This window comes from Apus apus, chromosome 12 (genome assembly GCF_020740795.1).
Source record: "Apus apus isolate bApuApu2 chromosome 12, bApuApu2.pri.cur, whole genome shotgun sequence".
Lineage (NCBI taxonomy): Eukaryota > Metazoa > Chordata > Aves > Apodiformes > Apodidae > Apus > Apus apus.
In genome coordinates this window covers 12,866,131-12,937,352 of record NC_067293.1, presented here as the reverse complement: position 1 = coordinate 12,937,352, position 71,222 = coordinate 12,866,131, and the positions used below count along the sequence as shown (strand labels likewise).

The window sequence follows — 71,222 nt, the reverse complement described above, 5'->3', positions numbered from 1 at the left end:
GGGAAGAAAGGCTTTTTGCCCTCTGTTTCCTTCATAAGAAGGATGATTTTGTAATTAAGATGTTTGACAGAGGCAGGTGGGTTGTGCTGGTTTCTGGCCTTCCCTCATGCTCCCCATGGATGAAGTCTCTGTCTGGGTAGGTTGGATGATCCTTATGATCATCTACATGGACACTGAGACCCCAGAATGGGCACAGCTTTCAGGCTTCTCAACAGACAGCAGGATTTTGGGTCTTATTGCTTGGCCTTAAGTTTGGAGAGACTCAGAACTCTTCAGGCATCCAGCACTTCATGGAATCATATAACTGTTTGGTCTGGAAGGGGTCTTTAAAAGTCATCACTTCCTGCAGTGAACAGGGACATCTTCAACCAGATCAGCTTTCTCACAACCCCATCCAACCTGACCTTGAACGTTTACAGGGATGCGGCTTCTACCACCTCTCTGGGCAACACGTGCCAGTGTTTCACCACCCTCTTTGTAATACATTTAATCCTAATATCTAGTCTGAATCTACCCTCTTTCAGTCTACAACCATTACCCCTTGTTCTGTCACTACAGGCCTTGCTAGTAAGTCTGTCCCCATCTTTATTACAGGCCCCCTTTAAGGATTGAAGGGCTGCAAGAGGGTCTTCCTAGAGCCTTCTGCAGGATGAACAACCCCAGCTCTCTCAGACTGCCTTTACAGCAGAGGTTCTTCAGCCCTCTGATCATTTTTATGGCCCTCAACACTAGTGGGGCCATCCACCACCAATACAATAATTTCAGGCAAATGCAGAGAGGTCCTCACTGCTTACAACAAGAGGCAGAGCTACTCTTCTCCAGGTAAAGAGGGTAAATCTGGGTTCCTTCTGGGGCACAATGGAGAAGGGCTGCAAGGCTGCACTATAACCAGGGCTGGGGTGCTGGTTTGGAGACAGTCATCAAGTCACCATGTCAAGTTGTTTTGAAAGTAGCATGCTAAGGGCAATGCTCTTATCAGATGTGCATGCAGCAAATAAAGGGTCAGATCCTGCTAGAAGCAGCAAGGTGCTGAGCAGGGCCCTGCTTGCCAGCAGCCCCAGGAGAGGAGGGTACACAGCACCTTGCCAGGGCTGCTCGGAGCGGTGCAGGATGGAGTCCAGCCTGTGCTTTGCTGCCTACCCACTCGCTCACATCCTGTCCTGTGTGGTTAGAGCACTCTGAGCTGCAAGTGCAAGAGCTGGTAACAAAGCACAAACATCTCTGCAACCAAGCCAGAGTTTGACCTTGGCAGGTCAACCTGTTCCTAAATATAGCATCCAAATCACAAGTGTGGGATAGCACCAAGGTCTTTGTGGGCAGCAGTTCAGTGACTGGGCAGAGGACAACCCATGGCTAAGGCCCTGGCTGGTGCTCTGGAGTCAGGTAACCTGCCACCCCTCAAGCTGGAAGCTTTGGGATGAGGCTTCCCATTCCAGCCCCGCAGTGTCACTTTTGCTTTCTAAAGGCTCGAGGGGTTCCTGGGATCCTTGGGTGCCTATGTCCTGAGGACTGCCCATGTGTCCCAGCCATCCAAGGTCTGCCTTGTTCACCACAGCAGCACTGCTATCACAGCCCCACAGCAGTGTCCTCCTGGCAGGACTAGGGTGACTCAAATAGTGCTGGACATGTACCCTCTGGGTGGCAAAAGCCTTGGCTTTGGACTCAGTTCCTTGGGCTTGTAGGCACACTGTCCATGGGATCAAGCCCACAGGCAGCCTGGAGGCACTGTCAAGCCCCTTTAAGCCCAACTTTAGTTAGTCCTTTTTAACTTAAAATTGGTGTTATCTTTGGAAAGTCTAGCCCTGGACCCCAAGCAGGGGTCTGGGCTGACACTGAGCTCCTGGAGACTATCCCTGCCACAGCAAGCTTGCTACAGGCAAAAAGCTGTTGCCTGGTGGGCATCCCCAAGGACACTGCAAGCAGCTGAGGGCCATGAGGCCACAGCAGGGAGCAGCACCTGCTCCCCAAAGTCCTCACCCAGTGCCTCAGCCCCACAGCAATCACCGACATTTTCCAGAGCTCTTCAAAGTTTCCTCTGAATTTAACACTCGCATTTGGGGGAAGTCTCCACATGAGAATCAAAATGACATGAGAAATCATCACTTAATCCTTTCCCCGAATCCTGAGTGTCAGGACTGAGAGGCAGCCCATAAGGTGTGAAACCACAGCAACGAGTGTTGCAGAGAGCAGCAAGAGAGGTTTTGCACAGCTATTCCTGAGCCCTGGCTGTCCCTGGCAGACAAAACCTCTTCAAACCTGTTTCTGGACAGCCACCATCACAGTTTCACTGAAACGAGAAGAACCTGTAGGTAAGGCCGGAAACCCAACCGCATGGCCAGGCCCATCACACTCACCTTGCTGGGGAGGCTGGAGCTGACAACAGCCTTGGAGGGGCTGCTGGATACGGTGAGGAGGATGGCAAAGGACTCTGGGCTTGGGTACCCAGCACCAGACGTTGCCGGAGGGCTGGCCAGCTCATGCTGCAAACCAGGAAACGGAGAGTCACTAGTCACTGGCACCTGGATGGGTAAAACTGCGTGGAAAATATGACAGTGGGGATCCTGGCAGAGTTCTGTCAGTAGGAAGGACAAGCTGGCGGCTCCTCTTCAGAAAACCATTGGTCCACATCAGCAATCCAGCCTGTAGGAGCCACTTCCTCCACCCCACACAGTCCTGTGGCTTCTCTGGCTTGAGCCAGGAGTCAATGCCAGTAGTGCCAGATGGACCAGGAGGAGCCAGCTGTGCTCTGGGGAAAGCAGAGCCCTCTCAGGCCGTCCTGTCATCAGCACTGTTCAGAGTCCAGGGGAACAGAGATGCTGCAGGGCGTGCGGTGGCATTGACCTCTGGGGACATGCTCTGTTGACACCTTACTGCTTCACATGGATGACAGGAATCGGGCGAAAGACCCAAAGGCCTCAAAACCCATGTTATTCCACGTCAGGGCCACGTAGCATCATGGTTGCACATCCTTGACCAACTGGCTGCTGTAGGAGCACATGGGAGCATAGCCTTGCAGAAAGAGGGGCATGGTCGAGAGAAACAAAGAGCCACGGAGAGAGGACCCAACACCAGAGGGAAGAGTCTGCCTGCGTGGGATAACCCCAGGGAAGGTGAAGTCACCCCTTCACCTGCTGATGAGCCCACCACTCACAAACCAACAGTTTTCTTTCGTGCCCCAAACCCTCTGAATAGAACCACAGCCGTCCACCCATGAACCCAAACGGGTACAGTTCCTCCAGCCAGATAACCCCTGGGTGAGGCAATGGGAAAATGTGATCCATCGCTTGCATTCCTATTGACCCAGCTGCGGTATTTCCGCTGATCACCACATTGTCTCCACTTGCACTCGGCACTTAAAATTTTGTTTACCGAGAAAATATCCGGCTGCCTGCCCCAGTCATCTGTCAAAGGCATTTCTGAAGGCAGCAAGGTGAAAGCTGACAAGAAGAAAATGAGATGACTTTTTTCTTTTTTGGGTGCCCACTGCGGTTTCATGACTAGCTCTTAAAAATGTGCTGCTCACACCATACACTCTTAACAATTCATAAGAGGCAGGAGCAGTGTGGTACTAAGAACAATACATTCAAAAAGAAGATTTTATTCTGAGTCACAAAAGGAGTTTGCCTGAGATGCTGTGGGAGAGAGGCAGAGAGGAACCTATAAAAGAAACTTGAATTAGTCCTTTCAGCACAGGGCCATGGCCAAAAGGAAAATTTGAGCTTTTCTACCATTTACTTTGTCTCTTTTTTTGATTTTTCCCTCTTCTGCATCATCTGAGCTCTTGTGTCTCCAGGACAACGCCAACACCTGAGAGGAAGAGAGAACAGACACAGCCAGAACACCGCAGAACATCACCAGCATCCGGAGAAGGAAAAGTTGTGTTGCAGTTTCCGTTCATTTTCTACCTTCTCTTGGGAGTCCAGAGCAGCAAGAAGCAGCCCCAGGGGTAGAAGAGGGCAACAATACTTGTGATGGTCACATGTCTCCATGGAAGAAAAGAGCAGAAGATGGTGGCTGTAGCCACTACGGGGGTAATGGCAGGCTGCAGCAGCACTGCTCATCATGGTCCTCAGCCACGGAGACACCTGTGGATGTCAGCAAAAATCCCAGGCTCAAGCAAATTAACATGAGCTGTCCCAGGCTCCTGCTGCCCAGGAGGGAGATCAGAGCAGCCTGTGGAGCACCATCTCCACTGTATTTTGCCCAGAGGTGTGAGGGGATGTCTGCACTTTCTCTGCCACCCTGTGGAATGGCAACAAACAATGGGAAATAGCTGCAGGGCACAGCACTGGAGTGCTGCTGTCCCTCTGAGCTGTCCTCCAAGGCCATAAACTCTTGTGTCCCCTTCTCTCCATCTCTCCTGGCCTCCCCACCCTGCTGAACCATCCACAGATGCATCCTGAGCCAACCTTTCCCAAGGGGAACGAGGTGAGAGCCGGGAAAGGCAGAGAAACAAGCCCAAGTGACCCTGTGGAGGATGGAGGGCCCCAAATGACACCTGGCTCATGTGCCACATCCAAGCGGTGACACCAGCCTTGCTGTGCTGAGCCACGGAGAGCAACCGCCTCTAAAGTGCTGATGCTGAGCCTTGCCTAAGCCGTGAAACCACAAATGGCACTAGAAACTTCTCGCAGTGACAGCTGCACCTACTTCTCCCAGCTTCCTAAAAATAGAGCCAGTCTGGGGAGCCCCAGCCCTGCCGAAGGAGCCCAGAGGGGCAGCGACAGGGAGCGCTGGGCTGGGCCGCGGGAGCTGCTTTGCCGGGACCGGCGACCACCAAAGCTGTAGAGAAAAGCCCCAGCGAGGCTCTGCCCTTTGGTGTTGCAAAAGGAGCGGGTGGGAGTGGGGAAAGGCAGAGCCGGCGGGCGGCTGCGGGGCCGCCAGCACCAGGGGCTGCCTCCCACGGCGTGGTGCGAGGGGCGGGTGGGTGGGGAGGGTCCCCACCTCGCCTGTGCATCGCCCCCTCCCTCCGTCCCCTACCCACCCTGTCAGGTCGGGACCAAAAGGCAGCCAGGATGGTGTCTTCTGCATCCGTGTGGGATTCAGAAACCAACCAGAAGGAGGAGAGGGGGATGCTGCCATGCCTCCCTACCCTGTGCCCAAACCCAGCCCTGCTGCAGCAGGGCCACCCACCCCTGGCTGCCCCTGCCCCACAAGGGTCCCCGGCCACCTGGGTGGGAAATGGCCTTGGATCAGTGTTTGTATTATGCCCTAAGGAGGATTTCACCATTCTTAGTCAAAGTTCAGGAGGCGATGTCACGTGCAGTTCTGGGCTGGGTAGGGTTTCAGGGATTTGGGGTGGATTTTGTCATGGGAGGTGGGTGAGGTGCAGCTCGGATCAGCTGCCATCCTGCAGCACCTTCCCCTCCATAGCCCCCATTTGCAGTGACCCCTCCTGCTGGCTGAGCCCTGGGCCTGGGCAGCACCAACATCACTTGGAGTAAATCATGGCTTGAAATTACCAGGAGATGGGCAATCTCCCAGGGTTAATTTGGAAGCCACCAATTTAATCTTCTGCCTTTCTCTCCTGCGTTAAATCACATTCCCCCTGGCAAGTCACTATTAATATACATTACTCATCTTTTTCAAAACCCTCTCACCATAGGGCTTTCTTCATCTCTGTGGCTCTTCGCTGCACTCCCTTTCAGCCTTCACTGTCATTTCTCCCCTCTCCCTCTGTTGACCTTTGAATCCCCCGGGAAGCTGTGCTCATCCCTCAGGATCACTAGGATCCACACGGGGCCACACACAGCTCCAGGATGAGCACACAAGAGTGACATTGCTGGCAGTGGCAGATCAGCTAACAAGGGTGAGCCACTAAAAGGGTGAGGGACAGACAAGGAGATACTGCTCTGACCTGAGGGCTTTAGGAAAAAAGCCTTTATCCCCATGCTCTGAGCCAGCCACACAAGTGCTGCGAGGAGCTCTGTCCCCACATGGTGCCAGCCCTGCCACTGCTGCCCCACCACAGCGTGAGTCCTTGCCCCCCACCCCCAGCTGGTTTGCAGCAGCCCCAGGCACAGCTTGGTCCTAGGCCAGGCTGCAATGGCCCGAGCTTTGGGGCATCATCTTGCAAACAAATCCATCATAACATCCCTGTGAGCCTGCCAGAGCCTCAGGAGAGCAGATGCTAAAACAATTCTGCCATCTACTGACTTCTCCAGCTGTCTTCCCTGCCCTGGTAAGAAGCAGAGCTGGCAACTTACACAGAATCATACCATCGTTTTGGCTGGAAAAGACCTTTAAGATCATCCGTTAACCCAGCACTGCCAAGGCCACCACTAAACCATGTCCCTCAGCACCACATCTACACAGTTTTTAAATCCATCCAGAGATGGTGACTCCACCACTGCCATGGGCAGCCTGTTCCAGGGCCTGACAATCGTTTCAGGGAAGAAATGGTTCCTAAAATCCAATCTAAACATCATTACATGAAACCAGCTTCACTGTGCAAATAATGTATCCGAGTGGTGGGAGCACTGCTAACAGGCAATAGGTAAGTCCCTGGTAGGTTTGTGAATGCTGAAGGTTAAAGTATCAGAAGAACTATTAAGAAATCCAATTTATTGTATGGACAGAAAATGGTTCCAACTCACTCCATCCAAGGAAGAAAGCCTTTATAAAGGTAGGATTGGGGTACACTAAACCCTTCAAGGGGAATGTTCAAATGACATGAATCCCAAGTTACAAATCCCTGGAAATTCTTGGAAGAGGAAGGTCTGAAAAAAAATCTGGGACAGCTTGGACATATATGTCTAACCTCAGGATGCCCTTTGAAGAAAGGTAAATCCTGGACAAGAGTTTCACTTCTGGATTGCAGTCACAAAACTGTAACACCATCTGTCAGCTGGATAGCTGGAGGAAGGGGAGAAAAATCTCAGAGCTGACCTAAAGCACAGCCAGGTCTAAGTCTTTAATATAAGCCTTCATGCCTGCCTCTAAATAGCTGCTTTGTTAATTTGTAAACTTCCATATGGAGTTTCTTCCTTCATTTTTACCTCCTCTCCCCCTTGTGTTAAAAATAGCTTTAACATATTTGGTAAATACTAAAGCAATTCCCTGGTATGAAGGAAGAAAAAAAAATAACTCGTTCAAAATTAGTCATGAAAAAAGAATCCTGTGTATCAGTGAAATTTGATGACATCACACTGGTAGCATATACAATAACATACATGATGAGCCACATGATGTTTCTTTAATACGATGTGGCTGAAGTTTGTTTCAGTCAGCTAAGAGGCAATGAATAATTTGATGACTCACTCATATTCCTGAAGATTCCTTGAGGTTTAAATGCCTCAAGCATAAACAGCTTCACTAGGCAGCTAGTAAAGAGGCTTAAAAAGTAATACCAATCATTTTCCTCAAATAAGGATAGTTTGTTTATGCTTTCCTTCTGTTCCTCTTGACTAGTTTTTCCTAAGTAGCATAGAACAGCTAATAACTTAGACATACACTGAGGATCAGCATCAATTTATGAACATTACACACTCTGTGAATCTAAAAACCAAATTCTCCTGTTTTTTTGTGCTGAAGGTAATGATTAAAGCAGATGGCCAGTCTGCAGTATTAAATGAGAAAATGACAGCAGCCCACTTACTCTTAAGTGACAGCAGAACATGAATATAGTTTATGCATGCCAGCCACCATAACAGGGTGGGCATATACTTATTTTGGTCAGAAACATGACAACCCCTTCTCTCAAAGTGACCTAAGAGCAGCAGCATCTTAAAAAAAAACAATAAAAAAAAACACCACAAAAAACACCTTCCGAATCAGAAAGACTCCTGGGCCATAAAATGAACCACTTTTGAGGTAAGATTATGTTTAAAGACAGAGCTGGGGCAGGAAGGTGAGAGTCAGAGAGTCTGGGGACTCTGGACACTTACCCCAGCTTTGCACCAACATGTCCTGGTGGTCAGGAGGACCTCAGGAGCACTGACACAGCAGTACAGGCAGGACCAGCCTCCCTCCTGCCCTCACCAGGCTGTTGATGAGAGGAGGCACTTGGAAATCTCTCTGGGAAAGGGGGCTTAGAGGCAGCTGAGCCCACAATGCAGGGGGGACCAGCAGGCTTGAAGCCTGGTCATGTCTCCCTCCTTCCCACTCTTCCCTGTATGGGAAGAGGTGAAAGCAGCCTTTGCTCCTCTACCCTGCTCGCCTTTTCCCAGCCCCCTTCTCCAACCAGAATCAATTACAGGTGTGAAATCCTCAGGTGAAAAGGGTTTAAAGTCAAACGCAGCTAAATCAGATCCTGCTGTACCATCACCCTGACGAGGAGCAGGAGCTGAGAGGGACACCTTGTAGTGACCTTCAAATACCTGAAATGGGGCTATAAGAAGGCTAGGGAAGAGCTGTTCACAAGGGTATGTAATGTTAGTACAAGAGGTAATTGTTTTAAGCTAGAAAAGGATGGATTTAGGTTGGACATTAGGAAGTTCTTAAATATGAGGGTGGTGGATCACTGGAACTGGTTGTTGAAAGAGGTGGTGGAGGCCCCATCCCTGGAGACATTCAAGGTCGGGCTTGATGGGGCTCTGAGCAATCTGTTCTAGTGTGAGATGTCCCTGCTTATTGTAGGGGGGGTGGACTAGATGACCTTTAGAGGTCCCTTCCAACCCAAGACATTCTATGATTCTATGACTTGGGATGAGCTGCATAAGGAGACGGAGGAAAAATGAGATGGTCACTCAAGACACACAACTGCATCTCTCAGTGCCTGTACTGAGTCACACCCCAGACCCAAACCAAGGCCAAGTGCCTCCAGCCACAGGCAGCAGCAGAAACTGGGGATATCTGGTAGATATTTATTACAAACAAGCCCTCCCATTGTTAGTGTTTTAAGATAGCTCCCAAAATGCAGACAAAGAGACTATGTTTAGGAAGGAGACACTTATTTATTGCAGGTTTGTACAAAGCTGGGTGCCTTTCCACAAAGCAAGCACAAACCAAATTAGGTTTTTCACAATATATTTATACACAAAGCTATAAAGGCAGTAACCTTCCAAGTCCACCCTCCTTACAGTAATGGATTAGCAATTTACATATGGTTATAATATGGTTACATCACTATTTCTACTATCAGGCATGCTCAGGGGAAAGGTCTTCACATGGGCAGGGGTCTTTTTGGCCTGGAGGTATGATTTTTAGTATGATAATGACATTATAATGAGCTAAGTTTACCTAAAGGACACAATACCGCAAGTTCTACAACTCCGACCACCCAAGACTGGTTCAGCAGTCGATGTTCTTGATTTTGATTCTTCTTTATCACCTTCTGGATTCCTTAGATCCAATTATCTGTATAGACCTCAAGTCTTCTCTGCCAGGTTGGTGATTTACATGGGACACCCTTAAAGCCTCTTGATTAATTACCTTCTGCAAGGCCTGGTCATTCCAGAATGTCCTTGCTCAGTGCTGGCTGTGGTACTAATTGTGTGCCTCTCGGGCTACAGTTTTAACTTGTATATATGTAGAGAGTCCATCTTGCTCAAAGTAATCACATCATTCTAACTTTCTGAGTTATTTTTCAACACCATGACACTCTTCCCCCCAAATCCCAGCAACTGGTTTCAGGAGTTGCCTGTGGTAGCCTGGGTATCCAGCTATCAGAATCAACTGGTGGTGGTCCTGTTCTCCTTAAACCTGTGATGTCCTCCTCTTGCTGTGTTCAGTATTGGAGGCTGGGTTTTCACGAGTTATAATTTGCACAGTTATTTACTGTTTGAACACAAATAATAATGCAAATTCTTTTAATGCCTTTTCTCTCAGGTTTTACTTCTGGGAACACAGAAAAAAAAGCCTTGAACGATCCCGTTCACCTCCAGCAGAGCATCAGGTGCTGCCTTGGAGAAGTGACCTCTTACCTTTTGTGTTTATCCTGAGCTGCCTTAGAGGCAATAACCGTCATGGCATGGATGTAAAGTCTGAGCAAGCGTGGGAGCTGGAGGGAAGTGTATGATTTTGCTTTATCCCTTTTAATCTGGTCGGACGCTTTGCAGTGAGGTCTGTTCCTTGCATCTGCTGTTTTTGGCCCTGAAGTGTCTGCAGTTCCCACACCTACCAGAGTGTGAGCGTTCAGCTGCTAGAAAGCTTGCCACCTAGTGACAACTGACTGGCCAGCTTTGCAGGGAAAATGCTCTTGTCAAATACATGAAGTACCTTCTTAGCCTTAAAAGTGTAGAAAAAAAATAAAATAACAAGCATTAGCATAAAAAAAAAAAAAAGGAAATTCTAAAGCTGGGGTTCTTTTCTCAGCTCCCCATAATGGAATATTAACATTATTAACTATCAAGTTTTCCATCAAATACCACTTTACCATTTGATATGGTCAGCATACACATTCATGATGCCAGATTTTTCGGTGAAAATAATTATATCATGTCTTCGCCATTTTAATTCTAAGTACCCTAAAAGAGGCCATACCAACTATCCTATCCCATCTCTATTATGACAATTATTTGCCAGATTCTTACCTTTAGCTTTCCAGTCTTTCATTTGATCCCATTACTTTCAGTAAAACTTCCCTCTACCATCGTTAAGGGCGAGAAATTGTTAACTGTTCACAGCATGGGGTAGAGTCACCCCTTAGTTATCTATAAACTGCTGGAGTTTAGCACTTTTAATCCCTTTTTCAAAATGAATTGCCTCCTCTCCACCAGCCTGCTGCTGTTTCGCTGTTCGCTCCGCGTCCCATGAATGACAGGAGGTAATTTTCAATACTCCATCATGACACCAACACGTTCCTTTTTGTAGTTAAGGAGGGGAATATGTTTCTTTCGTATGCAGTTGATACTTTCTGCAGGACTTTAAAACTTATTAGACAAATAGTGCTAGTCTGTACTAAAACACACTGACTGGATTATTAAACGCGTGTTTTCCGTCTTCACTGTTGGGTCTTTTTGGAAGCACGCAGCTGGCACAACGGGATACAGAGCCTGCTCTTCCTGCTGGATCGCGCCGGGGCGGCAACACGGGGGGCTCCGGGGAACACCTGCCGGGAGGTGGGGTAACCGGGAGGGGACACAGCCGAGGTGGGGACGCAGCACTGAGGGGACACGCAGCGCTGAGGGGACACGCAGCCCCGAGGGACACGCAGCGCTCGGGGCCACCCGGCGCGAGCGGCCGCAGAGGCGCGGGGCGGGAAAGGGGCGGGCGCGAGCCGCCCGCGCGCCCGGAGCGGCGGCCCCGGCAGCCAATGGGGTGCGGGCGGCCCCGCGCGCTGCCCCCCCTGGCCCCGCCCGGCGGCGGCGCGTGGCGGGCAGGGCGCGCGCCCCGCGCATGGAGGCGATGCCCTGTCAGAGCCCGCGGCTCGGGCCGCGCGCGCAGGACGAGCAGGCGGGGGGCGCGGGGGGCGCGGGGGGCGGCGGGGCCCGGCTGATCCGCTTCGCCGAGCCCGGCCAGGACAGCGGCTGCCCCAGCCCGGACAGCAGCAGCGGCGGCGGCAACGGGATCGAGGCGGCGCCGGCGCCGCCGATCGGCGCGGGGGAGGGCGGCGCGGCGGCCATCGGGCCGCAGCTGAAGCTGCTGCCCATGAACGACCAGCTGCGCGAGCTCCAGACCATCATCAGGGACAAGTGAGTGCCCGGCGGCGTGGGGGGCGCCGAGGGAGGCCGCGGCGGCGGGAAGCGCGGCCTGAGGAGGAGCCGGGACGGCGGCTGAGGGGGATTCGCCGCTCGCCGGGCCGCCCTTCCCTCAGGCCCGCGGGCCCGCCCAGCCCTTCCCGTTCCCGGCGCCGCTGCCCGCGGCTGCCCCTGGGCCGGGCGGGCCGGGGCGGCCTCTCGGCGGGGCGAGCCCCGGGCCGGGCGGGCAGCCGCGGCCCTGCAGCCATTTCTGGTGCCGCGTGGCCGCGGGGAGGGGAGGGGAGGGGAGGGGAGCGCGGCCGCCGTGCGGGCCCGGCTGCCCCCGCCTCAGGGCCGGCGGTGACAAAGACCTTGTGAATGCGGCGGCTTTGGAAACACGTTTTTTGCGCTCCCCCGTGGGAGGTTGTTCGGTACCTCCGCGCGGCGGAAGGCTCGGAGCTTGCTGGGCGCAGCCCCGTGCCAGGGAGCAGCGAGCCCCTCCGAAGGGAAGCCGCAGCCTGGTGTCCCACCGCCGTGCCCGGCAGGGTCTCACTGGGTGTTCTGTCCTGCCCACAGGATGGGGCAGGAACCTTTCCGAGTGTCGGGAGGTAGTTGTGAGCACGGTGTTCCCTATCATGTTATCCCATTGGCATACCCCACCACGGCTTGTGTGCAGTGGCAGGCTGGCCTGTGCCCCTTTACTGAATCCTACCTCAAATAAGCACGTGCAGCCTTCCCACAAGGCTGGATCGCTGTTGCACTGCCTCACCAGTCTGCAAGAGTATGTTAACAACCCCGTGTCCCCTTCCTCCTGCCCGTGGTCAGTGAGACACCAAAGGACAGCAGCTGGGTCTCGTGGAAGTGGATTAAGATAACGTGGGTACAGGAGCATAGACTGGATTTAAAGGTTGGTGAAGCACAGGTGCCAGGTTTGGGAATAAATGGCAGGGAAAAATCACAGGAGTTTGCTGAAGTTTAGGACTACCATGTTAAGGCAAGTGTAAGGGCAGAGTCTTTGCAGTCTGTTTTAGTGCGGGTGAGTGTTAAGAGTTTTGGGTCAAGGATGGCCAGTAGGAAACAGATCACAAAGGCAGCCTGGGAGACCTGGAAGTAAGAAGAATACGGGAGAAAAGTGGGACCAGCTGAAATTAAAGTGAACTGGAATCAGGTGCTTGAGGAGCAGGGACTGGAACAGATTAGGCAAAAATAGTATTTTTGGAAGAGTAAGTTGGGGGTAGCATATAGACTAGACCATGAAGGGCTGGCAGGAATGGGAGTGGAATAGTAAGGAGGGTGGCAGACAAGGCGAGAACAGTTTGTTTAGCTAGGGCACTTTGCTGGAAACAAGAATGGCTTTTTTGAAGGCGTCATTTTCCATTGTTGTCACTGCTTGTCACCACAAGTCCTCGCTGCCACCATACCTTGTGAGACATGAAGGTGTTACTCCAGTTTTATAAATCTTAAGCTGAAGTCCAGAAATCTGTGCCAAATTGCACCCCACTGCTGATCATCCAATGTGAGATAATTAAGACTGAATGTCTTAATTATACATTAGCTTCTCAGATATTGAAAGTGTGCCTCCCTCTGATCACATTTGTAGCTGTGATTGTTCAGCACTTGGAAGGTGATATTATAAGGTATTACATTTAGCATGCAATGTATGACAGACATAAGTAGTGGCCATCTATTAAAAGCACAGTTTGGCTACTGTGATGCAAGAACCACCAGCAGACACACAGGTGTGAAAGCAGGTTTTTTTGATAGAGTGATCAGGTTCTGAGTAAAACCTTCTCTTTCTGCAACACCTGGGCTTTCTAGTCTGCAGTAACTAACGCAGAGCAGATACCTTCTTCCCCATGTGACTTTTCTGTCTGTGTAGTCTACGCTTGGTTTTTCCTGGTTCTTGAGTGCTTAACTTTGTAGCTAAGATCACTAATACATTTTTATGCAAAACTAATAATCATCTCTCAAAGACAATACCTACATTAATTTCATTAGCTGGCAGGAGCCTTGTTACCTTAAACTACTTTTGTGTTTTGTTCGTTTTTTAACCTTCAAAGCATTGTGGAAAAACGTGCAGGCAGGAGCACACAAAGGTGGTGTAGTCTCCATGCAAGGAGGGTAAGACCACACAAAAGATCTCTGCAGGTGAGAATGTCTGCCTGGCAGCTTCCCTGCCGAGCAGAGAGGGAAGCTGTAAGTAGGCTAAGCAGAGAGAGGGGGGAAATCCAAACTGAGTGGTGGCCTATAAAAGGTTTTGAGGTTAGTGAAGAAGAAATAGCACATAGTTCTGATATCTAGGTGAATACAAGCAATTGTACCCAGCTATGGTTTTTATTACTTTGCTGTAAGGAGGTTTTGAACTCTTGAAAATACATTTAATAAGTTTCTGGCTATAGTGAGCTTATCCAGAAAACAGCAGCTGATATTTTAACTTGGAAGAGATCTTTCTTGAAGTTACTTCAGCTTTGTTGTGCAAGACTTTGGTAAGAGGAAGTATAGAATAAGTAAATAATGAATTCATAATAGCTGCAGTGATAAGAAACTGTACTTTATTCTGAGCATGACACTGCCTTGGCAGTGGTGATGTAGCTGTCACTTCCAAGCTCCCGTCCCAGCCGGTGAGGAAAACTGGACAACAGCCTGCTCAGAAAGGCAGGTGTAGCCTTTGCATGCAATGAGAGTAGAGAAACATAATTTTTATGTTCTGTCCCAGAAAGTCAGTGGCATCTCAATAAATAAAAGACCTTGGCTGGCCTATTTCAGTGCCTGTCATTCAGAAATATGTTAAAATGTGCTCAGCTGCAAGGCTGATAGGATTTTGTGTACACTGGTTAGAAACTGTTGCAGTAGCCTTTCCCTGAGCAGGTGTAATCTGCCTTAAAAAACACTCTATGACCACTGTAGCACTCAAACCGATTGCTAAAAGAAACTCCTCAGAAGTATTGCATTGGTGAAAAAGCAGCCAAGTGGCTAAGAGGAGCTACTGGTTAAAAAATCCAATTTAAACTGACAAAAGGGTATATTCACATACACTGCTTGGGGTAGAGGGAAAAGCTGTGTCATCTACAGGTCAATTAGATAGCTATCACTTAATCTTTCTTTCTGGATTAAAAAAAAAAGAACAGGTAGCACCAGAGCTGCCTTAACTCAAGGAGGTTATTTAGATTACTTAATGCTGCAGCAGGTGGATGTTCCAGGTGCAGCAATCACCTGAAAAGGGCAGAAATTAAAAGGCAGGGCATGGGGGAGAGAGAAACAGAACAAAAGTAGGTAAAAAGTAATCGATTTAGGAGTAGTAAGGAAGGGATAGGTTCTCCCAGTGCAATGCAAGTTAGAATCAGGAATGCTTGTGTGGAGTTAAGGATGGTCAGGCTAGATGCAGAAGACCTCAGGGACTCTATTTTCTCTGTCGTGTGAGCTGCTCAGAAAGGTGGAAAGCTCTTTCCTTGTTCCAGAGAAAGAAATTACAGCCTTTCAATTGAAATAACTGTCCATTTTATAAAAGAAAAACCCACCTTCATGTGGCTGGTCATTGTATCCTGTGGTGGGTTCAGAGGCAGCTGGCAGGAGCAGTAATGGCTGTTTGATAGGCTAAAATGACCAGGTATTTGTTTTGCTTCGTTCAAGTTAATGAGAACTAGGTCTGTGTACCAGAGTCGGGCAGATGGACAGGTCACCTCAGCTTGGGGGGGCCTGGGCTTGCTCAGCTCTCCTCAGGCTTGTTCACATTTCTGTCCAGCCAGTGCTTTAAGGGGTGGGCAGATGCCTTTTACACTGTGTGTTGGGTATGTTTTGGGTCCTGCACTGGGGTGTGAACTGATGGGATCAAGTACTGAATGTTTGTGAACAGGTCCTCTTTCTAAGGGGAGTATGATCCCAAAGTCATTTCTGGCCTGCACAGATTAGGACTATGGATCTGGAAGCTGAAATGAGTGTTGCAGCAGTTTGTAATGTAGAGCTCTGGTTTCCATAAGAAGCAAATTCAGTAGCTCAGATTTGTAGTGTCATTCTAACTCCTGATTTAACAATAGACATGATTTGAATGTGTAGGTATTTAAAGGTTATTGTGTCTGTTACATGAGAACATTCTGTTGTGTTCTGCAAAGGCTTCTTATTCCTCGGGGATCTGAGTGAACACTATAGAAATGAAGACAGTGAAGTGGTAGGACAGGCTATCCTGACTGCTGTACAGAGTAGGGTGATGCAGGAGTGTGTAACCCACCCATGACAAGTAAAGATGACTACTGCCAGTGAGGAGGGTGGCATCCCTTTCACATACCACCTGCCCCAGCCCAGGCACTGAAAAAAATGAAGTACTGAAGTACATTAAGTGGTGAAGTGGTGCTGCAGGTAGAACATGGTCCTGTTTCCCAGCTACATCATCTCCCCTCAATGGCAGCAATTTGTCCAGTCCCTTAAGTTTTCTTACAAAGGCCTTTTAGAAATTCCATTTAGGAAAGCAGCTTTTTTTTTTTTTTTTTTTTTTTTCCAGTATTGCCTTCACAGTACCTTGAGTGTCTTTCAAGAAATCCTCCTGTAAGGTAACTACAGAAGCAGGAATTACTGGAGTCAGACCATGACCTCCACAGCCTGAAGCCATAGCAGTAGTTGTAACCAGTCCCAAGTGCTAAAGCAGGAATAAACCCTGCAGTTAGCTTGTTACGGTACAGTCCCACAAAACATGCCTTCTTACCCCTTGACACTCACACCTGACTTGAACTGCACACCAGCCCTGCTTCCGTACTTTCAGAAACAACATGAGACTAATTTATATTGTTTAATGCAATATTCCTGTCAGGTTTTAATGCCTCACTCTTTTAAAACGTTGCCTTGTTATCTGATTAAGAAGGTGAAAAAGCTTCTAGTCTGCCATCAGTTGTTACTTTCTATACTTCTGTCTGATATTTAAGGTGAACAGTTACAGTGTTTTCACATCAGCCTTTTTTTTCTGGCCTGTAGCAATTCTCATGTGATGTGGGGCTTGAAATCTGGTCACAGCTTCCCCAGCAGCTGCTGAACAAGAGGTCTGTCATTTCCCATATTATTATTATAATTTGTCTCTCATTTTATTGCAGCTTTGTTTTCTGTTTTCCTCCTCCCCTCAAAAAACCAGACATAACTGACTAAGGGTGTTCAGTGAACTGTGCACAAAAACATACATGTCTCTCTGCAAGGACAGAATAGTTAATTTAAAACCTAATAATCTGTATTAATACCTCATAGTATTCACTCTAAACATGAATTGCTTTGCAGTCAAAAAATGCAGTCTTGACATTGCTGGGTTTGTCTTACCATCTGTTCATGAAATACAACTAAATTTTCTGAAAGAACCCAGATGTGCCATCTGCACACTTTGCTATTTCCCTTTTTAAAATAAAAATTAAGCACACCACAGATGGAAATATCAATCCCTTAAAAAAATCTTGATAAGTTTGTATGATTGTAGGTTTCTGGGGTTGGTTTTTGTGGCTTTGGGATTAGGTATTTTTGAGCATTGATTTTCTGGTTAATGTTAAAGTAGCAGAAAGTTAGGAATATCCTGTCATTACCAGAAAGAAGGAAAAAAAAAAATCAATATTTTTAATAATGTGTTGTTGGCACAAGGAAAGAATGTACATTAGGCTGACACTCTTTTTAAAACTCCCTTTTTTAGTGTGGCTAAGTTACCAGTTGCCCAGTAAATAAGCAGACAAGCCTCTTTGACTTTCCCTCATGTAAACATACTGCAGGATCTTGAGGATTAAATGTAAAACTCTATTTATGGTATTTAAGGAGACATGCAGAGTATCATGGTTTGAAAATGAGAGAGGGGGTATGCCTGCAGTGATTTCACTAAAAGGTACCTGCCTGTGATGTGAATGGTTCTTCTGAGTGTTTTTAGGGCTGTTTATAGGTCTTGGCTCCTTATTTGGAAATTTGTTCTACTCTTATGTGGTGAGAGTTGGTCTTGAGATGCTTGTTAATCCCAGCTCATTTTAGTCTCAAATTCACTGAACTAGTCACACTGCAAATGAATTCCAGATAAGATAGGATGTATATCTCCTGCTTATCATGTGTGTTAACTCAGCCTCAGGGCCTGGGATCTGTGTTATCATTGTCTCATGGTTTCCAATTTACTTAGCAACAGGAAGAGCAAAGCTCTCTAGCTCAGAGGTGTAGGTAATGTACCTGGGGGTGCACATCTGAGTTTATGAGGTGTTTTGGAACTGAGCTGGAATGGTAGGTAGTACAGTGGAAAACATACAGGGTATCACCCTTATGTCTTCATGCTTTAATTGCTTCTGGTGCAGTGCAGGAACGTTGCCAGTAGTGAGAGGCAAACCCTGACTGAGCTCCCTGCAGCTCAGTCTTTGCCACCAAACAGGAAACCCGTGAAGCCGAATCTCTGTGGGATTAATTTTGTATATGGGTAGGAGACTTCTCTGTGAACTATATTGTCTTAGGATATATTGTCCTTGAATTAATACTACTTTTAAGCAATGTTCTTAAGACTATTCCTCAATCTAAAAGATAAATTATTGCCTTTTTTAGGAAATCCAGTAGAGGAGACTTCGTATTTTCTGCTGATCGTCTGGTAGGCGATTTTTTCTTCTTGGCATTGTACTTTGTAGAACTTCCATGAAATGGGTATTTCAGGCTAGAATAATGGTGGTGTGAGAGCAACATTTCTGCACAAAGGCAATTACTGTTTGACAGCAACTGTCTGTGTAGGGACTTCTGTTTCTACTATGGAGTGCTTTCATTTCAAAGTGTTTCAGAAAGCCTGTTATTATCAAACACAGCTACTTCAGGACAGAGGATACTGTTTAAAAACAGATGCACAGAGGCTAGAGATAATTCAATTTTACTTTGAAACAGTACTTTTGATCTTGTGAACAGAGCTGTAAAATTTCTTACAGTTTAGATGTTAACAATCACTTGCATGCAGTAGTGGCTCCTGGCACTTGTGTATTAGATTAATAACTCTTGGTGCATCCACACTGAGAACTGGGTTTTAGCCATACAGCTGTTACTAGCAGAGACAAAGCAATTTGGAGTTTTCACACATTTTAGTAAGTCAAAACAAAAACAGTTGGGAATGCAACATTTATCTCATTTCAATTACATGCTTAAAGAAAACCACAATGCTCACACCCACACGTATACTTTCTTGTGTTCGTGAGGGTGTTTGCTGCTTGCAAATCTACATTTATTTACAAGGAAAGTCTTTCTTTTCCCAGTTAGCAAAAATGAGTCTGGAGATCATTCAGTAATTAGCACCATTTGCTACAGCAGGCAGGTTTCCTGGGATAAACCAAGTCTTAATCTGTGCCTGATCCAGGCTTGCTGAGGGCTTAGGTGCAACCACAGGGGTTGTAAATTTAAGGGACTATTACCAATTCCTAGTAGAGGCTGCCTGTGTACTAGGAACTAGAGCAGAATAGAAGAAGAGAAAAAGAATCTTCCAAGCTGCTCTGCCCTGTTTCTGGAATAGGAAATGTCTAAAGTGAGCAGTGCACAGTCCCAGGAGCAGTTGCCTAATTTCTGTCATCATACAGAGACTGCTGCTTAACAGGTTTCATCTTTGGTTTTGCAGTACCTTTCCATGAGTAGTTCTAGCCTGTGAATCTTTGGCTTAGTAGCAGAGAGAAATTTTACATCTTTAATATGCAGAGCATCTTTCCTGGGCAGTCATTCTGGGTTCAGATGAATGTGTTTTGGTAATTTTGCCTGGGCCACAGATGCAGAACAGCTCCAGGGGAGAGCTGGAGGTTTTCTGGCCGCACAAAGCTGGAAGGATGGGGGGTTTGTATCTGCACCTCTAGTAGATGTTCCTGCTGAACTGGGCCATCTGCATTGGTTGAAAGCCCAGGTGCTTGGCAGAGAATCCCATAGTAGCCACAGCTGGCAGGTGCCAGAAGAAGGAGGTAATTAAGCAATTAAGGGATTTCTACATCTGACTTTCAGCACTTGGTGGTACATTTCCATTGCTGCAGCTGCTGTGGTTGTTCTGGCAGCCCTGTGGCACTTTAGCCTTAGAAATACGGATGTGAAAATAGATCTCAGAGCCTGGCTGATGGGGAACTGAGGGGGCTAAATTTTCCCTTTTTCTCACTAGTATTTTTTGTCAGCAAAATGAACTTGTACTGGTCCTTCACTCATTTGTCAAGAAGAATTTGTCTGTGATGCCTATGCCTGCCAAATAGAAATAAAGCCAGTTTTATGACAGCTGATTAATCTTCCCCCTTCCCTCAATTTTGCTTTGTAATGTCTTAATTTGGTGTGTGGACAAAACATAAGCATTAACCCCAAAAGGTCTCTAAAGTCAGTCAGTCCCTAACTGCTACTGAAGACCCTTCAGGCTGTTAGGTGTTCACCTAGTACTTGTGAAAGCTACTAACATTTGGTACCTTATCTCCATAGATAACAAATCCCTTTAGCTGACTGATCTGTTTGGTTTTACAGATCAGACTGGTGGTTGAAGAGGGCCTGAACCAATTGCCATACACAGAGTGTACTGTCACCACTCCAACAGGTACGTGGGTAATTACTCCTCCCCCAGGTAGGAACAGAAGAAGCTTAACTAATATAAAAAAATAGGGAATTGTTACCAGAATCATAGAATATTTTGAGTTGGAAGGGACCCAGAAGGATCGAGTCCAACTCCCTTCTCCTCGCAGGACTACCTAAAACTAAATCATATGACTAAGAGCAGCTCTGTACATTCACACCCTCTTTCTTCCCCTCAGCTCTTCAAAATAAACCATTTGTATGTCTTTACTTTTAGTTAGAGAAAGATGGACTGAAAACACTGAAATTAGGCAGAGTTTAGGCGGGCGCTCAGGAGGTACCATCTTTACCTTTGCTTCTTTTTAAATAAAATGACAGCTGCTTTATTTACTTCTTGAGCATTGGTATCACATCTGTTCCAGGTGAGTCAGTGATGGATACAGTGATGACATCTCTCTGCATTACACAATTTGACTGGCAGGTCTACAGTTCTTTTGTGTGGACCTTGCCCACTGAGGACACGTTGCCTTGGTGCACAGGCTTTGTTTTCTGCCCTCACCCCTAGCCACACTCTCCCAACTGTGCCCTTTCACTCCAACACCTGTGCCCAGTGAGGGAGCTAGAATGGCCTTAGCTGAGCTCTTCCAGCAGGAAGTGTGTCTTTAGAACTCAGATGCTTCTGCCTGAACTCCTGCTTCTCTATACTCAGCTCTTTCCCTGCAAGCATCTGTAAGATGGTGTAAGCACAGGTGATTTCTGCTCCTTCGGGCTCAGAAGCAGAACACCCCTCATAAAGACATCAGTGACACACTCTGTTCTTTCCCCTTTAAGGGAGCCTTTGGACTGTTTTCAGGCAGGCAGGGGAATATGCAGCTCCTGTAAGGAACATGTCCACACGTTCTTCCCTGCAGTGGTGCTGGGCAAGCTTGTTAGCATGTTAGACCTGAAGAGCTGGGACTGGGACAGTCTTGCTTTGCTGTCTTTTATCTTTGAATTAACAAGAGACCTGAGCTCATGGTACTGATGATTGTGTCTCATGTACATACCATTGCCCTCTTTTCTCTTTCAGTGATCAAGAACACAATGACAGTAGGTCTGTAGCATCATATTTCAGGTCTAACCCTTCCACCTGTAGCACAGGACTGCACTTACTGCTTCTTAGAGGATGCACTGTTTACCTTTATTTTGCATAGTGTCCTTCATTTAAAATAATCACAGAATGCCCGAGTTATAAAACACATATTTGAAAGGATCACGGTTTTTTAAGGTAAAAAAGCACAGGTTCTTTACCAGTGATGGTTTCAGCACTGTTCCCACTGCTCATTTGAGGGCTGCAGGATATGATGAGCAGATTGGTTCACGCTGCCTGTGGAGAGACAGGGAACTCACTGTTGTCCCCTGCTATTCAGGGGAATCTCTGTTCCAGTCACACTGAGGTCACTTAGACCAGTGTCCTCAAAGGGGCATTAAGCTGGGGCAGAAGGAGCCATTGCTGCCACTTACATCTGTTTTTTTTTTCTTCTCACAGGACACAAGTATGAAGGAGTCCGGTTTGAAAAGGGAAACTGTGGAGTCAGCATCATGAGAAGTGGTAGGCAGCTTCTGGTTGTTGAATGAGCACAAATTAAATGTTTTGGAAACCTGTAAGCACCTTCCTTTCAGAAATGTGCACCAACACTTCTCCACAGCAAAGTTTTACCCAAACCTGCCAGCTGTTCTTCTTTCTTAGGTATCCTTAACCACAGAATGTCAAGTAATAAGTTTCATTAACATTTGAGGAGACAAAGAGCTGCAACAGTTTTCCTCTGGCCTCTTCTCTAGCAGCTGTGAGAAGCCAGGCCAACTGTCCTTCCTTGTTTGCCACCAACTGGTTCTGCCCAGAGACAGGTCTCCAGCCACACTCAGGGGTGGGAAAGTGTCTGTTGTTTTGCCCAGTGTGTGGAAACCTTTGGTCTGATGTCAAACCCAGTGGCTCCACAGCTTCCTGCACAGCATTTTGCACCGTGGTGTCTGGGCAGAGCTCAGAGATGTTTCAGCCCAGGAGCTGAGTAACACCACATAGCCTGGTTTTTCTGTCTAAGCAGAAAAAAAAGGACTCTAGTTTCAAGTCTTTTTAACACTTAAAAACAAGACAAAATAAATAAATCTCCTTTTCAGAACCCTTCACCAATTGGAGCTATATTTAATTGCAGTTGTATTTAATCTTGCAATGGTGCTGTTTCTTAGAGTGTAACAATTCCTTGTTTTCCTTTGTGGCTCACGTGGAGGAGAGGCCATGGAGCAGGGGTTACGGGACTGCTGCAGATCCATCCGCATAGGAAAAATCCTGATCCAGAGCGACGAGGAGACTCAAAGAGCCAAAGTGTACTATGCCAAGTTTCCACCAGACATTTACAGGAGGAAAGTTCTTCTGATGTACCCAATACTAAGTAAGTGTCTTTCATCATTACATACAGCCAGACTCATCTGAACAGTAAGTGTCCTGTGAACATTTCTAAATTCCAGGGGCTTTGACTAGTTTTTTTTCTTTGATTTTGGTGACACGGTAGGGAATTTATCAGCCTGTGTCAGAACACATTTTAATGTGTTAATATCAGCCTGCACCAGCACGAATGCAGAGCCAATCATTTGGGCATGCCTGTGGTTGTGAGAAAGGTTAAAGCACTGAAACAATATAAATTCAAATTTTAAAATTTTGCCACAAGAAAAGACTCAAATAGTATTTTTCTCATGCTATTAAAGACATTTATTTATTTACTTATACAGCCCTAGAAGTAAATTACTTTAAAATTAAATACAGTTAATATTACCAAAAGAGCATAATCTGGTAAGAATGGTACGGAGTTTGTCAGGGTGAAGTAACTTTTCCAGTCTAAGATTTAATTCTAGTTCTACCCATTGAGCTCTTAACTGTCATTTTACTGTTTTGGATGAGCTTTCTTTCCTCTGGACTTTGATAAAATCCACTGACATCAGTGCTCAAAACCTGGCCAAGTTGGCTGTTTCAGAGTAGAGATTGTTTTCTACAATTAAGACATGCAGAGCTGATAGTTTTCCAGTGAAAAAGGACAGTATAATTGTTTAGTCACACCCCCATGTTAACACAGGTATTCTCAGATGGCCTGGGACAAGTTCTTCAACCAGGGAAAAATAAAATAAAACTCACTTTTTCCCCTTTTAGGTACTGGTAATACAGTTATTGAGGCTGTCAAAGTTCTTGTAGAACATGGCGTTCAACCAAGTGTCATTATCCTGCTAAGTCTGTTCTCCACACCTCATGGTAAGTTGAGGGGGCACAAGGGCGACAGGGAGTGAGCACAGGAACCTTTAATGGGGAAGAGTTACGTTAGTCACCCGGTGGGGACAGCTCTGAGGAGCTCTGGGCCCTGCTCTGCCCGTGCAAGTTACACCAGAGAGTGAACAGTAGCACATTTGGTGTGGGCAGACAAGTGGGCTTCCAGAAGAGAAAAGGCTTGTTGCACCTAATGGTGAAACTGCAAATAGTAAAGTATTCCTAAAAGCAGGAATCTGCAGAGCTGCCAGGCACAAAAACCACCTCAGTGGCTCACAGATCAATGCCAATCCTGCTGTTGGTCTGGGCTGTGGCAGCCTATGGGTGGTGTGGAGCTGGTCTGCCACCAAAATAACAGTTTTGTGAGGAGCAGGAGTTAAATGAAGCTCCAGACCTGCCCTGCCTTTATGTTAAAGAGCTTAATTTTTAAAAGGGGATCCAAAAAAGGAACTTCTCATCCTGTGAAGTAAGAAAATGGATCCTTGTGTGTCATTTAAAAAATTGGCTACGGCAGAGATCACTATCCAGAAAGTCAGCTGAACTGCCCAGAGTTATTCCTGGCAGTCTGTAACCACCTGGGTGCTTAGATGGGGAGCATGCATGTATGGTAAAGAAAAGAAAAATCTAAGAAAACCCAGCAATCCACTAAATTCAGGAAGTTTTCCCTCATAGGCAGCTAAGGTAGAAACATGGAGACTGAAGAACAGATTCTGACTTGCCTACAGAATTCTGTTAATCATGATTTAACATGTGGTGCTGCCGTACAACTGTGCCATAGTCATTATTGCCTTTTCCCTCTCTCAACAGGTGCCAAATCCATCATCCAGGAATTCCCAGAGATCACCATTTTAACCACAGAAGTTCACCCTGTTGCACCAACACACTTTGGACAGAAGTACTTTGGAACAGACTGACACACTTGGGGACAAACCGATATGACCATGATGGTACAAAAGTTTTTTGTTTTTTTTCTATGTTTTATTACTGTCGAGTTGGCTGAGGGCATGTTTAAAAATCCTTTTGGCCACAGGGGGAAATACTTGACATGGCTCAGGGCTGGTGCGTTACTGCCCGACTGCTGGGCCAGGGACAGGAACACTCTGCCATTACAAAGTTGAGCATCTCAATGTCGAGGTTGTCTAAGTTGCTACACTCTCTGCTTTAACTTATTTATTCTAAAAGCCTGTCTTGCGGCTCCTTGAGAGAGCAAAATAAAACAACTACATCACAAAGGTGTGGACTTAATTTCCAGTGGGAATGTTTATATGATGCCAGGTCAGCTGGCACAGCCCCTCTGCATCCTGCAAAAATGATGGGTGCACTTGGAACTCCGTGTCACTCTTGGCAGCCACTTTGAATTTCTGGCAGATTCTTCAGTCTTTGGTTGGTGGCTGAGAGCTAGACACAAATGACTGAATTTTGGTCAGCATAGATTATTTTTAAATAGTAAAACTTCCACAGTTGTCTAGCTCAGTGGTACCGAATAATGATGCTTCCTATTGTGGTGCATGTGCCCGGGAAACTGGGTGTAGGAAGGGAGGGTGGGAGCAGCACTGGCTACAGGAATTCTACACATACAGTACTGAAGTTTTGCCTTGTGAAGTGTTTGTGGTTGAACAGGTATCACTGACCTTTTGAAAGAAAGGAAAGCTGTGGCAAAAAGTTGAACTCAATTTCTGGTCTGTTTGCAGAGCTAGAAGGCTTAAAGTCAAAAGACAGATGCAGCCCTCGTGGCTCAGCATGCTCTGAAATCCACAATGCAGTAATTGTATCCAGTGGATTAAACATAAACCTGCAGCCAAATACTTTCTTTGGCTTTAAACCCCCTGGCACCAAGTATACAATACTCAATATTAATGAGCTAGTATCTTGCCTTACTGTAACTTTGGGAAGATTAAGATATAAAGACAACATAGTCTACTGTTATTTTTTCAGTATCTGCATGTTCTAAAGTGTGCAGCATTCCAGAATGCCACCACAGGCAGAGTGCTTCATCCCTCTTGTCTCATCAGTTGAATGCAAAGGCTGGGACTGCTCCAGCCAATACCTTGTAAGACAAGAGACAACATTTAGTGATTTATTTATTTGTTTTGACAGATAAAGCAGCAATTTCAATTAAGTTGTTAAGGCTTCCAGAGAGAGAACGTTTTCCTGAGAGCATAGGCTAGGTCATAGGAAATAACCATTCACAACTATAATAAATTAGCCAAAAAAAGGTTTTTTAATGCAGTCCTTGCCTGCAGTACAGTGTGAGCCATGCAGGCTCTAGTATAAACCATAATAGAAAATGACAACACAGAAGGTACAGGACATTCTGCTGTAGAAACCATACAAACACCTGGGGGGTGCACACTGAGCATTCCCAGTCCAGTCAGAACATTTGTTGTACAGTAAAAACCAGTATCCAAAGCTTCCATAAAAACCCGTTTGGTATCAAAAGTCTCAACACCAGCAGCAGCATTAAACAGAGCTCAACTGAACATCCCAAATGGCAGAAGAACCTTTGTGACATTCCCTGGAAAAACATTTTCTTCCTATTAAATGAAGGGGTGAGAAATCAGCATTATTCAGCAGAGCTGTGAGTGGCAGGTCCTTGGCTGAGCAGAATGGAGATCACGGTAGGAGAGATGATGCTCAGCACCATCCCCAGGCCACACTGGGTCACTGGAAACAGCAGAATGTCCTAAGTACAGGGACATTTCTGTCACTGTTCCCAGTGCTGTCCCAGCTGCCCTTGCTCAGGAGGAACAGGGTGTTGGGCTGTGGCTGTTGGCAGCACTGACCTGAGGCAGAGGTAGTGCCTGTGCTGCCCCACCTGAGCTTTCCTGCACCAGGGAGTGAAACCAGACACTGGACTTTGAAACGAGGTAAAAAAACTCCTCATGCTGAATGCTAATATACAGCTAGGGCTGCAGTTCTCTGATCCTGAGTTAATTTTTATCTCTGAGGGACCCACTTTCACAACAAACATAAATGAGTCTCACTTTCAGATGAAAAACAGCTGGAGAGACAGAATTACTTATAAAGTAACTTGACCTTTTCTATTTTACGTGGTACTAGCAAAAGGGATGCTGTTAGAAATTCCCTGCTCCAACAAAGCAATTTGGAATTATTCTGGAAGACCTCAGACTGTGAGCAAGAATCTACACGTTAAGGTAATTGCTGCAGAAGAAGAATGCCCACACCTGGAGTTTATTCAGAGCAGCACAAAAGGTTCCACCTCCCTCCTCACACAAGCTCTTAGTCATAAAAACCAAACCTCCTCCGCCTCAGGAGGCCACGTCTGCACCAGCCCAGGCAGCTCCTGACATCACCAGGACACCAGATGCTGGTATGAGGGATTTCTCTCTCTTACACATCCTCGAGGGTCCTGCATCCTCCAGAAAAAGGCAGGGGAAAAAAAAAAATACACCAACACTTTCAAGAATCCATTGGATTTTAATTTATCTTACAAAGGGAAGTGCTGGTCTTGGCAGGTGCAGCACACACTTTCCTCAGTTTCTAAAGGAGGTAAGGAGGACAATGTTTTTGTTTCCAGGCTTTCCATGGGATTCAGCCCAAGGTTTAGCTCAAGAGAAGTTCAAGCCTAGTAAGTACTGAAACAGCAGGAAAAACTGCAGCTAAAGTACCTGCATGTTTTACGAGCTGTTTGATACCAGCACTTGATGCAAGCAGGCATTTATTTTAAAGCATGATTGACATTAAAAGCAAAGATGATCCCATTTTTAGTGGATTTATTGTTTGGTTGGTTTTTTATTCCTCAACAGAACTTTATACCTTTTTTTTTTTTTTACCAATGGCAATTTTCCACTGAAGTTTTAGAAATGCTGCTGTAAAACTTCAAACCTCACACCAAAAAAATGTATTTTAAGCAGCATGAAAGCAGAACCAACTTACAGGCTGATACCTGAAATGGAAACTGATGATTGATTTCACAAGGTTTACATTCCAAATGGAAGCTAGAAGATGAAGAAATATGATTTTTAGGAAAGAGAAAAGCAATGCAGGAAGTTGGATGCCTCAGCTGTGCTAAGCAAAGCAAGCTGAGCTGGAATGAGGAGAATCACAAACTGATACCTGACAAATATAAAGATTAGTTACAAATAAAATACATGGCACAACTGCTTAAAATGACACCTACTCACCTTCACAGTATCCAAAAAACCAGCACAAGCAGCTGGAAGCTGATAATATTTAAACTATATATTCAGGAGGAAGAGGAAAGACTCTCAAAGGGAGACAGAAAAAGGACAAGAATAAACAAAACTGCCCAGCAGTGGGTTTGCTCTCAAAGTTAATCACCAGAGAAGGAAACAGAGAAAAAGCTGCTCTGCCACACAAGTGCTTTAACTGATGGTTTCAGAACAAGTTTGGTTTTGCAAGTGTTCTGTAACAAAACAGAAGCTGACAGAAATGGAAAAATACCAATAAAATCAAGGTATTTTCAAGTACCATGGATCAATTTCAAAAATTTGTACCACAGGAGTCACTAGAATGAAAACATGACCCTTTGAGTTAATTAATTCTGGCTTAATAAACAAGGTCAAAAGTACCTCCTTAGCCTGCTAATTCAACACCTTGGTGACCAAGCCAGCTCTGCAAACAGTAAATGGTTCTGCTGCTGTAATGAGCATGTGGGAGGCAGCAGGTCCTTGGATACATCTCACACGTTGCTCTTTGTATCTGACCTCAGGGAAGAACAGGGAAATTTTTTTTTTTTTTTTGCTTTTTTTTTTTCCCCTGAGATTACATTCATATTATCTTACAGACTTTATGCATCAGGTTTGGTAACTAACACTAATTTGTGCTTTCAGTCCGCACCAGCACACGGAACTAAACATCTACAGCTAGGAGAGATTCTGTGAAATCACATTTCTGGTTTGTTCCAGGAAGTAAACACTGGTTGCTGGAATGCTGTGAGAAGGCTGCCTGCTCCGTGCCAGACTGAACCGCACAGGCACAGCCTGCTAACACAAACAGCACTGCTTCCTCTTGAAAGGAATGCAATCCTGCTCTACCCCAGAAACATACTGTACCAATTCAGCACGAGACAAAACAAAATTCCAGTGCAGGGAGGCTTACTGAAGTCTTGATTCCTTGGACAGGACTCACTGGCCAAGGAGACAACTTGCCCCAAGTCCATAGAAACATCAAACAGAACCTCTGTTGGTGCTAAATGCCTTTCCACTTCCTGTTGTGCTTATCTGCCACCCTCCTCACAAGATCCCCCTCCAGAACACATTTTGCCAGAAATGAGGCAATTCATTCTACTGCCATCATCCCTCAAACACAGCTTAAGGTCCAACAGACCTGGCTGAAGCAGGAACAGCTCTGAGGAAAGTGACCTATAGGAAGCCTGGGACAATCCACCCTGACCCCTAACAACTAACCTTCAGCAGTAGGACACTGAACAGAGGCTGCTGCCTGCTCTGCACCCAGCTACAGAGGGTGAGGGATAGAATGCCTGTCCACAGGACATGGTTTACACCAGGTAAACACCTATGGACAGGGAATCTCTGCAAGACTTTTCTGTCTCACAAACACAGTTCCAGTGGTAGCAGCAGCAGAGTAAACAGAAGAACAAAGGACTGACTATGGAGGCAAGGCCTGTCACCAAACAGGTACTTGTCAGGTAACTTCTCATGATGTGCACAACTGCTTCTGTAGTCACTGTCAACACAAAAGGGCTGATAATCTGATAATCACAAAAACAGGATAGAAAATGTTAACAAATTATTTTAAAGGCAGAATACTAATACTTCAAGCATGCACCTAAATCAAACATGAGGGAGGGAGCTGCCACGTGTGAATCATGCAGATAAAAAAAAGACTCAGGTCTAACAAAATGAACTTAATCCTGCCAGCAAATTCTCAGTTCCACTGCAGAGAGTAACAACAGTGATACATTCACATTCCTTTGACTGCAAACGGAGCAAAAGGAAGAAGAAATACAATCACCCCTTAGTGCTGAAAAACCTTTAAGCCACCAGTCAATACATTTACTTAGGAAAAAGTTTGAAAATACTCAGTGCATCAGTTGTCTCTTCAGCATCATGGGACTAAAACCAGCCTTGTGGAGTGTAAAATACTGCTGGATCTCAACTTTCAGGGCATATCCAAGTCATGTATTTAAAATCTACATCTTTCTGACTCCAAATACAAATTCCCATCAAACACTGATCCAGGAATGAGTTGTTAATACTCTAATTACCAGGCAAACTGTGTCATTTAGCCCTAGGAATGAATGCAAACTGTACTATCTGAAGTTCCCTTTTGCATTTTAAGTGTCTGCAAGTAGGATTTGGCTTAAAGGGCACTGTAACTCAAACTCTTAAGACAATTACACCCTCCTACAAAAAATATTAAAAAAAATAAATCTATGGCCACAATATTCTTGAATCTTGATACTAGCAACGTGAATGGTTTATTTTCATACACAGCTGCACATGCATATATGCATGTTCAGCACTTTTTCTTTCAACACACACCCAACTATTAATTTAGTGCCAAATTTTAGTGGGTCTGTCTCTCTTGAGTTGAAGTGACTCAGACAGAACTTTAAACACGTTAGAAAATGCCACTTGTCAGAGAAGGTTGGAGAATCAGTCTCAAAATAAATACCATCCCCAAGAATATTATGGCTTGGAAGAATTTCAAGAACTTGAGTCCCTGATGTTTGCAACATGAAAAGGCCTTTGGAAATGCCCTCACGTCAGTACTTTTTACTTATTTTGAATAAAAAATATATATTATTTATAAAATAAACAGAGTAAGCCAAATAAGATTGGCCAGAATCACTCTATAAAACTGTTCTGTTCACTCCATAAATTAAACTTATAAAGCCTTGAAACATCTGGGTAGCAGGATTTCTGGAGAAACACTCTAGAACACAGGTTCCAATCAGATGATACTTCATGATGTTTTCTCATCTGGAAGATCCACTTATTTTCTGCCCCTCAAAACTGAAGTCCATACCAAGAGAAGGAATGTTGACTCCTGAGAGGGAAGCTGAAATTTAAATAAACAAAAACATTCAACTGATAAGCAATAGCTGATCTTGACCTTAAGCATCATTTTAAAGCCCTGCAGAATGACAGGGAAGAGGCTGGGTTTTCTGTACCCTCCCGTGCAGACCCTGCCTTCAGCTCAGCATCCAGCCCAGGCTAGGCCACAGCTGCTCTTTTCTTTTTGGTTCTCTGAAACAATGTATTTCTGGACGAGATGGAGAAATACTGGTGAAATGCCACCATGCACCAACATGCTCTGGTGAAAGGGCCTGTACCTTTGGGTGGGCTCATGGCCTCCAAGGCCTGCTGCTGCCACCTCCAAACCAGCGTGAAGCTCTGCACTCCACAGCCTCTGCCTGGGCACCACGGGGTAAAATGCCACCCCCTTAAGGGCAAAACCTGCCCAGTGTTACCCACCAGCTTCCCTGCAGAAAGGCTGCTGTGAAGGTAATGGAGAAAGAAATACTGACCTTTCTGAACAAGATTTAAACTGCTGCACTTTCAAACTGCTATGTCTCCCTTTCTATGGCAAGGGATGAAGCTTCACCAGAATCTACAGAATGAAAAACAAAGTAGTTAGAAGTAAGCAAATCTGGTTTTCTCACTGAGAATATATTTTTCACTCAAGTGTGGGAGTGTGATTTGAAGAATCATTCAAAAACAAAATTGACAACCACTTGTCAGAGCTAACTGAACAGCAATTTTTAAATTGAGATGATTTGCTTTATCTATTTCATAGCTGTTTCACAAGCTTTAAAGCCAGAAAGACAAAGATATTTCAGGTCTAATTGAACATCTCAGGCCCTTCTCATCAGATAATGATACTGGTTTACTTCCGTTGTACAGGATGGAATCTGATAAGCACTTCATTTGCTGATGCCTTACAAAAAAGCACTGGTGATAAAACAAGAGTAAAACATAATTTGTGCCTATGACAGTCTGCTAGAACGCCTCTGTTGGATGGGAACAAGGCTACCCAAGCTGAACAAAGCAGGAAATCATGTTCTCTGAACATGGCTGGGTTAGGACAGCCCTGGTAGAAACATATGCTAATATATTTCATGCACATGGGGTAAGTTTATTCCTAAACATTTTCACTTGCAAAATGAAAAGATCATTCTTCTATGAACACACACTGTTTCAATCCAAATCTTGAAAAACTGAAAGCTGCTGAGGTCAGACTTAAGCCATGTATAATCAGCACAGAAAGGTCTAATTTAAACCAATGTAGGGAGGCTGAGGGGTTGGGCTTGTTTCATGAGGAAGGGGAAGGTTGGGGTCAGTTCACCAGCAGCCTAGAACTGCTCTCAACACACACACTTCTGTGGAGATCAGCACACAGCAAGGCAAGCTGCAAAACTGAAGGAGCTCCTTTCCTTTGGGAATAAAGCTGAACAAACAAAAGTATAAAGTAGCTTCTTAAATGTATCCATTCATTCCAAACTCTCAGAGGATAAATGCACTTTAAAAAACCCTTGTGCCTTTTTACAGGCACAACTTTTGTCTCCAAGAACTGTTCTGCATGCAGCAACTTTTACACGTAAATACACCCAGTTTGTGGAAGCTTCAAGTTCTGTCTGCAACTTGTTACAACCCCTCAGTTACTTGGAAGTAGAAAGGTACTTATAAAAAGAGCTGACTCCAAAGTAGGGCTTCATTCTTCTCTTGTGTTCATTAGTCAAGTCAGAGCTGCCCAGTCAGAGCTTAGCCAACACTATTTATTTATGTTATTAGCTCTTATAACTCATTAATTAGACACTGTGGGTCAAGACAGAACTAATTTCATTCAGCATTAACTTACCATGAGGGTCTTCATCTATTCCATCATCTTCCCACTGCTCTTCATTGGCTAGGAGAGGATTCTGAGCTTCAGACAAAGCTCTCAGCGGGAAGAAATGTCCATCGCCCTGGCTGCGTGGGAAAAGGCAGAGGAAGAGACTGAAAAGCAGCCAGTGGCTGAAGGATGACAGATCCTACAGGCTTTATCTGCAAACAGAGTCTCTGCTGCCTGTATTTCCAGTGTTTACTTAAAATTATTCTTTGTGTTTGAAAAGTGCTGTGTTTATTTCTTGTGGCAGCTCAAGTAGGAAGTTTTACTAGTGAGGTCCTCAGTGCCTCCAAGTCTGGAGAATAAAAAGTCAAACCTATAGCCTGGAATCCAGTAATTTTTAGCAGAACTTAAATGTGCCCAATTTGATTTAAGTCATTTGGATACAGAAAAAAAACAACACAAAACAACACAAAAATCCAGAAAAATATTCACTTTAGCAGTGAGGAGTTAGGGGGAACTAAGGAAAACATTTATGTAGAAGGAACAATTTGTACCATAGGTATAAATTTACCAATTTATACCATAGATTTTTCAGGGCATAAAGGACACTTTTATGTCTGAATGACACCCAAGAGAAAAAGGCCCCAATCTTTGAAGTTACTGAAAACCAAAGAAGACCCACTTTCCTGTGACCTAAACCTGTACACAAAATGGACGACAATTACATATAAATATATAACAATATAAATATAACAATAAATAAATACACTCTGCAAAGATCCATTTAACTATAAGATTACAAAGATTTAACTATACCTAGGAGTGGCAAACAGATGGTGGTGGGGATGCACCTGGGCCTTAGACTTTCACATTGCTACTTGAAAAAGTTGTGACCTGTTGTGCCAGGAATTTATTTTAAATTGTGCCCAATTACTAAAGGAATTAAATCTCAGTGTACTTTACTAGTGATCCACTAAGTACCAAACCAACATTTTCCCCTACATTAAGAAACATAAACTCTACTTCAGACTGATGAAGAAAACAGCACCTCTGAAGTGAACACCCCCCACGTGTGCCATGGGGTCCAGGAAGAAAGCTCCAACACCCTCTGCAGAGCATTTAGCCCTGGAACTTCCCCTTCCAGACTGCTGGGGAGCAGCATTAACACAGACCATGTGTGTTGGTGCATTTATAATGATGCACAACAGCCCTCAGCCAAGCCACAGCACAGCAGGTGGAACACGTGAGGCTGTAGCAGTCAGAAGGCAGCCCCTTTGGATCAGCTTTTAGCACTGACTTGATTATTACTTACCTAGAGGCAACAGGTAGTAACCACAGCCTTTTTTCCTCTCCAAACACTTGCTGAAGATTCTTTACAAAGCCAAGATTGAATCCATTTTTATCTGGTCCATTTTGGAACACTGGAGTTGAGAAAGCCTCTACACACAGACACAAGTTCAGTGGAAAAAAAAAAAAGAAAATCAATGTCAAATACTCTGGAACAGGATTGGTCATGTTGTAGCCATCTAAAGACAACCTGAAAGAACAGATTATGAACTAGCATGATGCAAAGGTTGACATTTTTTTCTTCATTTTGCAAGCCTGTAAAGACTCAGACAAAGGTAGGAACTTGCTCTTGCAACTGAACCACATTAACTGCAAACTGCCTGTTTAGTCTAGAAAACAGAGTTAAAAGATCTTTGCATGAGACTTTCTGGAATTCAGTGCGAAATTCCTAAGGAAAAATCTGCAGAAGTAGGTTGGTCTTCACCTTGCAGAAGTGGCACAGAGATTTAAATTGCCTCGTTCATTAATGCTATAATGAACAAGCATTAGGAGCAAACATGCAAATAGACACATAGTGAGACATAAGAAAAGAAACAGAGGGGAGAAGAACTTAGAGTGCACTAGAAACAATTCTATACACCTAAGATGCTGCAGAGCTCTGATGTTTTAGGATGGATGAGCTTCAGTGCCCCTTGAAATGAGTTTTTAAGTTAGTAACTATACATCTGAATATTTGCTCCAACTGTTGTTAGTGTGTGGTTTATCCAAAAAGCTTTAAAAATTGAACTCTTCTCTGAGAAAAGACAAAGAACTCACTCACACTGCTACTGTTTCAGATTTTAATTGGTTTTACAATTGTAACTTCTTTGCCTTTGTCAATAAAGAGGGACACTTTTTACCAATCTTACTTAGATGTTTTAGGATGCACTTCAGCATATAAGCATAAGGAACCATTATTCCTGAAAAGCTGCACTCATTTCACAGCAAATGTAGTTATACATGTGCATAACACTTGTATAATTGGACTTTTACACTTTAAGACCCTTGTTTCCCTAACAAAGCTTTTGTCATACCAGCTAATAAATGCAGCTCATTTGAAGTGACAGACTTCTGCAGCACTGTGCCAAGATCTTAAATTCTCCTCCCCTCGTGTGCCAGCAGGAATGTATAAAAGTAGAACACAAAAGCCTTTTTTTTTTTCCTACAGCACTTTTGGTGTGTCTTACTTAAAGAACTAAGACATAAGAGCCTTACCTAAGGTTGATCTGTTTCTACTGACGAGCCAGCAGTGGTAGCCAAACAGAAACATAAGGCTTACAAAGAACATGACTGCCACAAAGAGAAGGAAAAGGACATGGAATTTAGAACGTCCATTAGTCAGTTCACCCTGGAAAGAAAAACAACACAGAACAAGTGATAAGAATAAATAAAAGCTGGAAATTCTTTGTTCCTAGAGAAAATAAATACAACCTCTAAAACTCCTACTGGGAGTTCTCAAACTTGTATCCACACAACACACACCTTACTATAAAAAGCAGGAAGAGACAAAGAAGTGATCTGGTTCATTTCCCCTCCTGTAACCAAGGCAGAACTAGTCAGGTTTTGTTACTAGCCTGTTGTGTGTAGCAGAGCCAGTACAGTCAGGACTTCCCTCCTGGGCACAACAAACATGCCCTCTGCCCACAGGGAAATTATCAGGCACAAGCTCTTGGAGCCCTGTTTATGTTCTGCTGAGTCTCCTGTGCGTCTATTAAAATTGTGCACCTCTTGCAGTATCAGGCATGCCAGGAAAACCACAGCTCTAGCAATCAGGTTGTGTTAGAAATGAGCACAGATGGTTTGGAGAAGTTTAAAAGCCAAGTGGGATCTTACAAGGAGAAGAAACACTTATTTCCTTCTACAGTAGGAGAGCCAAATGCCAGACATCCTCACCAGCAGACATCTACAGATTGGCTGGGGGGACCTCAAGGTAAAAACATCACTTCTCAGCCTCTGCACATCCCATGAGCACCTCTGGAGGTGTTTATGTACAGCATTAGACATTAAAACAACAGAAATTTAATAAATTTCAAAGCACAGCAAAGTTAAGCTACTTAAAAATGGTCAGAGTTAGCAGCAGAGGGGACATAAAAAGAAGAGACAAAATGCCAGTCTGTCACTGGAACTGTCAGTTGGCATTGCTTGCATATGAATGATGATCACTGAGTAAGAAGCACACTTTATTTCAGCAACTTTCAAACTGAGAAAGGAGTCACATGGGGACTGGAAAATTAACAAGGTTCTCTGACATTGTTCAGTAAATATGTAGAGATCAATGCCAGGATGTTACACTTTGATACCATACCGAAGATTCTGATACACATACATGCAAACACAAGACCAGAAAAAAGATAAAACTTCTTTGCCAGAAGCTAACTCTACAGTTTGAAATTCCTGAAGTCTATTTGCTTCTCACTTTGTGCATTTCCGACATTTATAAGGGGATTATGCTCAAAAGAAGGGCTCAGGAAAATGCCTTCTGGAAGAAATGCAGACCCTCCATTGACCGAAAGCAAAAAAGTAACAAGAGTGACTAAACCCCACGAGACTCAGAGGATACAAAAAAGTAACCAGATTTCACGACTTACTGTCCAATACTTAATGAAATACTTGAAGACTGTTGCAGCAATATACAAGCAATACAACAAAGAATAGGCTAAGAACAGTAGAAAGAATTTGTAGTTAGAAAATCCAATGCAGTTATTCACCCTAGAGAACAAAAGCAAAGTTGAAATCAGGATATGTACAGCACACAGTTGTAACACAATGAATACCACAATTTTTTTGGCTTTATTAAGCCTCATGATTATACAATACAGTTTTGTCAATAAATTGCTCCCCTTGGTGGACAAAATGGAATATAACTAAAGGGTTTTTTGCTTTTCGCTTGAAGACTTCTTGCTGTGCCAAGTAAAAGGACAGTTCTTATTTTTTTGGAAACAATTTTAAAGTTGGTAGTGCTGGGAACTTTGTCACAGAGGCAGGCTCTAATTACTCATGTCTGCTTCCTGTCTGCAAAGGTCATCGGATCTGGGATTTCTGTGTTTCTTTTATTCAGTTGCAAAACTCAGGAGCCAGGTTCACCCCTGCTTGTTTGTTCTCTTATAAATCAAATTAACCCAAATTTTGTTATAATTCTCCATGCACAGGACAACTCTAAAAAGGAACAAGGGAACACCGAAAAAAACAGCAGGTGTCTGTCTCAAAACTCAGGCTTGAAAAATCCTCTACAATGTAGGATTACCAGGGAGGTTCAGGTGGGGAAATGTTTTCGTTGCTTCTGATTTCTGAAATCTTCCTTTTTTTTTTTTTTTTTAACAACAAAAAAAAAAGGAGGAGTTTAAGAAATTTAGTGGCAGCAGTTCTCAAAAAGGATAAAGCTTAATTCATCCATGCACCACTCTACACAAAGTGTCTCTTATCATGCACAGGTGGCAGGCATCATTTCAGAAACAATCTGCGTGCAAATATTTTTATTAAGAGCAACCACCAACTGCATGCTGGAATGGTTATATACCAAAATTAAAGGCCAAGTGGAAGTAAGTCTCCTTATAACTTGAATAGCAGTCAAAGACTGAATTGGCAGTTGGAATTTAAATTATATTTATAAAAAACAGGTTTTTTACACATAGTTTATGGAACAATCATGAGTGATCTGTCTTTGAAAATGTCAAACGTTTCAGGCAATTTCAAAGTGTGATTGTTTTTTAAATGTCCCACCATGAAGAGATGCATGGTCGGATATGAACGAGGCAGACAGACACTATTGTCTGCAGGAAATGTGTTTCTACGGCCTCCTTTTTCAGAAAAACTACAAACCAGTATCTAGGACATACCAGGGACAGTGATGATCCATCTTTAGCACACATCTGCAAAAGGACATAAAAAGAAAAATCAAATATTTTATTTGGTACTTAATTGCCAACTGTAGATCAATAGCAAAAGCCTCTGTTTTTTGTGAGAGTTCTGCGTGACAAACCCAAGATGATACCGTCTCTGAATTTTTTAAGGTAGGTATTCTTTTAATTGTTTTTATTACTTTTTCAAGATCAACCAAAATCTCTGGTACTCTGCAAGGTAAGAAATGAAAAGGATTTCTGCCCTAGAGGTATTACAATTTTGCAAAACCCACAAAAAAATTTTAGAAGTCAAAACCATAATTTATTTTAGCTTGTCTAGGCTAATCAGTCAGTTTTCCCTAGGTGGCAAGCTTTCTAGCAACTTCACACTGACACCCTTGCAGGTGTGGGAACTGCAAACACTTCAGGGCCACAAACAGCAGAAATGCAAATGCAAACACAAATCCTGTCACACACAAACACACCCAGCTGTGGGCAGCTGGAACAGAGGCACTTGGCGACCTTTACGTGTCAGAAGACACATGAAGGACCAGCCCACTCGTGTCACTTGGGGGTGACTATATTGACTTCAGTGAAAAACAACCCAGTAGCTCACCTGGCGCAAACGGAGCAGTGGTGGCAGCGATCAGGCTTGATCAGCTGGCATCGATCACAGAACCGGATACCTGGAGTTACAGACACGTTAGTACAAATAACAGAAAAGTGTTCTCTTTTCAAGTTAGTTTTCTGCTCGTTTCCTAATTATTCATGTTCTTTCCTCTATCACTTCAAAATATGAGTGCATTTGCAGCTGATTTTTGCTGCCAGGTCATAACCAGATAAGCAATGCTCATAATTCTTCTGGAGATTTGCAGATGCAGGGAACAGACCTCACTGCAAAGCCTCCAACCAGCTTAAAAGGGATAAAGCAAAATCATACACTTCCCTCCCACTCCCACATTGGCTCAGACTTTACATCCATGCCATATTGATTGTTGCCTATAAAGGCACTATAAAGCTATAAAGCAGTTCTTTACTTCAGAATTCTGTGGTTTGTCTGACAGCATTGAGAGGCCAGAGCCTCCCATGTGCACCGGGATTTCTTTCAGGTTTGGAAGGAGCGTAGTGTGCGTTTCATCACAGAACAAGGCCCAGAAATCTCTTCACAGAATTATGTCCTGCTTGTCTAAGCTTGACTGCAGTGTAAGTAAAAACAAGGACAGATTTTGTCATTCTATTGGTAGCACTAAATGCAGACACCACAAGCAGTCTTTGGAAGGGTAAATACAAAGGGTAAGAGGCCACTTCTCAAAGGCAGCTCCTTATGTTCCTCTGAAGGTGAACAGGATCATTCAAGGCTTTTGTGTGTTCCTAAAAGTAACACCTGAGAGAAGAGGCACTGAAATAATTTGCACAAGAGTTACTCAGTGCATGCAGAGGCAATAGGAAGGCCCTGTGGGTTGGCAGCATCATCTGGATTGCCAGCACGTGCTGCCTTACTGTGCTTGGATAGACTTGGTGAAGCAAAGCTGCCCCTCAGCTGACCTCCGTTCCCGGTCCGTGTGTACACCGGCAGCTTCCGGGCCATCTCGGCCAGAATTTGCCTCTGTACCTCTGGCCTTTCTTCATTTTCGTAGCGTTCCTTGTCAGCGTAGGACATGTGGTACTAGAAGCAAAGTCATGAGAGGAGCAGTTACCCACACAGGTAGCAGGGATCATATTTCAAACACCAGCAAGTTTGGAAACATTTTTACCTCCTACTCCTTCTAATGAGATTAATGTCAAGTGAAAACGTGTTTGTTAAGAAGATGAGGAGAGGTAAGAAGTGCTGGGCTGCCAGAACACTCCGGGGTACATCAAAAAGAAACACAAGAGTGAAATTAAGGATCACAAACCAACATATTAGAATTGCTAGTACTGCTGCCTTAGAGTACTATTTTTAATGAATAACTCCACTAACCATGATGAGGACACTTTAAGCACTTCCCTTGTGAGCAACAACTTGTCCCCAGACACAGTTTTATATTTCTAAAAGTGGGATTAGTTGTTATTTATAAATTTACATTCTTGTAATTAGGATCTGATTACAGTCATGCATATTTGGAGTGCCACACAAACATCGTCCTCATTCTACTGCTCCAGATATTTTATTAGTGTTTCATAAAAAGGTAAAAGAAAATGAAACAAACAAAAAACCACCAATCCGAGCAACACAGAAAAGTTAGGCATTTGGTAAAAAAAATGAAAACAAATGGCTGCCTCTGACTGGCCTGTGCTCAAACCACTAAACCACACTCTTGTCCTAATCCACCTATGTTAAAAAGCCGATACCAAACCCTTAACTAAAGTATTATTCATGACATGATCTACTTGTGTCAGAGTGAATCCCAGTTCCTCTCTACCACAGCACAGTGTCCCATTTCTCCTTCATGCTGCTGCTGACCAGGGCAGTACAAGGACTGGAGCTGCTGGAGCTACTTGGATCTCTCACACCAGATTAAGAGGCACGTGCTATGTCCAGAGCCACTGTCCTTAGTCCCACAGGCATGAGACCTCAGCATGTTCGAAGGAAAATGATTCTTCCATCCCTCATTAGCACAAGAAAGAGTCCAAATGAAGCCAACTTAACCAGTACAAAGAGGACTCCTCCAGCCAGCAAAGGGCTTCCAGCAGAGCAGGCAGTGCTGGACTTTGGTGGAACACTGAATGTTCACAGATGCACAAGAATTGCTCAGGAGAACAAGAAACCCCACTAGCAGTATGGATGCAACCACTTCCACCTGCACTGTAACATCTTCCATGAAGACTGAAAACCAAAACTGAGGGTCTCCTTACTGTGGAGACTCCAGAAAGGCTGGGTTGGGGGAGGCCCCCAGGATTTGTCTTGCAACTTGTTAAACCCTTAGAGATCAATGACACTATAAATATGGAAGTTCATAATCATCAATCCTATTACTCTCAACATAAAAAATCCCATCAGCTCCTGGAACACCTGGAAAGGCAGCTTTACCATCTGATCACCATCTCTGATTTAAATAATGCTCTGTGGGGAGTTAAAGGATTCTCAGAACGGTAAATTACTCAGCTGTCATGGACAGCTCTAGGTCACTTATCATCTCTTCAGGAAACCCAGTCAGTTGTCTGGAACAACTAGATTGAAAGATTTTTAAGCTCTCTTTAGTGCCTCTGCTTTCATGCTGCAATGAAGGAAAAGGGTTGAACTCTTACCTTCTTGCCTGGCTGCAGCGGGAGAGTAAAAATAGACTTCCAATATGTCCACACAAAGAGCACAAAGAGAATATGGAATATTATAAGATAGGCCACTAAAAAACAAAACAAAACAAAAAAAAAACAAACAGAAGCAGAACAATGACTTCTTAAGCAAAAGTTTCATTCATTCATGATGGGCATAATTCCAATCTTTCATAACAATGACAAGAAAATGAAGGAGAAAAGGAAAGATTCACAGTACCAGCCAGCATTACAATACAGCTAAACCCTGGTCAAAGGGCCAGTACAATTTCAGGGATCTGTGGCTGCAGTTAGGGGTTACCTGTCTCACAAGCCTCCCCTTCTTCACCCGATTTGATTCCATGACAGGGCAGGTAACAAGTCTTTGTCACTGGGAATGACAGGATTCCTGCCTCCTCGCCATATCCTAGACACAGGCAACTCAAAATGGGCTGGTGCTGAGCAGCATGAAGGTTAGTACTGCAATACTTCAGCACCTCCAAACTGTTGGTTCAGCTGCTACTAAATGCACTTAAAATCACAGTATCACATTATCAGAGTGCTGCCCACTCGTGCCATGCCTCCTTCACCATTTGTGAGCATTGAGAGAAGCAACATGCTCTAGCAGAGCTTTACACCAGCAGAATAAACCCAAATCTCTTATTAGACAACTTTCAGACTTGCCACAGTTGGCAGAATCAAACAAAACATCCCTCAAATTGAGCAAAACATGTCTTGTGATTATTAAGAAAGAACTGTAATCCACTGGACATGACATGATCACGTGGAATGCAGCACGTGTCAGAGCAACCGTATTTCAGGTGCCTTTGGGCACAAGCAGGCAAACTGTGGGTCAGAAAGCCCAGGACAGCTGTCCTGCAGCTACACAAACTGATTGCTATTTCCTTAATACTCAACTATGACATTATCAAACAAGACAGTTTCATTTAAGCACACCATTAAATCATAATAATAACAACTTATTTTTTCCTGTTTTATTTAAGCTTCAAATTCCAGATTACTAGGATTGCAGTAACCACTGCCAGTGGAAAGAGAAATCTAACATCCAAATACTTCTTAATTTCTCAGGCAAGACTGCCTGTGTGAAAATGTAATTGGTAAAAAGGACAAACAGAGCTCTGAGACTTTCTAATGAGATGCCAAGTGATCTGATACACCTTGCAAGAACTTGATGGATTGTGTGCATGATCTGTGGATCAATGATAATTCATTATTATGCTCTTAAGTTTGTTTGAGATGTTATCCTTATACCACGCGCAGGTGGAGCTTAGCCATTTAAAAACTAATACGTAAGGAAATACATCTTAATTTTGTTGTTAAAGCATTACAGCAGCATGTTAGAAGCAGCTGAACTGCAGATGCACTGATAGATTAGGCAACTAATAACTTTCTTCTGCTGAATTAATTATCATTAATGTCATGCTTTGTATAGTTTCTCTGTAACAGTTTCAGATATTAGGACAGCTGATAGTGGAAAGAGAATCTACTTGATGCAACAATCTGGAGGATCTTTAAAGTATCAGCTGGCACTGTTCTGCATGGAACAACATGCCAGCTGAAAACCACTACACCTACTTCTGCCCTTCATAATCCTGGAAGAATAAATGAAGGTAGGAGTCCCTCTGTATTAGCCAAATGCCTCCAAAGCACTTCCAGGGAAGAACAGGAGGAACAGTGTAACTAACATGGCCACTAAGCCCCTTATTCTTAGAACCTGACTGTGGCCTTCAACAAACAGGAGTGGGAACAGTCTCATCAAGTGATTCTGCTGCTCTGCCTGACCTGTTCAGCCACCTCACAACACTGGGTGCCTGGGAGCTCAGAACGTCTGCCAGCCTGTAGTGCCCAGGGAGCCTGGGGAGTGTTCAAGCCTCCTACCGCAGAGACAGAAACCTTTGCTCAACTCATCTGTGGTAGGAACTGAGAGTTACTGTGTTACCACTCAGCGTATGGTTAGTCTTCCACAGAACCAAGCACAAAATCCTTTGCAAATGCCTTCCTACAAAAAACATTAAAAATAGCTTTCACTGAAAGATCAAGTAAAACAGTGAAAAAAACGCAGGCAGGCTACAGAATAGAACTAGTCTTTTCTGTTTAGCTTGTAAAATCAGCTCTGAAAACATAGAGCAGAAAGGGGGAATGGTGTGTGGGTGCACACAGGGAGACATGCATAGTTTTTTCTGAAAGGGTGAAAGGCATCAAAGCCTTGTCATGTTCTTCTGCTTATACTGTGCCTAAACAGAGGCATCTCCCAATACCTCCAAAAGTTACATGTTTAGCAATGCATGCTGTACACTTCAGAAACATGTAATTACAATCAGAAAATACCAAAAGAGAATGTAAGTTTAAAAAAACTGACAGAAAGTATCTTTGATATTTTATCTAGAACATTTATAAATCTTTTTACACAAGGGCTGAATGTCAAGTAGTAAATTGACTGCACATACCTTTTTCCACAGGGTTGCTCAGAGTCACTGAAAAAGAAAAAAACATATGTCTACAAAGCTAATAGGAGTCCCAGAAAAGTTTGTGACAAGCAATGTTTCTATCTGACATATAGATAGCCATTTTAGGAATTGAAGTTCCAAATCAACAGCCAAAAAGAGACCCCACAGTTCAGCATAAAATCAAAAGCATCCACAACAATTCCTTGTTTACTCATATACGTGACACCCACAACAAGATGTTATTACTTATGCTGTATTTTCCCTTGTTATAAAATACATGTTGTATACTTGTACATTAGAAATATGACCAAAAAATAACCACAGGTAACTGGTGTGACAAGATTACCAGGGCTCCCCTAGCAGGAGGTCCAAGCACCATCTTTATGAATGTACAAAGGCTGCTTTGTGCTAGTCTCTAGGTGGTCTTGATCCTGCACAGTGAGCCACACCCCAATGCATCTCTGCATCAGCATCAACAAAAGTTACAAATTGTCTCAGCTTTGCTAGTCAGGAGACACTGTAATGACTCAATGATTTTTACACTTCCTACTAGCAGAGTTTTTACAACCCCTCCTTACTTTACCATAACCACAGGAGCAGTCCCTACTAACAGAATCCCATAGAGCAACCAGCAAAGGGTACACTCCTCAGTGTCTACTTCTACTGATTATTTAAAAATCCATCCATAATTCTGAAGGCCATTCAAGTTTAACACAAAAGATACAGACATCCTTCCTTAACTGAAAACAGAGCAGTGCTGCGATATTGTGCCAGAATGCTGCCTGGAGGGCAAGGATCATTCATGGGATGGGAGCCTCTTACATCAAGTCCATGTCCTTGAATCCAGTGGTTGCAACTGAAAGTATTGAGCCTTGGAGGAACAGAGGAATGGAAACAAGTGGCCATGGATGATCTCCCAGAGGCACAAAAACAAGATAACAGGGTTGGAGGACTCAAAGATTTGAGAGCTTGCGCACAGCTGTGTGACCCCTTCAGTAACTCTGACTGGACAGAAGTGACTGAGGGAACAGAGTTTTTTTCTTCTAGCCTACAGCCAGCACCTGGAAAAGAGACTCCACTCTACTGTTCCAGACTCTACCATCTCACTTGAGTAACAAATTTGGAAACTGTAAATCAATTTTGATCTGCAAGCTCTATGACACAACAACGTAGATGAAGAGAGCAAGTATTTGCTGTCCCTGTGCACTCCATTTCAGATAAACGAGGTTTTTACAAAACCTTTAGTTTTTCCTTTGGTTTGCTGCAAATCAAACTATGAAGAATACATCAGCTTTTCACAAACACTGCCTGGTTCCCTTCTGAAGCACATATGGCACTTGCAGCATGGTCTTTCTAAGGATTTTACTTGAGAACAACCTCCTAAATACAGACTATATAAAAAGTTTTATCACAGGACACTGGGTCATTCTCACTGCAGCAGCAACCACCAACCTGACATGGAATCGAGGCCTTCTCTGCAGCACAACTTGGTGGCCACACCACTCACTCCTCAAAGTATAAAACCCAGCATCAGGAGATACTCCAGGACATCACCCCCACAGTAATTTCAATCCTCAGCAGTCTGCACAACTGAAGGTGAAAATCAAGAATCCAAACAGAGCAGCTACTGTTCCCATGCTGGCAGCAGCTGAAGCAGCACTACACAATGGGAACCTGGAAAAAAGAAGCTGGCACATAACGCCTTGCTCTGTTGGACATCTGGGAGAGAGATAATGTCCTGAGAGCTGGTTTTCAAGTTTCTGTGTATGACAACAGTTAAGGTTCAAATCCTAAAATAATGTAGTCATTGCGACATCTGTACAGATAGATACCCTCCTCCACACACAAATAAAATGCATGAGAGAGAAATAAAGACGGGGCGAAAATAAGAGGTGTGTGGGAAAAGGAAGGATCTTAAGCTGTGATTCTAGGCAGTGAGAGGAGCTCCTGCCAGCTTCACCAGCATCTGCAGAGCAACAGAGGCCCAATCCAAACCCCACTTCAATCAGCAGTCTTTTCTAATAGTGGCACTGAGACTTGGAATTAACCAGTGCTAAAAACGACTGGACTTGCACAGCACTGCAAAAAAAGCCTATTTCAAAAGGTCGACAGCATTTCAGGAAAATACTCTAAATTTTTTAGCACATGGTCTAAACTGACAGTTACGTGCTCCTTGCAGATATTGTTCCGTGTGAATTCTTGAAAAAAATCACCAAACAACACACAAAAAAACCAGCCCACAATCTCAGAGATGGAATAAAATGTCATGAAGTGTTTGGGGGTTCAGCCTGGCTGCCAATTAAAAAAGAACAAAGAAGCTGCACTTCATTTTAGTCTCCACTGAGAAAAAAACAATAGATCTCACTGCATTGGCAACACTAACAAAAATCTGATTTAAATTGGCTGTGCAGTACCAGAAGGCAGCTCTTTTCACAGAGACATCTCAATCTACCATTCTGAGAACTCTGGCTTCCTTCATTTGTCTTACCCTGTCCTGAAGAGCCACATGCTCATCCTCACAATTTCACAAGTCCAAGCTACCAGCCTCTCTTTCCACCTCCACCAGACCTAGCAATCCTCTCTTTTATGAACAGGTTTTTGCACACACACTAAACCAGAACATAATAAACACAAGAAAATTCACAACTTACGGTACAGTTAAATTACCACATGAAGCTATCTATACATTTACTAGTCGGTACCAATATTTCTCTTTCTAAAATGTACTTTTCCCATGACACTGTGACATGTTACTTGACCCAGGAGCGTGAAATCCGTTTTCTTCATTTTTAGGATATAAAGAAACAGCTGCAACACGGAGCATATACCGATTTTTTGTCACTGCTTGAACCAGAAATCGCATCTGAGCACCATCCTACGGCAACAACACGGACTCTCACTGTGGGCACTGACTCCTCTCCACAGTCACTTCCCTGGGTGACAGGAGGACGTACAGCCCTCGGGACTCAACACACCTTGCCAGCCCAGCAAGGACACACGTTATGGAAAAAGGACGGCCCACCATAAACCCCCCCGGGATTAACCCCATGGTGGGCCTGTCAGGGCAGTGTTTCCCGGTGGGCAGGGGCCGGGTCCCCCGGGGAAGGGCTGGGCAGGTGCAGCCCCAGCTGGGCCAGTTCCGGAACCAGCAGCACCTGGCGCGGCTGCAAGAGCCCGCGTAACAGCCCTTCCTCCAGCAGAGAGGAGAAGGCAAGGGAGAGGAACGAGAGGCATTCCCACGCCTCCCTGGCTGTCTGTCCTGCGGGCACTAGATCCCCCGGCCCGGAGCGACTCCCTCCCTCGGGACCCTCAGGAAGGGCGGGCTCCCCCGGCCCGCACGGGGCAGGACCGGGCCCCGCTCCCCCGGCCCCGCCTCACGCCCCCTCCCGCCCCCAGCGCGGCCGGGGCGCTCACCCAGGCACAGCTCGAAGACGTAGGCGTAGTAGGACCAGAGGACGACGAGGGCGATGATGAGCACGGGCAGCCAGGCGAAGGCCCGCTGGCAGCAGCGCAGCCCCCGCGACAGCGCCATCTTCCCGCCGGGCCCGCCCGCCTCGCCTGCCCGGGCTGCGCGCGGCTCAGCGGCCGGGGCGGGGCGCGGCGGCGCCCCCTGGCGGCGGGGAGGCCGGTAACGGCGGGGCGGGGGGTGCTGCTCCTGGGGGTGGGGGTGCTGCTCCTGGGGGTGCTGCTCCTGGGGCGGGGGGTGCTGCTCCTGGGGGTGGGGGTGCTGCTCCTGGGGGTGCTGCTCCTGGGGCGGGGGGTGCTGCTCCTGGGGCGGGGGGTGCTGCTCCTGGGGGTGGGGGTGCTGCTCCTGGGGTGCTCCTGGGACTGTCGGTGCTGCTGGGGCGGGGGGTGCTGCTCCTGAGGCGCTCCTGGGGCGGGGAATGCTGCTCCTGGGGTGCTCCTGGGACTGGGGGTGCTCCTTGGGGCCAGGGAGAGCTCCTCGGAGTGCTCCCTGGGGCCCGGGAATGCTGCACCTGGGGCCCGGGGCTGCTCTCCGCAAGCTCAGCAAGCTCCGGCCCTGGGGAGCGGCTGCAGGGCTGGGGTTTCTCCGGGCGGTTGGGCTCCTCTCCAGCTACTGACGCCCCAGGTGCGTGGTCCTACCGAAACCCCTGCCAGGAGGTGGCCGCGGAGTCGTCATCTCCCCCCTTCACCACCGTTTGATTAAGCGGAACAAGCTGCTTTTCTGAGACAGGCCTGTCCACGTGAAACAGGTTTCCGACGCTCCCGGATTCCCAATTGCACGGGCACAAGCCTCGGGACCACCCTGCCCCGGGTGCGGTCCCTCTGCGGGGCTCGGGCGGGGCCGTCTGCCCTTCCCTGCTGGAAATGCCCCGCCGAGAGCTCACCTCAGCCTGTTCTTCCAGGGCAGCGTCCCTGTCTTGCTTTTCTCGAAGGACGATGCCCTCCCCTGCACTAACACCACCAGCGTTGTATTGCTCTCAGATTTGCTAAGCATCAACCCTGGTGACTACACGGGAAGATCAGATTCAAGGCAACCCATGGAACAAACCCAGTCTCCCCTCCAACAACCTAGTAACACGGCATTTGATGTTAAAAAAAAAAAAATAATAAAAAAAATAAAGGCCGCCCCAGTCTGCTCCACCATCCCCTTTGAATTCCTGCAGGAATCCCCCTCATTTCCACATTCAGTAATGTGTTTTGAATTAAGGCTTCAGCTAATTAAATCTACTATATTGCTCCTGTTAAGCAAATTAGTTTTCTTATAAAGAGAGCAATTTATCTAACAGAATGTACTTCTGATAAAACCCTGGTGTAATTTTACCACACTTCCCAGTCACCTCTTTGTTCTTCATTTTTTTTCCCCTCAGATTTTCAGCTACAACTTTCCCTGTTGTTGGTATCAAACCTGCAGGTCTGCCCTGCTTCTATCCATTTTCTCTCTTTTTGAGTATAGGGACCACACTTGCCATTTTTCTGCCCAAATCCCTGAAGGTTTAGACACCAGCTACAAATCCTTAGACCACACTTGTAATTCCATATTTAGTTCTTTGAATATGTTAAGATGGAGATGATGTCCTCCAACCTCTGATTTTCTCAAATAATTAGTTCTATAATGAGGGGACAGCTGTCTTACCCTCCTTTCTGCTCACTCACCATCCCTGGTGAGACAGTCACTGGTCTCTTCTTCAGGCTACTAAACTCTTTCAGTACAAAAACTGAACTTTTTGGGAGTTGTTTTCATTTCCTGTGTGTGGTCCAGTTTAACCAAGCTTTTGGCTAGTCTTTGTTGTAGCAAAAGTACTTTGCAGATACTGTAACATATGTTGGCCTGAGTGGCACATAACCCTATATATATATATACTGTCTGTCTCTATAGATAAATAGTCTAGAGATAGATATATATATAGAGAGAGACTTTTCATCAAACATATATATTCAAATTTGCATATAATATATAGTGTATCAAATTCTTAAATATAACATTATTATATATAACGATACATAATAATTCTATATATTTCATCAAATATATCTATTTGATGAAAAGTCTGGATCATTCAGGGAAGGGTTTCAGGACACATACACTTGGTGTTCTGAGGATCTGGAAGAGGAAGATGTGAACACCCACTTGCTTTTTCCTCCTTCCCCACTCTGCACAGAGCTGAGAAGCCAGTAATTTCTCTAGCAATACATTTTACAAACAGTAAGATTTAAAAACCATTGTTGTGAGCTAAATCACTACCTGAAGCAACTCAACAGAATCTCCTCTTCTAAAACCTCAGAACTGTGAATCATCCAGAGGAGAGGCCCGGCACATCCATGACACATTTTCCATGTGTCTGTCCATAAAGCAGAAATGCAGCCTCCACGACAGCAATGGAACACTGTAAAAGTGAGCAGACATTTTCAGATTATGCCTCTGTAAATAAAGTTAAGACTATTTTTTTTGTTCCACAGCCAGTTTTTTTGTGTTCTAAGGTCCACATGGATTATCTTCAAAATTCTTTTGTTTCATGGGCTTCCAGGGGAGACTTAGTCATATAAACATGAGCTCATCTGAGGTAAGAGATTCCCAAGTACAGCTCTTTAAAACAAAAATAACCACGCGACCTTGAAATCCTGTGATTCTTACAATGTATTTCTTGCACTTGTGGTTCAAATGGTAGCTCCTCATGTGAAATTGCCAGCTGGAGCTAGATATAACTGGTACCTTGTGCCCTTTTCAGAAATCAGCACTACAGATGTTATTAAAAATAAATGCTGAATCTAAAGTTGAGCTTCAGCCAATTTTACAGAATAAGAAAAGTCCTCTCTGGACGTGCAGCCTCACCAGGCTCCACAACTCCAACAGTTGCATGTAGCCTGACTTAAAAGGGTGCTTTAGGAAGACAGGGGATTATCCTAAGTAATATCTTTAAGTTTCATTCTGACCAGGAGCAGTTTCCTGCTTATTCATATCACACACAACTTTTCTGCAGAGTTCAGAAAACTGTAAATTCACCTACAGGTGTAACTGGACTATTTAAAACTGCTGTCAAAGACTGCAGCACTAAGGCAGGCAGGCCCACAAGAAAATCAAGTACTAGAAGGTTTAGGGTAATTTAAATAAGGGTCATAATCATAATCAGCTTTTTCTTGAAAAACTTAACTTTTTGGGTGCTCAAAGAAAGAAAGGAGGTGGTCACTCACCAGAGAGGGCATCCACGTTACTACAAGGAGCTGCAGTCTGGAGACTAGAGGAAGACTGACACCAGCTAAGATGGCACTGGTCATTGGTCCAAAAAAAAGCTAAAATACATCAGGAAACAATAAAAACTCGGGAAACAAATGCCAGTTTTTACAACAATTTACCTATTGCAGAAACACCCAAAGACGCACATGCACTAACTTCATAAAAATGCTTTCATATGAGAAAAAGCTCTTGAAAAATTACACATGGTAGAAGATGCTTAATTGCATTGTCCTGTAAACAAACATGACTGGAAAATGCAGTTTGTACTTCCAGTGTTGGACATGAAACAGTGCACAGACTACAGTGTGCATTTCAAAATGATACTCTAATCCAGAAAATCCAAGTTGCACAAGTTACTTTCACCACTGGTCACTTCCTCATTTTTTCAGCTAAGTACAGGGAGTTGGTGCACGTGCAATGAGGATTGACTGGCACTAACCTGTGAGTAAGCTGCATTTTTGTTACATTCCATAGGAACTCTCCAGCACGTATAAGCTGCCAAATTTACAGATTAACACCTTCCCAGAAACAACAATTTTTTGCTACTTTTGGTGAGATTTTGCAGCACTGTACTGGGACCCCTGCCTTCTCCATGAGTTTGTGCACACATACAACAGTCCTGTCATACATTTATCAACATAATCTGTACACAACATAGAATCCTAGAACGGTTTGGGTTGGAAGGGACCCTAAAGATCATGGAGTTCCAACCTCCCTTGCAAATCATGACACTGTCACAATACATCATGATGCTAACTTACAGTGGATAAAGTAAATTAAGGAAACTGCAAGAACCTAATGACTTAATGTGAAGTGAGTAGAGCTGTATTTGTCTAAACCACTTTTAAGAACTCTCTCTACAGCTCTAGGACAAAATTGAAAGCTTTTCCCCCCATGTTTCCCAGCTTTCTTCTATCCACTAGAACCTGCCATGCCTTGGACTGTGAGCTGCAGGCATGGTGTCCTTGCACTCAGATATCACCTGCTTCCTGCACTCAGATTGCTCAGTCATCCCATCCCCCACTTAAATAATTTATCATCGACTCATGAAGAAATATGGGCAGGGTGTATGGAGTATGGAGCAAGGTCTGGCAGCACAGATTGCAAGTAAAGCTGTTTAAAATATAAAACTTCTAATTGCCACCAAGCGAGTAAAAGCCCATTTGCAGCTTAATTTGTCTCGTTATTACAAATGCAGTCGGTTTCTTGGAAGCCTAGAGGAACACGTGGAGAGCAACGCCGGCACCATTAGAGGGTGCTGGAGTCCGCACGATACTCTGGGCTGCGGCGCCGTCCCTCCAGCTCCAGAGCTGATCGTTCTCCATGGGGACAGAGACTGACCTGAGTCTCAGCGCTGGCAACTGCAGAAAGAGAAAAAGCGCTGGGCATGAAAAACCGTAATCCCGTTTTGTCACATTTATAGCTTTGCCCAAATATGGTCTGAAGTATTTCCCCACTATTGTCTTAATATACCTCAGAGAGGCTGGAAAGCCAATCAAATAGCACGGATTGAGGTAAAGTCACATAACATGTGACATATTCTATCTCTGAGTTCTTAATTTTGCACCCTAAATAGCATATTTTGAATTAGACAGCTGATACATCTTTTTCCATGTCTTTTGAAGGCAAAACATTAACACAAATATACCTATATACCTACAGCAAACCTGTCCTCCCTGCCCCTCTTCCTCTCCTGCAGTTATCATGTGAATTCTGAACTTTTTCCACAGACACTTCCTATTTGACACTGGAGTAACTACATCAGCTGGCAGGAATTAAGTCCACTAAGCTAACGGATGGGCCTTTTGCTCTTGGCTCTGCAAAGCTGAGCGGGGTCTTCCTCACACAGTGCCTTTAGAGAGGGACAGCTAGAGCAAGAAAGGTGCTGCACCCAGTGACATGCTTCTGGGATGTCTTAAATCTCTGCATTTCTCAGCAAACGGAGTCCTTGTCCCACATGGCACCCCCAAAAGAGGGGATGGAATGGGATGCTGGGGACAAGCCCTTGGGTAAGAACCTGTCGCTGCAGTGGTTAAAGCAATCCCAGGAGCAGTGTCTGCTGCTGCTGCTGCTTTGGTGCTACACAAACCTTGGGCTTCAAGAGGTGTTTGCACAGAGTGGTTGTGGCGCAGGGAATTTCACAGGGGAATAAAAATGCTGCTTTTCAGTGGCTTCAATCAGCCAAGTGTCACTGCAGCTCTCTAAAACACCACAGAAGCATTTCCCAAGCCAAACGGCTTCATCAACTCAGAGCCCTGCTGCATCAGGGAATATGCTCCAAATGTTTCCAAAGTGCATCCCATGGCCTCTTCTAACAGACTGGCCCTCATGGTCCTACCCTGCATATCCAAGCACAATCCTGTCCCCTGACATGCAGACAAAGTGGGAACAACATCTGATAGAACAGATCTCCAATGGCAACAAGAACTTTTTGAACCCTGGTTCTTTTGTGGATCTAGTTCTCATGCTTATGTGAGAACTGTGGCAGGATACACCGTTTCTGGTTTCTAAAATAGCTCTATTCTATTAGCACTTTTTTTAAAAAACCTGTCTTTCTCAATCAATCTTCAGTATCTTTTTCCCCTCACACTACTGAACTTTGACACCAGATAAACACGCTTCTAGCCAATTCATTATGTCCTTATCTTTTAAAACAACATATTGTGGAGCTTTGAGTCCTCTGACCATGGTGAAGCTTCAGGAAAACTTATTTTTTGTTTGGTTTGATTTTGCTTTTTTTTAAGTGTATGCCATCTTTCAAGAATGAGATGCACACAATTTTGTGATTCTTTAGAGGGGTTTTTTTTAACCATAAAAATAAGTACATAGTCTCAGAGATGAAGAGACTGACATTTTTGTAATCTCAACAGATTTTGCAAATTGATTCTTTGCAAACCAATTCACTTGATTTTCTTTGTACCTGCTGGACATGATTTAAAAGCTGAACAGCAGTGCTGAGTGTAGGCAGGCAGCATATGCCATGTGTAATTTTTTAATTTCCTGGTAGCAGCAATTCTTACAGGCACAATAGCAGGTTTGTTTATTTTTTGTTCTTCATCAGACCTTTTATTAACATTCTGTTAGATCTCTTGAACTGCACCTGGTTTGTTAGTGACTGAGTATAATGGCATCTTTGCCCTGGGCTCTTGGAGACAGTGCATATGGATGGGGAAGGCAACAGATAATATGGATGCAAATTTCAAAGTCCTGGTTTCATCCCTGAGGCACTTAATGAGGACACTCTCAAGGAAACAGGGAGAACAGCATGACTGTGCTTTTAGTTCCTACTGAAGGTATAGACCTGAAAACACTGCTCATGGCCTTGGCAGTATTTTCCTTTGCAAAATAACAGTACATAAATTGATTTAAGTCAGGAGTACCCGTCCTCCCTCAATGAAAGCTGTAAGCAAGATAACTGTATTTACAGTGATCAGCAAGAGCACTGTATTTAGCAGCCAGTGCTTGCAGCAGAGCCTGTCACTTGCACAGGATCAAGACACCAGAAATCCAACACGATGGTCCCACCTGATGAGCACCCACTAACCATCACTGCACAGAGCACACTCTGATTCGGACTGATCACTGCAAGGAGCAGTCCTTAATGAGCTGAGGAGGCATTTTCCACATTCAAGTCAATGATCTCTTGCCTGCAGAACCACTCAAATGGAAAAAGCAACTGTCTTTTCCTATTTATGTAATTTTGTCTATCTTACTGAAGGTTTTTTGTTTTTGTTTTTCTTTCAAATGGTTTCATAATGATAAAACCCCCTCACGTCCCACAGAACAGGTCTGGCATGACCTCAGTTATTCAAGCTCTGGAAGTAAGACACAAACTGAACCTTCTGAGCTGGCAAGATTTATCAAGTTTTGCACTTGGTAAGACAGAGTCCTCTCAAGCAGGAGTGTACACACTTCTTCAGCTCACTGCCTCAAATCTTCCACTGCATTCAAACACATGATAAATACCAGTGCTGTAGAAGTCTCTCAAACATACTGCTACCTCCTCCACAAACTGTCAAGAGAGGCTTTGTAAGAAAAATGAGCTTCATTTTTAGGTATTTTTTTAAATCAGTGCCATAGTTCTTGGCTTGAAGTATTTTCTTACTCTTTTCTCCACTGATGCATACCCATCTCCTGGAGGATGCTCCAGTCTCATTCTGATGTTTCTTCCAAACTTCAGAACCTGTGTCAGCCTCGTAATTAGTTTGAAGACAGAATTAATTAAATTGGATTGCTAGAATGAATTCCATAATACCCTGGGAAGTCTGATATTTGTAATCAGCTATGTAACTGTTGCTAGGATACTGGAATTGTTTATTTTTTGGAAAAAAAAATCTATTAAAGTATTTGCCTTTCTAAAGCTACAAATCCAAGATATACAAAAGTTTAGTTGGTCCTATGAACAGTTTTTTTGGTGAGTTTCATATATAAGTAATATATTAACTCTTGACTCAGAAACATATGGAAAAACCCACAAGAATCTACTAATTAATCTACGTTCCTAACAAGAAGCATGTTCCAGCTGATGAATGTTTTCTTCCACAATCTTTTTCCTCTGATAGCCCCTCTGAGCTGCATATACAGAGAAAGCATTGCACACACAGAAGACAATAAACAGCTATTAAATATCTTAGATACAGTTTGTATATCTGACAGTAACTGATTATCCTCTACAGCATAAAAATATATAACATAGAAATATAAAGGATTTAGTGATTAAACTTGTACCAACCAGAACAACTGGACCAGATTTCAGTTTTTACCCTCAGGTTCTTTTTCTCAGTTTCCTACCTGTGGCCTCACAGAAAATCCTGAACAGTTCTACTCCCTCTCCAGAGCTCAACTTCAATTACTTATAGAATGCTTACTCATCCTTCATTGACATTTATCCAAGTTATAATTATTTAATCCTTTAATCTCTTTTCAAAAGTCAATCATGATCTCTTCCCTCATGTTTTTTCTTCTTGCCATGTTCAACCAGCCCAGCAGTGACAGACACACTCCAGCATAATTGCAATCCATGCAAGGAATCATTTTCTGGAGATGTGTCTTCTCAGCTGTTCTTAACAGACTCCTTCAGTTCATGGCATTGTGTTCTACATATCATTCTAATGGATACAATTCTCAATTTTACTATATTTTAAGAGATGATGTCCATTTTCTTCATTACTATTTTGCCTTCAATTCCAGCATACATTTCCTTCTCTTTCATGATTTGATAGAAACTTAGGGGTATAGAAGCTGGGGGAACAGAGAAGTCTGTAATTGATGAGATGTAGTTAAATCCATCAGAAGAAAAGCCCACGTTATCCACATGGCTTTATTCCTAAACTTATTTTCAACTGCCAAAATGGTGAAGAAACTCCCCTTGCATTGAAAACAATTTCCAAAATCATGGTTTAACTCTATGCCTCTGTTTCACCCACTTTTTGGTCCTGTTGATATTTCATTAATCAGATAGTAAAGAAGATGTGGTGGTATTGTATAACTCAAACTGTTTTCTATCCCTAGCAGAGACTATTTCTATTCTCTCTTCTAATCTGGCATGTAATCTGTACTAGCTTCAATGCTGAGTAACAGTGAATTCTATTCACTGGGATACAACTGAGTCCATCAGTGTTGAACGTTCTGTTCACATTGTTATGAATCTCAAAAAAATCAATTTCATATAAAACTAGGACCTATAAAAATACCTGCAATTGTCACCTTTAGTCTTCCATGCACACACACATAAAAAAAAAAGTGTAGTGACTGCTGCTGGTTAAACCCACCTTAGTCAGTCCACATCTCTTTTCTCTTGTCTTTTACAAGCTTCAGCTAGTTGAGATTCTGACTGCAGAGGATGTCATGGGTGTTATGAATTACAGCTGATGACCCTGAGAAAAATGCAATTTACTGTCAATTATCCACTATAATCTGTGGGAAAAACAAAATACTTTGCTTGAAATGCTGTGTGAAAAACAAGTTTTGGCCCAAATTTTTCAGAACATAATATAACCACTAGATTCACTCTTCTCTTGCAATGCCGATGAGCCCCAAGAGTACTCATAAATATTGGCAGCCTGAAGTAGGCAGGATTTTGCCAGGTTTTTCCTGCTGAATTTTAGTTAGTGTTTTTAACATAGTGATCCATAACAACGCCCTTAATGCTATTCCTTGGAACTTTGTCCTGAAATTCTGTTTCAACTCACTCAGGTCCTAGGACATGAAGATCAGCTAGTGCTATTGCTGCCAAAAAATAGTTAATGAGTTTGCTGATAGACCCTGAGAAAGCAGGGGTCTGCATTTCAAACAGCTGCATTTCAAGTGTTGCAGGAGACACAAAACTAATGTTTGTACTTCCAAGGTTTATTCACTTTTATTCCATGTACACCAGTGAAACTTTCATTTAAATGTAGCGTTCAAGGTACCGTATTTCCAAAATTCTTATTAAAACAGATTTTGTGTACCAAGATTTATACTGAAGTACAAGTGGAAGAAGACAGCTAAAACACAGCATAGACAAATCATCCCAAGGCTTCACATGAGGTTAGGAGCTTTTATTTCAATAATTAGTTCATATCCAGTTCATTATTATGTTGAGATCTAAAATGTCATTTCAACTCGAGTGGTATTTGCCTCTTTATCTGGACACTCTCTAGATTAACACTGTCACGTTATTTCAACACAAGTCTTGCAGAGGAAGAAATGAAATGAAAGGGGGGATATATAACTCATTTACCACCTTGGCTATGTGGCTTACTGGTCTGCTTTTTTTCACAGTAAGGCAGCTTCATTTGTCAGATCTGTTCCTGATGTTTGTATCACTGGACAGTTTGCTTCTTTACAGTTTCTGCCAGGACACCAACATCTTTTGGAATACTTGTAGAGAACCATATACAGAGTCAGTGGCTACATTGCACCAGGAATGACAGATAGATTATGAAGGGTAATGAAGTTTGTGAGATGCCAGCTGCTGTGGAAGCAGCACAATATCCCAGCTGAGACCTGGGCACCACACACAGACCTGCTTGGATCTTAAGCATGTGGAATCACAAGTTGAATGTTTAAAGTATTGGACTTCCTATGGTTGCCGTTTTGTTCAGGATGACAGCCCACACACGGAATATTACCCTGTTTTTCAGCCTTCTAGTTTGGTTGAAGTTCTTTCTCCTGGAGAAACATTTTCATCCTCAGTTGAAACCATGGCTAGCGCAGCCCTCCGAACCACTCATGAGATGTGGCTGTGGGAATCCTCAAGACCAGTAAGCTTGAATCTTAAAACATATTTGTGTTTATGTACTGGAAATATGAGAAAGCATATTTTGACTAATGGTATCACCCCAGAGAGAAACATACTTGTTATAAACATGTTCCATTGCAGTTGCTGGAAATCAAACAAAATTGCCATAAACAGGACTTACATCAATGTTTCTGCTTGACCTTTCTGGGAGAATAAAAGTACCTTCTGGGAATGCAAAACAAATGAATTTTTTGGAAACAAAATGAGTAACACAGCCCTTCCTCTTTATAAAATGGAGCCCTGAGATAGCTGCTGCTGCTGCTTAGTAACAGTTCCTCAAAACGATTCATAAAAGCTCCAGATGTAAAGGTGTGCACGTGTGTTTCTGAGCTCCAGGCTCTGATGCAGAACTCAGAAACACTCACGCTGTGGGTCTACGAATTTGAGCTTTTGGATGAACAGCATTTTCAAAATGAAAACCATATCCTCTAGACATGGATAAGCTATGCAATCCGCTCCCCTGACATTCCTGTTCCTGCCAGCTGATGTGTTGTTGGGACCCGATAGCTGCTGCAAACCATTTCCTGGTGCTTCCCAACAACCACGAGCTCTCCTCTACATTTTCCCTTAAGGAGGAAGATACCCTGTCTGGCACAGAAAACCTGCTACAAATAGTGTGATAAAAACCGCAGTTTTCGAGAACTTGGTTAACCTACAAAAATACTGTCTGCACCACTAAAGTTGAGTACATTTAATAGAACTAGAAGGGTACCAAGACACGTAACACAAATAAGAGTGTTCCTGCCCAATGTTAAATATTATAGATAAATGTAAATGCAGAACTGAACTAGCACACAGTCAATTGTGTTTTTTCCCTGCAGATGTTATTCCAAATCACTCATTAGTTTTGATTAATTATCATAATAATGTTTAAATATATAAGTAGCCAAAAAGTCTAGTTAGTACTGCTACTAAACCCCATTTAGCAGGTGCAGTATGTTCACCTAAGGAATACCATTAGCCTAAAAGTAAAGTGTAACAAATCTCAAAACATCCTCATCTCTTGCAGCCAGCAACTGCTAAAGCAGTTTGATCCCTTACCCAGCTCCTTACGTCAGTGAAGTAAGAAACACAAATCCCCCATTGCAACACACAGCTCTCTCATACAGTTTATTTTACAGAGAGGGAAAAAATGTAAAGCCGACTAGAAGTTCTGATGCATTTGTTACCCAACAGTCACCAAAAAAGAGAAAAAAATAAATATCCCCATGTTTGTCTTGCAGAGCCAGGTAAAGCAATGTGAGTGACTTCACATCCCACTCCCAAACCACACAGAGCAGAGCTCTGCTTTGGCAAGGCAGGTTCAAAACCAGGCAGGAGCCTCGCCAGAAGTACAGAACTGGTGCCTTTCTAGGTTGGCTCTTCTTTGCTGGCCCCTGCCAACTGGCTTCCACCATCCCAGTAGAGCAGAGCCTCAGGTCCTTTGTTTAACCCTCTGCTACAAGCAGGCAGAGTCAAAAAGCTGACTATCACTATCTCCACAGGAAAATCTCATCTTTCATAAAAAGCCATGGGTTGGAAAGCATGGTTGCACAGCAGCATCTGTGCAATTGTTGGCAAATACATCCAGTTCAGATCTTCAAAAGACATCAGTAGATAGAGTTATTCCTGCTCACCCTATCCTACAACCCTCCTCTCCTTCCTCTCTCTCCACACATCCACATGTTAAAATTAAGTGAGTCTTAACAGATCCATTAGTGGGATATACCCAAGTGTTTCCAATTTACCCTCAGTGAACTTGAATGAAAAACATTTGAAAATTAAATTGGGGTGAAATCTTACAGCATGGCTACAGCATATGGAGCTAATTTCAAATAGCACTTTGATAATGTCATGATCTGTTAGAAAGTGTTCACCTTATACCAATGATATTATAAACTCAGTTGCCTCACTCAGTATATGTTCATCTTATGATCCATAAGAATGCAGTTAGTGGATTGTGAAATACAAACTTTGGCCAGAGCTAATTTAGAAAGATCATTATACTATGGATGGTGCAGCTTGTTTCTTCTCTGAGTTTCATATTATTCAGCTGTTTACAGCTAGTAAATTCGCATCTAATAAGCTGCAAAAGTTATCAGATTAAATACAGCCCATTGTAATCCCCACATGAAGTAAGTAACTGATGAAAAACTAGTTCCACCATGTGTAATGAATATTTTTGCAAGCAGCATCTGATAAAGGAACTGGCTTTATTAACAACTAACTTATTCACACAATAGAGAAAATGCAGAAATCTATTCTATCTCTACAGGCCACAGCATTTCTCAAATGCTTAGCAGGAAAGAAAAAGACTTAACTGGAACCAAAAGCACATCTACACCACATCTCCTGGCAGGCACATCACTTGGCACTGGGAATGCAGTGGTAGAAATGTGCTGAAGTCGAAAGGATTTGCAGGATGCGAAACACGAGCAAAAAGGCACTTGTGTCAGTGAGAGCCTGTGCGGGGCTGCTGAGAGATGCACTGACAACACCCAGAAGGCCATATTCCTGACTTCAGATAAAATATTAATTGCTCTGCATTTAAATGTTGATGAAAATAGTAAAGTTACACCCCACTTCTTGAGAGAAAACAAGGGCCAGCAACTCCAACAGTGAGTCCAACTGACTTCTAGTTCTTCTAAACGCAAAATCAGCAAGAAGGCAGGTGGTGTGAAGCTGGCTGTGATGGATTCTCTCTCCTCAGAAGTCCCCCAGCTTCTTGGCAGTACTTAAGAGCCTCTTGACCCCATAAGCAATACAGAGAGAAAGAGTCTAAAAATCCTTGTGTTCTCCCTAAACAGTATGTTTTCAGGCACTATAAATTGTGTTTTCAGAAGTACTGCTTCAAATCTGGAGTGCTCTCAGAGATCTACTTTTCTGCAATGCACAAAAATTAAGTCCAGTGCTGCATTTGTTTTAAAAGTATGTTTGCTGGGTAATATTGGAGACATCAGCCAAGGTCCCCACTGTAACAGCAACCCTGCTGTGGTTTCCTTTCAGCAAGTTTCCAATCAACAATACACAAGCAATCAGCAACAACCAGGAGGTTACACAGTGGTTCCCATGATGCACCAGAAAGGATGCTCAAAGCAGATCTGACAAAACTAAAACTATTCAGAAGAGCAGGAATCTCAAGCAGTTGTTTGGGGCTGGAAGTGTGATAAAAACACCCACCATATGGAGTGGTTTCTCCAATAAATGAGGAAGTCCACTGAGTGGTTTATGTGAAAAGCACCAGGTACATGCAGAACCAGCAAATGTGCTGGCATGAGAGTGAGCACTAAATCAGAAACCCTCTTTCACTAAGTGCTGCTGAGTCCTGGGAACTTCACTCTCTTTTTCTCTTGCTTTCACAAATTTCCACTATTTTTGGAGACAGGTGGGATAAGAATTAAGAAAAGTCTTTCAAGATTTAAGCCTCAGAAAAATCAGTCTTAAGGTTGGGACAACCAAGGGACAACCTCTTACAGCAAGAGATGGTAGAAATGTTGTTCAGATTTCCCTGTTTCCCCTTCTTTAAGCCAGTCCCTTACCCTGCAGCAATACATCTCCCTAACAGGCCAGAGGTTTCTTGGGTATTAGCAGGAACAGCCCCTTTCCTCTCCCTCATTTTTCCTTTACTCCAGCAGCAGTAATTCCTTTGCTTCTGAAGTCTGTCCACTTTTCTTGCCAAAGAGAAAGGAATGACAAAAGCACTCAAAGAAAAACAGAGAAATCCCAAGCCTTGTGTGTGACATAAAGAAAACAATTCACATGATCTTTATTTTTGTAACCCTCGTCCTCCTCTCACCCACATGCCTGTTGTTATCACTCAGCATATTATTGTTATTACTTGAAATTTGTTTTTAAAAGTGCCCATCCAGCGCTGGAGGTGCTTGAATACACATTGAAAATATACAAAACATATGTCTAACTTAGACCTCGGGTTCCCTGAGGAAGGGCTGGTATCCTCTGTAGTGCTCTCAGCACACTTATGGCATGAACAAATTATAAACAATAATAACAAAGAATAACTTGCAGCTATTTATCTGTTTGGTCTATGAAACTGATCTGTCAGTGACCCTGAAAACTCTCGGTGACACACGCTGCGGTGGAGTTAAAACCAAGCTGCTCTTTCCATTATTTTTTTTCCAAATAGCTTGAGTCAAAATCCCAGGGTAGGTGACACAGAGCGACCCTCCTGCTTTTGATGTGAATGGGAAAGGATTTGTCTTTTTATATCAAAGCTAGCTGGGAAGAGGAGGTGGGTGGCCATGAAAGGGAAAAGCCATGAAATTATCTCCACTGGTTTATAAGAAACAGCCATTTGATGGGATTTTGGGAGGGGGAAACCTTCTGAAAAATGTGCTGGTGTGATCCCTCCAGAGGCCAGCACATTGGAGCCAAGCGCTTGTATCAAGTGAGGGGGGCAGGAGAAGTTCTTCCTTTAATTGAGAACACACTTGTTTGCAGAGTTCAATGTCGGGAACTCCAACATTGTTTTTAAAACCCAGAGTATTGTGTAGGTGTCGGAATTCAGAAGAGGCAAAACAAAAACAGATGGAAAAAGGCAGCTGTGGTGATTTAACTCTCGGACACCTTTAGCCGTTTCCCTCCCTGTGCCCCACCAACTGGATCTTGCTCTTCTCTCTTGGCTGTTGCAAACAGAAGCGAGCCCAGCTCCTCTGCCCCTCTACAGTGTGTCACTCCTCCAGCAGCCTCCTCCTGCCTACACCCAGGTCAGGTCACTGCATGCAGCCCTTCCTCCTGCTGCCTCCCACAGCCACTTCCCTGGTCACTGCTGCCAAACCAAAGCGAAGTCGCCTGCCCAACAGACCAACTCCTGGGGCTGGTCCTTGCTTGGAAGGGGAGGGAGGGATCAGAGGCACTGAAAGAGCTTGTCCCCAGCAGGAACAGTCAGAAAAGGAGACAGTTTCTGGTGGCTGAGGTTCAGGTCAAGAAGCAGAGCCAGCCTTCTCCAGCCAGTCAGCATTGGCAATGCAAGATACATCAAATTCATATAGTTCTCATGGGTTAACTTAGGAATTAGCTACAGTTCACACTGTCAGACTCAAATGGGATCTTCTTGCTGTGCAAAACCTATAGCCTACATCACGCATGTTCTCCCTCAGGGGTCTTCTAAACACAGAAATAAAAGAACACTAATTGCTGGAGCGGGTCTAGGGAAAGGCAAAGGAAACTCATGAAGGGTCTGGAGCACAAGTCTTAGGAGGAGAGGCTGAGGGAACTGGGGGTGTTCAGCTTGGAGAAAAAGAGGCTAAGGGGGGAACTTCTCACTCGCTACAACTACCTGAAAGGAGGCTGAAGAGAGGTGAGGGTTGATCTCTTCTCCCAAGTAACAAGCAACAGAACAAGAAGAAATGGCTTCAAGTGGCACCAGGGGAAGTTTAGACAGGATATCAGGAACAATTTCTTTACTGAAAGAGTGATCAAGCATTGGAACAGGCTGCCCAGGAAAGTGGTGGAGTCACCATCCCTGGAGGTGAAAACATGTAGAAAAAAACATGTAGATGTGGCACTTCAGGACATGGTTTAGTGGGCATGGTGGTGTTAGGTTGGCAGTTGGACTTGGTGGTCTTAGAGGTCTTTTCCAACCTTAATGATTCTATGATTCTATGAATTCCACTATCTCTTCTGCCAATTCTAACAGTACAAAACCAAGAGAGACATCACTAAACCCCCCCAAATCCTTTACAAATCCTGATCATTTTCCATTAGGAGGGTAAAGTTTCTATGCATCAGTGGGATTCCTGTCAAAATACAGACAAACTATAGAACAAGGCTGAAAGTAATTAACACCCTCACATGTTGCAGAATCTGTTGCTGCTGCTCTGATGCAAGGACAATTTTGTATTCCTACTTCAGAGATTGACAGATTAAGACAAAGTAGTTCTGCATAACTCAGATCAGGTTAAATTTATCTAAATATCACCCTCATCTGCTAGATGATGCTTTGGTCCTTTTAAATGTGTTGTAGAACTGGAACAAAGTAAAAACACTGTAAGGTATGAGTCTTTATCTCAAAGGTTCTAATATTCCTAGTCCTAAACAATCCACTAACTGACCTATGTGAAGATGCTGAACTAGGATTAATTTCAGTTGGAAATAATTAATTACTATTGAAAGCCATTTATAATGCCTAGGTATGGCCAGTTCGAATGACCAGGTGCGGTTGAGTCAAGTGAACTAGTGTAGCAGCCACCATGTAATTCTGAAAAAAGTATTCTATATAATATTTATTTTTTCTAAAATATGTAATTTTGCCTGTTGCAACATTTACCTTGTCTTTAGACCAAGAAAGCTATCTTTCATCACAGCTGACCTGGCAGCAGAACAGCAATACAGCACTTCTGATCTATAAAAGATAAGGAGTGACAGGTACCAATGTGGTAAAGGAGTGAGAATCAAAGACATAAGGAAGAAAGCCAGATCCAGGTTGATGACATATTCTTCTGCATGAGACTTCTTATCTCACCCTTTATATCTTGGCTGCCTTTATGGTAACAAATGTAGCTCCTCCTTCCCATCACCATATATTCTAAATTGATGTGCTACTTCTATTTTATCAGAGGAATTTTGCCAGGAGAGAGAAGGTAATAAGGAAAACACACTGAAGAAAATTAGCACGGCTCTACATAATAAATGGAATGACTAAAGCTTTTGAAAGTCTCAGCTAAAAGGTGACCCAGCAGAATACTAAGTGCAGACAATTTTGCTTACAATAATACTGAAGGACAAGACTGTGTAAATCTTGCCATATTTTACTCATACGACTTAAATCACAACAGGTAACTGCAGTTGTATCATTATCAAATACCTCTGCAATAAACCCACTTTCTTACATAGTGCACATACTTCTTGGCAACTCCAGACAGGCAGGACATACTGCCACCCAAACCCACCTTCATTTAGTTACTGTAATAATTCACTCATGTGAATATTACGATTCATGGGAATATTTTTTTAATCTTAAATGTTGATATGCAGGAAAGGAAAATACTGTGGTACCACAAGGAGACTGGTTACAACTTGCTCTCACTTAATGCCATTATGATATTTAGAAATAAATGCAGTATCACAAGTTTCTGACATAAATATTAATTATTATAGAAATCCAACCACTTGGAATAAAGGATTGGGTTATTTAGATATAACACAGCTTCTGGGATTATCTTGCAGTTGACTTGGTTTGGAATTAAATTAGTTTTTCAAACTAAAAAACCTTTATGTTTCAGTCCAAAAGTTGACACATTTGTCCATCTCTTGCAACCAGCAATTTATTTTTTATCACTCTAAGGGCCAGAGTGGAAGCAAGTTCTATGATCTTCTTGGATTTAATTTAAAATCAGGAAACACCTCACAATGTTTTTGTAAGCAGCTGAGTAATATTTAGCAGAATGGCCAGTTTCAAACAATGCATTAAAATAATGGGGGAAAAATAGGGAAAAAATTGCTCTTATGCACAGTCTGATTGCCAAGGCTATTGTTATGCTCAGGTACAGCAATCAGATACAGGTATTGCTCATATCAACACTTATTAAGAGATTATCAGTATAACCAGACCATGGAGCACTGAGTTGAAACAAAAAACAGTAATCTAAACTTGTGGTATTTCAGTTCTGAATTTCTCATCTCCTTAGGGGTGAGGCTGAAGGATATGGAATCTGGATCTAGTTCATAAATTTGTGGCTTGGTCTCTTTTCCAGTTCCCACAGAAACATGTTCATCAGGATCTCCTGACATTTCTCTGCTTTTTAAAATTTCTTTCTATGATAATTTGAAGCAAGCCCTGCCCTTTCCCCCATAACATTATGCTTTTTATATGACTGCAGCATGTAAACACTAAAAAATGCAAGCATAGCAACTTAGGGAAATACTCAGAAACAAATGGTAACAGAACAGCTTTTTCCACATTTTTATAGGAGTTCCACAGACCTGGGGTTGCCTGCACAAACCAAAGCAGAGTTACATATAAACCAGCATTCCTGTCCTGGGTGAGCAAACAGGCTGTGACTCTATGGACTAAGATTAAGGAATATGAGATTCCAGTCCTGGCCTGTCAATGGATCATGTTGCAACACTAAGTATTATGATCAGAGCTGCCAGTGCCTTGGGAACACAGGTAAAAGCTTCATAGAAATGGGTAGTTTGACTCTCTTAAAAGATTAGCAGCGCTTTAAAAACTGTTCCAATAAATGGAAAATACGGACTAAAAAACAGGCTCACTTCCAAAAGATGAAATCAAAGCCCTAATACCTTTTATCATTGTTTCATCATAGCTAATAAAATTTCTGTAATTATCTGAGGACACTGAAGCCTTTTATCTGTGATGAGTGACGCAGCGTTGTGTGCCTTGAGTTAGTTAGGTAAATACAATACATGCCTGTGACAGCATCTCAAGAAACAAAAATAAACAGAGATCCAATTACAGATGAATACTGGCATAATCCTGAAATTGTTATTTCCCTTCCATGCTGTGCACCTTCCCAACCTCCAAAATTACTACTGACCTGCTTGCTTTTTTGTGTGCCTTAATAGCTGTCTACTTTAGCCCAAGCTTCTGCAGAAAGTGGCCCCCAAAATACCTTTTGTTGTTGTTGTTGTTGTTTAATCACTGAAAGTAGCCTCATCATTTAATCAAAAGCCTCTGCTTTAATCAGTGATCTCCTTCTACTCTAGGCTTACCAGGAACAGAGAGCATTCTTCTGTAACAAGCCTCTGTTCCTGAAAAATGAGGGATTGTGTAGACACTGGACGCTGAAACTCTCCCAATTTGCCCCAAGGGATGCCAAGTGTAGCTCAGGGAAGTACAAAGGGAACCTGTTCTTGCTGCTTTTCAACTGTGGCCTTACTTAAATTGCCACGGAGGTTTCACATTTCATTCTCCTAAGGTTACTGTCTCAGGCTTTTCTGTAGAAAACATTAAGGACACAGGCCTTGCTTTAAACCAGCTTTCCTGGGAATATGATTGGGCTCATACTCTTATAGTAACTAACAACTCACATGTTTGGTATTGTCTGGTTTTCATGCATGAATCAACCAGCCAGATATTGAGAAAGAACTCCTAATTTCATCTGTTGATCTATACACACATAAGCACACATGCACACACACATGGAATTGAAAGAAGATAAAATAAAACCAGCACTTTATACTTCACAAAGGTTTATCAGCTGAAAAATAACATTTTTAGACATGCAGTTCAAATTCCTGCTACAGTCTTAGAAGGTACACGCCAGTAATAGATATTATGGAGGAGGATCACTCGATCTACCATTGAAATGCTGCCACTTCAGAGAGGAACAGAGCATCTGTTTTACAGATTATAATAGTTTGGGACGTGAAATGAAGGTTCTTATAACCACCTGAAGCTGTAAAGGAAAATGTAGGCAAAAGGAATTTTAATTAGCTGAATCATTACAGCAAGAGGCCTGGGAATGCCGATGAATAAAGCAGGTAAGATTATATTGCTTATGTTTTGACCATTTCATATTGCCTCTAAAAGATGTTCTCATTTACCTATGCTCAAATTAAGACCAAGTCTACTAAAGCTGTAAAACCATGCCAGAGTTGAAGAGGGGCAAATGACAGTAGTACCATCTCTGGCAAGGGCAGCATCTACCAGAGATACTAACTGCAGTCTGAGTCAAGTCAAGGGACACCACGGCTGGCAGCCGGCACGGGGCAGAGTCAGATCACAAAGACAATTCCTGCCCTGGGGAGCAGCAGGAATTTTGGAGTATGTCTACATAGACAAGAGAGCTCCTCTGTCCAATCTCCAGGCTGGCTGTGGGCAAACCAGCTTCAGGCTCCACACCCAAGGAGCCGTGCTGGCCTGTTGCCATGTAATCAGGCCCAGAGTGGGCTTGTGTCTCGCCAGGTCAAAGCCTGGAGAGAAGAGCTGGTGTCTGCAGCTACCAACACAGACCTGTGCTCAGCACTGGTCCCCTGGTTGTTGACAGCAGTAAGGAACCAGAAAGGAAGGGCATTATTTACAGAATTACATTAATTTACATTAATTGTGGCACTGAAAGAAGACCAACTGAATGAAGTAGGAGTAGGAGGCCTTTTCTACTCTGTCTCCTTTTTTTTTTCCTTTTTTTTTTTTTAAGTAGAAGTTTGTGAGATAGGAGAAAAGAAAAGATAGAACTGATTTTCAAGGGTAGGTAAAATATACATACTCTTGCCTTCCCTCTTCTCCCCCTTTACTTTTGACAGACTTAATCTTGTTCCCCCTGAACATAATGATCCCATAACAGATCCTGTAACTCCAATTGGAAAAGGCTGTTGTTTCCTGCATGTGAGAAGATGAAGAAAAAATTACACCACAGCCTGCTCTGTCACAGGGCAAAGACAATAAATCGTGGATGGGGTGATCTGAGACATTTAATATGGTTTCCAACAAATTCAACTAGATCCCTGGGTTCTCATTGGCACTAGCAACGTGCAATAGCCAAATAAACAGAATATTGCCAACACGTCCTCTCACCCAACAGATGTGCAGTTCTTGCTCTTATTGCTAGTGAAGATACAATATAATACATGTGCAGAAGATGACTACAATTTAATTTACACCAGTTGTAGCACAGAAATATAAGCCACCACACGGAGCTGAAATCATGGGGATGGTGCCATCTGTATGTAATTGTTCGGGCTACGTTTTCCATTACATTTTCTTCTGGAGGAAGGGGAGGATATACAACTGGGTAGCAATCATAACAACCGGGCCTTACAAAGTATCAGTCAGAAATCACACTTTTGTTTGCTAGAGGGGTGATTTGCATTTCATTTTGACACATAAGAATGGCCTATTTCTAAACAATGTCATAGAAAATTATATGAAATTAAATTTTTATTCCAAATACTGTAAAGCAATAGGCCAAACAGATGGACAGGTATGGCATTACTTCATCTGTGGCATGCTAAGCTTGGCTAAGGGCCTATGGAGCACAAATGTTTCAGCAGTCCTTAGGGGTTAACAGGCATTAGATTCAGCCAGGCTCAGAAATTAAAAGATCTGGCAATTGTTGCTTTTTATTTTAACCCTGGAAGAGGCTGCTAGACTGGGAAAATAGCTAGCTAGGCTAATCAGCTTGTCATTTTTAAGGAAAACATGAGAAAAATTAATTGCAACAACTGAAAAACAATGTACAATACATTAAGCTTGAATGTATTTGTTCTGTTGCATATATTTCCTTGGAAAGTGAATACCTAAAAAGACCCTGAATATTCCTTATGGATCTATGAATATTACATAAAGACTCTGCCAAGTCTTTAATCTGTTTGCATCTTCCTAAAGAACTCACTAGTAGCTTACAACTAGAAATTGCGGGGGCAGTTCCACCAATATTTCCTGCAGCAAAAAAGCCATTTGAGAAAGCTCCTGCTGCCCTTTCCACCATCTTCCTCTTCTCACCCTGTGCCTGCCCTTGGTCTGCAGTTCACTCCCTCTGGCAGCACTGACATACCTGTCTGCAGGACTCCTTCTTGAACTCAAGCTGTGACCTGAGGGGATGGAGAAGCCTGGCACTAAACCAACTGTGAGTGGAGATTGTTTGTAGAACAATACTCTGAAGCACTAAGTTCCTCGAATCTCTGCTAAAGATTGACCAGGGACAAAACATTTTCCATCCAGAATCCCAATGGCATCAGCTGCTGCAAAGGAGTCCCACACAGGGCTCTGCAGGACAGGGAGTTAATTTTTATTTTAAATATACTTTTGCTGTGTATATTTATCTAGCTCTGAGCTATGCCAATGGAGCTAATAATTTTGCAGTCCCCTCTAAAGTTTGCCCAGGTTTTGTGAGGACAATTTTTTTCCTGAGAACACTTCTGTAAAACCTCAGATTTGCATATGCTATTTGCAGTCATAGCCAGAAGAGGGGAAAAAGGGATAACTACCCAACTGTACAAACTGTGCACTACAAAATGTCTGGGCCATTTCACAGAAAGACTCTTGGATAGGCCAAAAACAGGGATTAAATTCTTTGAAGCTCTGACCTCTGGCAATCCCCTATGGGTCTGGAAATACAAACACTCTGGGAGAAAAAAGTTCTGCAAAGCAGTCACACCTCCAAAACTACAATATACCTGTCGACCTATGGCCATTCTCTGACCTCTTTTCAAGATGAGCGTTGCAGCCAACATGGGCTTTTACCAAGAAATAGTTAGAAAAAAATCTACATTTAAAAGTTTTACCAATATTTGTCCATCTGTCATTCTTTGGAACAAAACCTCTGGCAAAAGTGCTACAGACCAAGACTTTGATGGATGGGGACTGGATGCCCTTCCAGTGAAATCCAGGAACTTCAGCTTAATTGTTTTAACTGTTAAAAGTGGCTTTTTTAGCAAGGGACACTTGTACGATAGTACAGCAAAATAATTTTTTGTTATGTTTGGGTTAAAAATTTCTTTCAAATCTTTCCAGACCTGTATATACATCTTAAAAAAATAAATAAATAAATAAAAATCAGGCCTGCAGAACGTAAGGGTTAAGCCTCTATCCCCTTAATGTTGAAGTGTTAAATGTTTCCAGAGAGCCTGGAACTACAACTGGGCAGTGCACACTTTGAGCTAACTGGCAAATAAGTGTTGCTTTAGGCTTAGAAACAGTGTCTTTTCACTTGTGGGGCCTGGGTTTATTCCAGCTTAATCTGACTACAAATTGTTGTCTCAAAAAGCCTGCAGCTTCTTTTAAATGCTTCCCCCACCTCCTTGTAGCATGTAATTACCGACCAATTAACATTCTTGTTTACCAGTGGTGATTTCTGAGTTGTGTCAGTACGTGTGTGTTTATGTAAGAGATGGAGCCTTTATTAAAAGCTACATGAACTGACCCAGTCCTCTTGGGAAGGATAAGACAAATTGGTGTGGAAAACTGAAAGATCTTAACGATCCAAAGGGGAGTTAAGTATTAAGACAAAGCACAAAAATATCTAATTTGTTTTTGCTTCACTTATATGATAGACCTACCACAGAGCTGTTTCCCCCACCTGATGTCAATATTTACTTCTGCACCGGTCAGTCATTCAGAGACTGTTGTGTTAGAAGAGCTTGCAGGATGATAAAGTACTTTGGAGATAAGTTTACATAAAGAGAAATTAGAGCTATCCTGCCAGAAGAGTGACTCAGCCTAATGTGCTAGATTATAGGCTGCCCTGGTCTTGAAACTCATGGTTCAAGTCTCAGCAACAAGCACTAGGTGAACAGTGTGTTCTTCCTGTGCAGCGCTGTTTCTGGGGCTCCGGCTGCCTGGCATGTGTGCTTGGACAGAGGTGCTGCTGCACAGGCAACGAGCTGCTCGCACTGCCTTCAGCAGCAAAACCCATCTGCTGGATTTCTGTGCAATTCAGTGTACTCAGCAGGAGCAAAGATCCTTCAGAACTAACCACTGGTTTTAACAAGATGCAGTATTTTCTAGGTGTGTTATACTCTAGTCTTTGAGAAGACCTGAGAGCGTTACCTGACCACTGCTGGATGGGATGCAGTGCAGCCTCAGGCCACTTCTAACACATACCCAGCCAGATTAAAAGAAGTGGCTGGTTGCATGAGTGACAGCTACAGAGAGCGAGGGAGAACATGATGAGGGCACTGCTGGGAATCCCAGAGGACCTGACTGGCAGCTGATTCACATGGGGGAAGCCTGGTCCTAACCTCTTGCTGTGAACCAATGAAACCTTAACACAGGACAGCACAAGACCAGATGCAAAGCAGTTCTGTTGATGACTGTCACACACACCAAACCTGTTTTCTTAGTCTGAGAGCTGGTTCACAGATTTTCTGCTGTCTAAGATATTTAAATGTGCCCTCTGCTCACACCTCAGCATCCACTGCATGCCAACAGGGTGACTTATGTCAAGGAAAACAGGCAGTGAGAGAAGGGAATTCTCAAACAAATGAGGAGAAGGTGAAGAAGGAACATAAATTCCTTTCTCTTTTGTGGCTTTACATCTGCCACATATTTAAACTCCTGATGTCTGTATGTCTTCCAAACAACAAACCAGAGGCTGATGACACCATTTAAGACTGAGGCAACAAATTGCTTTCTGTAACAGTTTAGATGTTGAGGCTTTTTCCTTTCTGTAAAATCTCAGTACCTGAGACCTCAGAACTCAGTGGTGACTGAGAAAAGAGGAAATAAATCCAGTAACATGTACCAGAAGACAGTACACATAGGACAGGAAATTAGTGCCATTAATGGCCCAGGTACTTGGGAAAGCATCCTGCAGCTCTCCTGTGGAGTGGCATTACTCTTGTCGCTTTTTCAATGTGCA

General features: G+C 43.7%; 2 protein-coding genes across 4 annotated transcripts; one reads left to right on the top strand and one right to left on the bottom strand.

Annotated features, from left to right (window-relative positions):
* Window positions 1–11,264: 11,264 nt before the first annotated feature.
* Window positions 11,265–46,050, top strand: UPRT (uracil phosphoribosyltransferase homolog). 3 transcript variants are annotated; one of them, XM_051629932.1, is made up of 8 exons: window positions 11,265–11,573; window positions 18,093–18,135; window positions 20,007–20,076; window positions 21,580–21,642; window positions 22,319–22,480; window positions 23,233–23,331; window positions 24,151–24,290; window positions 45,779–46,050. In XM_051629932.1, the coding sequence occupies exons 1-7, from the start codon at window positions 11,278–11,280 to the stop codon at window positions 24,255–24,257; spliced, it is 840 nt and encodes a 279-aa protein (XP_051485892.1). In that variant the 5' UTR covers window positions 11,265–11,277; the 3' UTR covers window positions 24,258–24,290; window positions 45,779–46,050. The 3 variants fall into 3 exon arrangements, with proteins under 3 accessions (XP_051485892.1, XP_051485893.1, XP_051485891.1); XM_051629933.1 differs by lacking the exon at window positions 45,779–46,050 and adding an exon at window positions 35,889–35,907; XM_051629931.1 differs by lacking the exon at window positions 45,779–46,050 and having other exon boundaries at window positions 24,151–24,575.
* ZDHHC15 (zinc finger DHHC-type palmitoyltransferase 15) lies at window positions 25,542–48,880 on the bottom strand. Its single transcript, XM_051630619.1, is given in 14 exon segments — window positions 25,542–30,351; window positions 30,821–30,903; window positions 32,152–32,261; window positions 33,434–33,560; window positions 34,663–34,795; window positions 36,036–36,156; window positions 37,284–37,316; window positions 37,903–37,972; window positions 38,832–38,952; window positions 40,515–40,609; window positions 42,986–43,012; window positions 46,400–46,640; window positions 48,766–48,818; window positions 48,821–48,880. Coding segments are annotated over 13 exon segments (1,209 nt in total). The 5' UTR covers window positions 48,855–48,880; the 3' UTR covers window positions 25,542–30,351; window positions 30,821–30,859.
* Window positions 48,881–71,222: the final 22,342 nt, after the last annotated feature.

What these genes read in the sequence shown, in the direction of transcription:
- UPRT (XM_051629932.1), top strand. Translation starts at nt 11,278, where the DNA reads ATGGAGGCGATGCCCTGTCAGAGCCCGCGGCTCGGGCCGCGCGCGCAG. An exon ending in CAGACCATCATCAGGGACAA is followed by an intron (nt 11,574 to 18,092) that starts GTGAGTGCCCGG and finishes TGCCTTTTTTAG; the next exon opens with GAAATCCAGTAGAGGAGACT. An exon ending in AGTCAGCATCATGAGAAGTG is followed by an intron (nt 21,643 to 22,318) that starts GTAGGCAGCTTC and finishes GCTCACGTGGAG; the next exon opens with GAGAGGCCATGGAGCAGGGG.